Source organism: Petaurus breviceps, unplaced genomic scaffold (assembly GCF_028583685.1).
Source record: "Petaurus breviceps papuanus isolate PSGF00001 unplaced genomic scaffold, PetGlider_PUasm1.0 178, whole genome shotgun sequence".
NCBI lineage: Eukaryota > Metazoa > Chordata > Mammalia > Diprotodontia > Petauridae > Petaurus > Petaurus breviceps.
Genome location: NW_027185777.1, coordinates 13,239,774 through 13,311,862, shown reverse-complemented (window position 1 = coordinate 13,311,862; position 72,089 = coordinate 13,239,774). Strand labels below are relative to the sequence as shown.

The 72,089-nt window shown below is 39.4% G+C and overlaps 2 long non-coding RNA genes across 11 annotated transcripts; both read right to left on the bottom strand.

The window, feature by feature from the left end:
- Window positions 1–7,435: 7,435 nt before the first annotated feature.
- LOC138159934 (uncharacterized) lies at window positions 7,436–10,075 on the bottom strand. The gene is made up of 2 exons (XR_011168020.1): window positions 9,940–10,075; window positions 7,436–8,565 (listed from the first exon to the last, which is right to left on the bottom strand). It is a non-coding gene; the product is annotated as an uncharacterized lncRNA (long non-coding RNA).
- An 18,032-nt stretch (window positions 10,076–28,107) lies between these two features.
- LOC138159931 (uncharacterized) lies at window positions 28,108–67,572 on the bottom strand. 10 transcript variants are annotated; one of them, XR_011168015.1, is made up of 7 exons: window positions 65,791–67,572; window positions 56,695–56,743; window positions 54,706–54,766; window positions 51,040–51,099; window positions 49,146–49,278; window positions 34,961–35,495; window positions 28,108–28,183 (listed from the first exon to the last, which is right to left on the bottom strand). It is a non-coding gene; the product is annotated as an uncharacterized lncRNA (long non-coding RNA). The 10 variants fall into 10 exon arrangements; XR_011168016.1 differs by lacking the exon at window positions 56,695–56,743 and having other exon boundaries at window positions 65,791–67,569; XR_011168011.1 differs by lacking the exon at window positions 51,040–51,099 and having other exon boundaries at window positions 65,791–67,567.
- Between the last annotated feature and the right edge of the window lie 4,517 nt (window positions 67,573–72,089).

Below are 72,089 nucleotides of genomic sequence, written 5' to 3'. Positions count from 1 at the left end.
CTAACATAGTATATGACAAAATTGGGGCCAAAAAAAATCTTAAGTTAAAGAATTAGGCCAAATTAAATAAGATGAAATTCATCAAAGATTGTTGTTAAATTTTGAACTTGGACCCCAAAAACAAGCTTTACAACTATGAGATGGGGAAACACAGTTAGATGGTGATAGTTCTGAAAAAGATCTGGAGGTTTTAGTGGCTAGCAAGCTTAATAAGACATGAGGTAGTATTGTGATGGAGAAGACAGATTATGTAATGTGATCTTAGACTGCATTAAGAGGAATCAGGTTGGGGCAGCTAGGTGGTGCAGTGAGTAAAGCGCCGGCCCAGGAATCAGGAGGACCCGAGTTCGGTTCCAGCCTCAGACACTTAACACCCACACAAAAAAACTAGCTGTGTAACCTCAGGCAAGTTACTTAACCCCAACTGCCCTCCAAAAGGCAAAAAAAAAAAAAAAAAGAGGAATCATGCTGTCAGGTATGGCACCTTTGTGGGCCTTGTCTGAAGTTTGTTGTGTTTAACTCTAGGCATAATGGTATAAGAAAGACTTTGATAATTCATCATGACCAAGTTGGACTTATACCAGGGATGAAGGTATGGTTCAATATCAGGGCTTTGGCACATACCGAGACCATCTAAGATGATGACACCTACCTGGGAGACACTGGCTACATGCTTCTGGGAAAAGACATTTGTGTTGGCCTACCACATGTTAGGGAGTAGCCTTGCTGGATTTGCCTGCATCTTGATATCTCCCTGACTGAGACCCACTTGTGCTCTCTTTTCAGCAGCATACAGAGGTGAAGGTCTTATTCGCTGCAAGGACATAATGCATTAAGCTGAGACTGGGAGGAAGACCTGGAAGGTCCTTTTCCTCTTCTCACGGGGCCTGTGGCCCAAGAAAATGGGCTGAGGTTTAGGTCTCTTTTGTTTGTCCTTTGCAGTTCTAGGTACAGGGAGTGGGGTCCCGGACCTGGGAGCTTGAGTCAAGGAAACCTTGGAGCCCAGTATTCTAATCTTTATGTTGCCACCAGTCCAGTAGAGAAGCCCTGAGAAACCTTGGTATGGGGAGACAAGCCCAGAGAAGGATGGAATTTGGTGGGACTCATTTTATTTAGGACCTCAGCTAAACTGTGAACCTATCCTTCTCCCCTCCCCAGAGATCAGAGGTAGTGTAGGGAGGATTGTGTCTCCCTGGTGTTGGGTAGAAATGTTTGTATGTTCAGTGTTGCTATACCTTTGAAGTAAATATTCCTTTGTAAAAAGCTTGTTCGATTGTTAAGTGGTTAAGTGGAACTGGGGTATTTGGACACCTAAAATCATAGAAACATAGTTGATGGGGATTTGAGTCAATGGCAGAAAGGAGAAACTTCCCAACCTCCAAAGATACTGGAGAACCTGGGAGAAAGGCGAAATGTAATAGACCTGATCTTCAGGCAGTACAGGACAGTGTAACTATTGTTACTTTAGGAAAACCATCAGCATGAATAATCATACGCAAAACTAACACATACCGAGCCGTATGGCTATTTCAATAAATGCAGAAAAAATCTTTTTAAAAATAGAGCATATATTTATGCAAAAAAACCCTAGAAAGTATAGATACGGGGGAATCTTTCATAATATCATAAAATAAGTCCATCTAAAGCCAAATGCAAGCATCATATGCAATGGGAATATGCTAGAAGTTTCCAAATAAATTAAGGAAAGGATTACCTGTTTCCCACTATTATTTGATATAGCTCTAGAAATACTAATAATAGCAATAAGAAAAGAGAAATAAAAGGCACGAAGAAAGGCAATAGAGATAGAACTTTCCCAATATGCTGATGACAAGGTGGTTTACTTAGAAAATCCTAGGGAATCAGCAAAGAAACTAATTGAGACAACTAACAGCTGCACAGAGTTGCAGACTGTAGAATAAATCCACAAAATTAATGACACTTCTATGATAATAAAATTCAAGAAGCAATAATAGAAAGGGAAGTTATTCAAAATAACTACAAAATACATAAAACATCTGGGAGTCAATCCATAAAAATATAACAATACTTGTATAGATTCAATTAGGAAATATTCCCTAAGGAAATAATGGCCAATTAAAACAGCTAGAGAAACATTTAATGTTCATAAGTGGGTCATGCCAACATAATAAAAACAATACTCCTAAAGTTGATTTGTAATCTTAATATTATACCAAGCAAATTATCAATGGGAAACTTTACAGTGCTAGACAAAGTTATAACAAATTCATTTGGAGAATTAAAATAGTTAGAAAACAGAGATATAATGCAAAAAGGTAAGAATGAAGACAGAGTAGTGCTTCCAAGCCTCAAACTATGTTATCAGCTGCAGTCATCAAAACTATTTGTTACTGGTTAAAAATAGAAAAGCAGCCCCAATGGAATAAACTAGAAAAGGAAGAAACAGAAATAATGGAACTCAATAATCTAGGATTCAATAAACTCTAAAACACAAATTATTTGGGAAAGAACTCCTGATTTGATAAGAATTTCTTGGAAAACTATGGTCTGGCAGAAATGTGGCTTAGATCAACACCCTACACCAGATTCTCCAATAAATTCAAAATAGATTTGTAATCTTTTGAAAAGGGATAGGATCAAAGGAGAAAAAAGAATAAATGGGGGCTGGGATAGGATGGAGGGAAATACAGTCAGTCTTTCATAATATGACTACTATGGAAATGTTTTGCATAACTATGCATGTATAACCTATATTGAATTGCTTGTCTCCTCAATGGGGGTGGGTGAGGAAGGAAGAAAAGAGAGAATCTGGAGCTCAAAGTTTTAAAAACAAATGTTAAAAATTGTTTCTACATGCAACCAGGAAATAAGATATCCAGGCAATGGGGTATACAAATCCATCTTTCCCTACAAGAAAGTAAGGGGAAAGGGGGGATAGGAGGGGATAGAAGAGAGGGAAGACTGGGGGAAGGGGTAATCATTATGCTTGCCATCTTGGGGTGGAGGGTAGGGGAGAGATGGGTAGAAAATTTGCAACTCAAAATCTTGTGGAAATGAATTTGAAAATTGAATAATTTTTAAAAATTATTTTGTGGCGGCTAGGTGGCAAAGTGAATAGAGCACTGGACCTGGAGTCAGGAGGACCTGAGTTCAAATCTGGCCTCAGACACTTAACACTTACTAGTCATGTGACTTTAGGCAAGTCACTTAACCCCAATTGCCCTCCAAAAAGCAAAAACCAAATTATTTTAAAAGATTTGTATTTTAGGAAAACCACCTTAGCAACTGAAGGAATGATATGTGGGGGTTGGAGAGACTTGAGGGAGAAGATCAACTAGGAGATACTTTTTTTTTAAAGCAATCAGGGTTAAGCAACTTGCTCAAGGTTACATGGCCAGTTATTTCTGGGTGTGGTGCTAAGTATCAGAGCCCAGATTTGATCTCCAGGTCATCCCGACACTGGGGCTGGTGCTCTTACTTGCTGTGCTACCTGGCCGCCCCACAACTAGGAGATTCTTACAGTAGTCAAGGTAGAAGACAAGAAGAGTCTGAATTAGGATACTGGATGTGTAAGTGGAAGGAAGGAGTCATATATGAGACAGACTGCGAAAGTAGAAAAAATGCAATTTAACTGTTGGTTGAGTATGTAGAAAATGATGATGATCATAACAATAATAAAATCTAATATCTATACAGCTAAAAAAAGATATGTAACCTGAATATTAATTAAAGATCAGCTCATAAAAACAACTAGAAGAAGAGTAGATCATATGACTTTCATAATTATGGGTAGGAAATATATTCTTAAACAAAGATAGAGGTAATTATAAAAAATAAAACAGATAATTTTAATTATATGAAATTAAAAATCTTTTATATAAATAAAATGTATACATTTCAGATAAGAAGGGGAGCCATAGACTAGGAAAAATCTTTGTATTGAATATTTCAGATAAGAGTTTAGTACCCAAGACATATATACAACAAATAGAAATGTATTAGATCAAAAGTGACTACAAAATATACATATGGTCAAAGGATATGAACAAACAATTCTCAAAAGAATTGTAAACTATTAATAAACATATGAAAAAATGCTCCAAATTACTAATACTAAGAGAAATGAAAATCAAAACAACTCTAAGGTTTTACCTAATACCAGCAAATTGGTAAAGATGGCAAAAGATGAAAATAGTATTAAATATAGAGGAATGGTCAAGGCTGGAAATATATATTTAGGCATTATTTGGAAAGAAGTAGTTAAACCTGTAGGAGCAAATGAGTTTGCCAAAAGGGAAGATGTAAGAAAGGAAAGAAAAGAGGACCAGAGGAATAACTTTGGGGGGTAATCACTCTATAGAGTCAGGAGGAGAATACGGAACCATCAAATGAAACAAAAGGGCATATAGAGAGGAAGAGGGATGCTCAGCAGCACACACTCTCTGCAGTTGAGGGAAAAGAGAGTATCCATGAAGGGAAAGTCAATAGCATCATGGTATAGAAAGGTCAAAGAGGATGAGGAAGGGATTCAAGGTATTTGCCTGCAATATTATGCCTTTCAACCTTGAGTCTTCATCTCTGCTGAATTTGTCTTTTTTTATAGGCATGAGGACCATTAGTTAAAGCTTTGGGCTAGGTCCAAATGGAATCTCAAGTCTATGGAGAACACCTGGGAAATCTTTACAAATTCTTGCTCTCATGCTGTTCCATTGGTATGATTGCCTTGGACACTGATTCCATATGGAGTCAATCAGTCCCTTCTAAAGAGGCTTTTGTGTTTTCCCCTTGCAACTGTGGGTGAAAACTCTATTAAAGAGCCATACTATATACCCACAAGGAAGTTTCCAGCAGTATCAGCTGAGCAGTTGTCATTGTAATCTTGAAGAACGAATGGTAGTGTCTTGACAATATTGGCAATAGGCTTTATGAGAAAATACATAGAAGACATTATAATCAGTCATTAAGGGAACATACCAGAGCCAATATCTATCTTGTACTCATTGTTAGTAATGAATACCACTGTATTCATATTACAGTATCCTGAGGCATCTTGACATTGACCCTATGAATATAATACAACACTAGGGCTTTACTGTCATGTTAATGAATAACACCACCTGATACCAGATAATGTGAACTTCTATGTTAGTTTCTCTGCTTCATACTGATGGATTTTAAATGGTATTTTTCTCTTTGATAGGCTCTTCTTTTTGCAGAATCTACACTTAATAGTCAAGATACAGACAGTCTATGCAATGCTCTATAGACTGAGTATAGGCTGGCATTTTTGAAGTAATTTGCAGATGTTGTGATACACGTATTTTCTGTGTTCTAACTTCTTTATCCATAAGCTCTATGGTATACATATTTATGTGATGATTAAATGTTGTAATGTTTCTGTATAGTTTTTTAAAGGAACAATTTGTATCTGTCTGAAAGAGAAAGAATGAGAAAGAACATAAAAGGGCTAATTTGATCAATTCATCAAGAAATATTTCATTTAACAAACATTAAGTAACTATTGTGTGTAGAACACCATGTTTGGCATTGAGATAGATGAATTCACAAGTAAAATGTAATTCTGTGTCCTTAAGATTATAATCTAGGGGGTGGCTAGGTAGCACAGCGAGTAAGAGCACCGGCTCCAGTGTAGGGATGACCTGGGGATCGAATCCGGGCTCAGACACTTAGCACCCACCCAGAAACACCTGGCTGTGTAACCTTAAGCAAGTTACTTAACCCCGATTGCTTAAAAAATAAAAATAAAAAAAGATTATAATCTAGTACAGGGAGGGAATATTTGTAGAAGAAATAACTATTACACAAAATAGAATGTAATAAATGAATTAGAACATGCAATAAATATCAGAAAGATTCAGGGATTTAATAGAATGGGGCAAAGTGGGGCTTTGCCACAGAGCACTCAGATCTGGGGTAGCATGCTTCCCTCCAAGAGCACTCTATATTCTTTGGTACTCTGTCAGCAAACACTATCACAGGGTATACCTCTCAGCAGGCTGCCACCGCCTCCTGGCTCTTTTTGTCATGGCATCCATTTGTTGGAGCCCACATCTTATTCCAATTGCTGCAAGGGCAAAAGATGGAGTCTCTGGAAAATGGTTCTCCCTCTTGGTGTAGATCTCATTTGAGACTTAGCTTTATGAGGCAAATACTACAGATATCATATAATTTTACACATGAAGAAACAGGCTCAGAGAGGTTAAGGTACTGTCTCTTAATCACCCAACAAGTATTGGGTGATCAAGTGAGTATTCAAGGCAAAATTTGAACCTGGGTCTTTTTGGTTCGAAATTTAGCATTCTGTCCATTTAAGTTTCATTAAGGACACAAAAGTGTAAGAGAACGATCACACACCTGAATAGTGGTCATTATAGGAACATTAGGTGTCCAGAGAAGTGAGAGTCCAATTAGGCTCAGCCACAGCTTGTAAAATCCTTCGCACTTACTCAGTTTTTTATTAACCAAGTCAATGGGAGGTTGAATGTGCTGATCTAATGCCAATGTTTGGGGTCCCTTGGCAATTCAACAAACATTTATCCTAGAAGGCACAGTAGATAAAGTGCTGGGTCTGGAGTCAGGAAGACTCATCTGCTTGGGTTCAAACCTGACCTCAGATACTACCTCTGTGAGCCTAAGCAAGTCACTTAATCCTGTTTGCCTCAGTTTCCTTATCTGTAAAACAAGCTGGAGAAAGAAATGGCAAACCACTCCAGCATCCTTGTCAAGAAAACCCCAAATGGGTACATGAAGAGTTAGGCAAGGCGGAAATGACTAAACCACACTTTGTATAAGGTATTGTCCTAGGTGCTGAGAAGATAAGGTCAAGATAAAAGTCAGTGTCTTCAAGGAGTTTATATTTTATGGGGATATAACACATAAAAAGAAAAGTAAATAAGAGTAAATTGAGGAAGAAACAAACACTAGTAGCCAGAGCCATAATTAGGAATCCCAGAGCCTAAGGCAAATTTAGTTCATGAGATCACAGGATCATAGATTTATAGAAAGGGCCTCAGAGGTCAGAGTCCAATTTCCTGCTTTTATAGATAAGAAAACTGAGGGTGTGACAAGTTCAGTGACTTATCTAGGCCCAAACAGTTAGTGTCTAAGGCAGGATAGGTCTTCCTAACTCTATGTCTAATGCATTACCCACTGTGCCCCTTAGTGGCACAAATAACAACGTAGTTTTGTCAGGAGGCGGGGGGGGGGTGGCCTCCTGCCCAGATGAAACCTGGGAATGATGGTCAGTAAAGGAAAGAAGCCTGCCCTTTTGAGGCCAAAGTGGGTTCCACTCTCTACTCCAGAGGTCAGTACCCTGGAAAAAGTCCTGCTTGCTTTGCATAAGCAGGACTCTGCTAAGAAGGAAGGGAGAGAGATAAGGTAAGGCTTTGCATAGGATATAGCACCTTAGGGTATTCTTGAAGGAAGTGAGATATTCTTTTTAAAGATTTTATTACTATTATTATGAACCTGACAAACATGAACAGAAATGAACATTTGTCTATACAAAAAAGAGGGGAAAAAAGAAGACTGTCCATGAATACCGGAATCTCCACCATGTACAGAAACCAAGAACTCTAAGGGGTAGAGATGAGGAGGAGGAGGAACATTCCAGACATGGAGGATGGTCTGTTGGAAGACTTAGTGTTGGGAAATCGAATGCTGATTTTGGGGAGCAGCCAGTACACCAGCTTGGCTGGAATACAGAGTGTATGAAACCGAGTTACATAAGATAAAGTTAGAAAAGTAGGTTGTAGCCAGACTCTGGAGGACTCTCTGTGCCAGGCTGAGTTCGAATTCTATCTTAGAAATAATGGGGAGCCACTGAAGATTTGGGGGCAGCAGAGTGACATGGTCAGATAATATATCTAAAGAACAACAGCTGGGTTACTATCTAAAGGATGAATTGCTGAAGAGCCTAGATGCAAGGAAAACATTTCAAAAGAAATCCATGGGAATCTCTCTCCCTGTCTTTGTCTATTCTCATACCTTCTACTAATCCATCTTATTTATTTATGAATGAAACCCACCTGCCCAATTACTGGGAGTTATGCCTAAATTTAGTGCATAAAGACAATGATCTCATTTATTTTCCAGTTCCTTCTCAAGCGCAATTCATTTTTAGTAGCTGTAATTTGCATTTTAATGCTCTCATATGTGTGTGTATATATCTACGTACATATAGATGTATATATATAATTTCAGATTATAAATAGAAAAGAAAAGCCTCCTTATATAAAGTTTTGCCTTGATTACCAATGTTGGAGCTGTTGGTACAGTTTTGTGAAGCTTTTAGCACTCAAGGATTCTTGATCCTAAATCTAGAAAAGGGAACATTGTAACTGATTTAAAAAGAGACTTCTTGCGCTCCGTAGGTTCCTGTTGACCCCTCAAACAGCTCTGTCCACTGGGTTTTTCTGTTAGTCTTCTCTGGGTTATTCAAGTACTTGGCTTGCTTACTATTTGGTGAGCATACGTATTATGCTGGATGCCAATACAGAAAATATAGATATGGTCTTTGATCCTCAAAATCTCATGGTCTAGGAGACAATGCCCATGGAAAGTCTGTTGGGAAAAAGAAAACAGAAAAAATGACCTAAGAGTACAGAAACAGAGACAAACAGGCCAGCTCTGAAAGTGAGGTGTGAGGTAACACGCATTTATTAAACTCCTCTATGTACTAGGCACTGTGCTAAGCATTTTACAAATATTATTCCATTTGATCCTTCAAAGGAAAATCAAGCTATATGTAATAAGAGATTTGTAGTTTCCTATGCACCCCCCCCTTTTTTTTTATACTCTATGTGAAAATACTCATTTCATTCGGTCTTTTTGTTCAAAATTAAAAGTATTGAATTTTAAATGGCTGTTGAGGTGAGCAGAAGCTGCTTTTTATAGCGAATTCTATATAATAATAATAACAACACTATAGGTCAATAGCAGCTAGTCCAAGCATTAAGGATGGAGCCAGCAGAATCAGAACACCAAGGGGTAGGAAGGGATTTGAAGCTTCCCACAAACCATAGAACCCAGAGGAGTAATTGACTAAAGGGGATCTGAGAAATGAAGTTAAGTTCATCCAAAACAGCTTTGTATTACCTTTCTTATACCTAGAACCTCAGAGATTATTTAGGTCCTGAACCCCATGGCAAATTGAGAAACCAAGATTTGGGACCATCAGGACAGGAGAACAATGGGTATGTACTAAACATCCTTATTTAACCAGTCTCTCTTAGTAAAGGTATTTTTTTGATGTGAACTGCAGGGCAGATATAGAGACATCCATTTGACACCAATACTTTGGCAATCACTTTTCTCCCTTTAGTCAGCTCCAGGTAACCTTAGTGGTCCTGGATAAGATAGGATCAGAAGAGAGCTCCGAATTAGGAAAGGAGGTGAAACTTGAGAGAGATAGCAGCGCTATAAATAGGGTGGGGCAACCAGGCTTTTCCCCAGGGGACCAATATTTAAACACCACTTGCAATCCTTCAGCAGAAATAATATAATAGGATCAGAGATTTAGATCCAGAAAGACCCAAGCTATCAAGTACAACCTCATTTTATTGATGAGGAAAATGAGACCTAGAAAGGCAATGACTTGCCCACCTTCACACAGTCAGTAAGCATCAGAGACAAGATTTGAACTCTCATTCTCTGACTTCTAGACTTAGGGTTGGTTCTACTCTAACACAATGCCTCAACTAAGTTTAGCACCTAGATTGCAAGACAGCAGAGAGCTGCCATATGACTGACTTTCTCCCCCAGTGACTATGCCCCAGATGAGCTCCTCCATGACTCAGTCAGAACTGGCTCCCCTGTAATGCACCAGACAGAAAGCTCTTGGCTTTGCCATGATATGAGTGTGGGATCTGAAGGTTATGTTTCTTAGTCTGAGAGTTCTATTTACTCCTTCATTTGCCCCAGGTGCAAAACTCTTACCTTACAACCCTGAGGGGTGGACAATGTGCTCCCACTGATCTTGTAACATTAAAAACCAAACCAAAGGCAATTCCTACTGGATATTCTTCTTGGTTGTGTGGAATCAGGGGAAGACAGTCTTGGCTCTATGTACGTGTAGCTAAGCATTTTTGCATTTAGTATTAGCTGCAATAGAAATCATTGAATGAATGCCTCCTAAGGAGAAGGGTCTAAGTAGATGGGAAGCCATGGTATTCTTGGAAACCTTGTTCTGGTTACTATCCCACAGCAATGGGAACCACTAGCTTCAAAAAATTCCCACAATTAAGAAAAAATATATATTCATAGAGGAATTTTGCCCCCTGGGGAGGATAATTTCATATTTAGTAATACCGAAAGTAGCATAAAAATAGAAAATTGAATGATTCACAAAGTAAAAAAAAAATAGCTCTTCTCAGTCTTGTTCAGGCAAAGACCATAGAGAAATTATTTCATGGCTTATTTTTCATAAAAAGGTTTTCATGAACCACAGTGAAAAAATTCTGACTATTTGCCACAGGGGCAGAATTTGCCATATGCACACACCAGCTTAAAGAGAGGGTTTGAGGGGCTCAAGCTAACTCTTGTTGGGTATGGGAAGTGAAATTTAATCTCTGACCTCTTCTTGTCTCATTGTGCAGCCAACGATCCAAATACACTGACCTAAAATTTCCACGGTGGTGTGATTTGTTGGCCGCCCCGGACTTTCTCCATTGTTACTGCAGCTGTCATTGTGGGGGAAGGGGCTTTCTGGAGTTCAGACTTTTAGAGCCAAAAGAAGCGAAAACAGCTCAAAGAGTTGATTATGTGTGGACTGCTGACGGAGATTTAGCATTCTCTGGTCACTAGCTCTGAAATACTTGTAAGCTCCATGATTTCAAGGGCATTTGCTTTTGAGAGCACAAAGCACTCTCACCCAGAGTGTGAGCTATTGGGCAGAATACTTAACTACACAGCTGCCAATCGACATTTTTTCCTTGATTGACAAATATCCACTAAATGCCCAGCACTGTGCCGGGTGCTATAAAAGAAATATAAGAAAGGGTCTCCCTGCCCTCAAGGAATTTGAAATCTACCTCAGAGACATAATTAGAAAATTATAAAAACATTATAGTGCTTCTATTTTGCTTATTTGATTATCACAACAAGGAAGGGGGGGGGCTAGGCAGGACAAATGGTGCAGTCTTATAGTGATTTTGCACGAGATAAAACAATAATTAAGGGGAGAAAGGGGAATTTTGGCCTAGGGACTTCTAATCCTAAATCCAGTGTTCTCTCTAGCACTCCAGAATAACATCCGCACTGCCCAGAGGAGGTGGGGCATACTTAAAAGCCTCAGGGAGCCTGTCTGAGTCCACCCCCACCTCAGCTCGCTTCCTGGCTTGATTACCTGGTGAATGGTTTCTAGATTACTCATTCCTAGCGGCAGTCTCACACCTAGGCTTCCTCCTGTACTTCCCCATATTGACACCTTTTGGCCCAAGACCTCAGCTTTGAACCAGACCTGCTGGGCTCTTAGCAATGGCCACCTACCAACCTCTGTCTGCCACCCCACCCCTTGTCACACAGCCATATGTAGTTTAGTGACTCCCAGACTTTTCAAGTATGAGGATCTCCATTTAGCATCAAAATATTTTGCAGCCCTCCACAGGATAGTAATTGGTGGTCTGGTGTCCTTTGATAACACAAAGAAACTATTCTGAATGTTTTAGTAACCATGATAGCATCTACATTAGCAAAAATTAATATGGCTAATAAGGAAATATGCATCTTGCCTGTAGAATGTATATATGCCTGCATATTTATGAATTCACTTGGGTTTGGGGAGCCCTTGAAACAACGGGCGTGGAGCCATCCCAGTATCTTCGGTTCACAGATTAGGATCTGCTGATTTAGTACTAAAGTCTATGATACAGAAAATACATGCCATAGGAATTCTGAGAAGGTCAAAACAAACAATGGCTGGAGTGGAGAGGCAGGGCTTGAAGGATGGGTGGGTGTACAAGACCGGGAAATACATTTTTGGAAGAAGAGCAAAGGCTTTTTCATTTTGCAAACACTTTTGAGAGTGTGCTTGTAGTGAAACCTTTGTTTTCTTTTATCTCCAGTGCTTGGCATAGAGAAGAAACTTAATAAATGCCTGTTGATCATTTCATTTCCCTCAATGAAGAAGAAAAGGAATTACCAAGAATCTTCCTTCCTTTTTTTTTTTTTTTTTTGCTTTTTGGAGGGCAATTGGGGTTAAGTGACTTGCCCAAGTTCACATGGCTGGTGTTTGTGTTAAGTGTCTGAGGCCGGATTTGAACTCAGGTCCTCCTGGGCCAGTGCTGTATTCACTGCGTCACCTAGCCACCCCCCCTTCCTTCCATTTGTGAAAGTTTGATAACTCCTATTTGGGGGTGAGGAGAGGGCAAGATAAAAATAAGTGCCTGTTAATTGAAAACAATTTTAATTAAAAACAAAATAGTTCATTTAACTGGGATGAATCTACATGAGAAAAATGGAGCTTCTCTCTGGTCTACCTCATGTAGTAAGTCCCGTTTCCTTCCTTTATAAGCAGTCTTGGATCTGGTCATTACTTTCCTGTCCCAGTACCATCTTTATTATCTTCTGCCTGGATTATTTTAACTGAACTTTTCGTCTCTGAGCTGTCCCACCTCTGTTTCATTCTGCATATTGTTGCCTAATTGAACTTTGTCTAGGAAATAGTGATTTTTTTTGTCTGGTGGGAAATCAGATCTTTTTAGTCTTCGCCACTCATCTCAGCCTCCATGGAACATTAGGGGTATAACAGGGGTGGGGAATTGAGAAGGGTCTCCTCATGAAAGTTTTGCATTTTTAAAAGTAGAAAAAGTGATTTGCCCAGACCACTGATATGATAGGTATTAAAAGGAATTTCCTGGCCTTAACTCAGATAAGGGATGAAGGACAAAGAAATTTAAGGTCTTCTTTAGCTAGCCTGCTGCAGTTTGCATAAAAATAGAGCCAGACCCTCACTGAGAGACTCCTACTCTCAATCTGGAAGAAGTTTTAAACAGGAGAGGCTAGACTTCTAACCTCCTGCCTGGAGGTAACAAACCTCTAAGCCCAAGCCCATAGGGAGTCAAAAAGGAGAGGCTTCTGTCCTTTCTAGGCTAAGGGTCCCTGCCCTTGTTGAAAGGGAACGGTAGTTCTTCAGTCCAGAAGAACATTGTAAAGGGTTTTATTTTTCTTCTCCCGTCCACCCCTACCAAGGACATAGTAGGAGGAGTGGGTTGGAGGAGTGGTTTTCAAAACTAGGAAGGAAGGGAGAGAGAAGAAGGAAGGAAGAGGGACAGAGGAAGGAAATTAAAGAATGAGGGTCATTAAAATATTTTTAAAAAATGCTCAGAAGAGCCAGTCATGATAGTACATGGTTGTAATCACTGTTACTAAGGAGATTGAGGCTAGTGGGGAATTCTGAGTCTGGGAGTTCTGAGTTGTAGTAGGGCTAAAGTTGATCATGTGTCTGTACTAAGTCTGGCATCAAATGGTGAACCCCTGAGACTGGTGGTGGTGATGGCACAGGCTACCTTAGGAATGGCAAACCAGCTCAGGCTGGACACAAAACAGGTTAAAGTTTCTGTGCTGATCAGAAGTGGGACACAGACCATGAGTGGCAATATTCCAGTCGGGGCAAGATAGGGGACCTAGTCTCAAAAAAAAAAAGCACCAAAGTGCACAGAAGGAAGGTCAGAAGGAATCACAGACAAGCAGGACAGCTTTGAAAGTTACATGTTGAATTTATCATGTGCTTAAAAGAAAACTATTAGAGTCTATTACATACTGTACTAAATGAATAAACTTAGAGTTTCATGTACAATTTCTCTTCTATCCATATCTATGTATGTACGTGTGTGTATAACATATATGGAGATGCTGTAGCAGCAAGCACCCCAGCGTCCCCAGGGTGGCTGCCAACACAGGTTCTTAGATCTGCTTTGCTAAAGGAAAGCAACTCAAAATAGGTTAACAAGCTTACTTTAATCAGTCAAACATATTTCGTTTACCTAGTTCAGGGGAAAAAGGTCAGCACCCCAAACTTCAGAGTATACAGACAGAATTATCAAGACAGAGAAAGAGATCAAGTAGACAGGTTTCCAAACTGTCCAACCATTACATCCATACCAAATCAATATCTGGGTTTTTCAAAGCCGAGGGGGGGGGGGGGGTCTCAACAACGGCTTCCCATAGTCTCATCTGATCAAATCACGGAACACTTCTCAAAGTGAGCCCCAAAGCAAAGCCTCACATCAGGGATTATATAGCCTTCTCCTGGCTCAGAGAATGTAACCACCCTCTTGACCCACTGCCCAATCACACAGCATCAAGGTGTAGGCATTCCTGAAAACCAAGCCTCCTGCCACAGGCTCCATGTGACCACGTTCAGCCTATTAGGAAGCAGAGTATATTTTCAAATCAAGGACGGTTCTCAGAGTCCCTTAAACCTATCAAAGGGCCTAAGGGCAGGGAAGAAATTTACATTTCCATTACAGATGCTTATTTTATTTAAGTTCGCACACACGCATACATATGAACATCATCACACTCTAACTGAAAAGAACACAGTAGTACTCAGCCCAGCCAGAGACTGGAGATAGTGGAGGCTAGCTGCCACAGAGGAGTGAGCTCACAGAGTCCAGAGGATTGACTGGTCCAGTAGATGTCATGCCAGGCAATCAGATAGCATCTGTACCTACCCAGGAGCTAAGAGACCTGCCTCATCCAGTCCAGTGACCAAGTGATCTGAGAGTCCATGCCTTGTGAAGAGCAAGCCTAGCTGAGCCACATATCTAAGGGAGATGCCACACCAGTCTGGCCTAGCACCAGAGGGGCTCATCTACCTCTGAGGTCCTATAGTGAATTTTGTGAAGACTCTTAGAAGAGAGGACATGTTTGTCTCACCACCATTGTCTTTAAATTTGTACCCACTTTCCCCCAACTCCATTCCTCCATATTCTGTGTATATTTGTAAGAGTGGGTGCTCTAATTTTTGGGTAGATGTGCGATGGGTAGCAAGGCTTTATAACTTTTTTTCCTGTTATGCTATTTGAGTGTATTTTTTTTCTAAAGGAAAAAAAAAGAGGCCAAGATGATTTGATTACTTCTGAGGTTATGGACATAACTAGGAGGTATATCTCACCTTGTAAGAAAGAGATTGCTAATCTTTTTTTGTCTGTGTGCCTTGGACCTCTTTGGCAATCTGTTGATGCCTAGGGACCCCTTCTCAGAATAGTCTTTTTAAATGCAAATAACATGGACAACCTTTATCAAATTGTTTACCTTCTCAATGATGGGGAAGGGATGGAAAGGTGGGAGAGAATTTAGAACTCAAAACTGTAAAAAAAAAAGGAGGTTAAAAATTGTTTTTATGTGTAATTGGGAAAAATAAAATATTAACATTAAAATGCAAATAAAATATATAGAATTACAAAGGAAACCAATTCAATTGGAATATAGTTCATATACTTCAGGTTAAGAACCCCTGACTAAGAAGGAGGTGTCCTCACTGTGGTCAGTGACCAAAAGATGATCAAAAAGAACAGCATCAATAAAGACGACCAGTGGAGTGCCGTAGCTGGGACATCCGAGAAGCAGAAGACCCCCACTCAGAAGAGGAAGCAGCAATGTCAGAGGTGGAGTCCCTCTGAGCCTGCCGGTCCTCTGTCCTCAGGGTGTTCCCTCCCCTATTGCTGGTGGGTAACCTGTGAGAGAGTATAACCCTTGGCACATGGGGGAATTGTTTCTTGCCAGGTCTTGTAAGGAAGTTTAAATGCATTTTGCTTTTAATGTGTCTTCTGGTTGGCTGGTAAAAAACCAAAAACCCAAACCCAGCAACTGGTGGGAAGTGATGTGCTATGATTTTGAGTGGGTGGTTACCCATACCCATAACTTTCCTTGAACTTGGGGTGAAGGGGAGGAGGCCTGGGTGCTGCATTCCTAAAACATCCCTTTTGTTACATCACTCCCCAGCTCAAAAATCTTCTGTGGCTTCTTATTGTCTCTCTAGCTTTCTTCATTTTTCTCATGCTACTTCCTAAATCAACTCTTCACTCTGGGCAGGTTTTATTTCATTCCACTGCCATAGGATCATGGATTCAGAAACTGAAAGGATCTCAAAAAGTTCAACTATCATAATGCAGATGAAGAAACTGTAGAATAGATAGGTCAAGTGACCTGCCCAAGGCCACACAGGGAGTAAGTAATGGAGCTGGGTTTTGAACCCAGGTTCCTGACTCCAAATCCAGCTCACTCCCTTTGTGCCATACGGTCATGCTCAAGTCATGTCAAGCCTTGGGTCACTCTGTCTCCATACCTCCCCTGAATTCTTTTCCCCAAAATAAAACCAAGAACGCAGTAACCCAAGGTTCATACACATTATCTAGGACAATGTTTGTTTTTTGTACCTTTTCATCACTTTTTTCTCCATTGGTATTCCTGTGCATGTGTGTCAACAGTTAACAAGCATTTATTAAGTGCCTACCATGTTCTAGGAACCGTGCTAAGTGTCGTGAGGATACAGTGTGTGTGTGTGTGTGTGGTGTGTGTGTGTGTGTGTGTGTAAGGCCATGGGCCCCTACTCTCACCCTCTTAAATACAAACCCTGAACACTCTCAGTGGACTCATTCCATTTACTCCCCAATCTTTCTTTTGTGCACACCTGGATTGCTTTCACATTACAATGCTAGTTCTTTGTCTATGCTCCCTCAATTACCCTTCTCAGCTCACCTGATGAAATAGTCTGCCAGTCCTGAGGCTACAGCCTGATGCTATTAATGGGCCCCAGCAACAGCAAGCATCTGCCTCTGGAAGCCTTCCTCTCAACAGCTGCTGTTCCTTTTTGTCTTTCTGAGTCTGTCTCCACCCATTCTCAGCTTCCGACTCTCACCTGCCTCGCTATTCCCCAAAGATGTCTTCTATTCCCACTCTGATTTAGCTTATCTTGCTCTGTCTGCCTGGAATAGCCTCTCTCCTTTTCTCCCTCCATCCCAACCTTATCTTGTTTTTAAAGTTCAGCTTCATTCCCATCTTTTCCTTGAAGCTTTGTTTTGAAAGCTGTTCTGAAATAATTCAGAAAATCACTGGTTTTGCATTCTGGCTGACAGTGATTTTCAGAATTCTTATACGGTCTATGGATTCAGCAAATCTTTATCGAATGCCTACTCCATAGACAGCATGGTGCCAAGAGTCAGAGGGTGTGCACAATGGGGTTCTAGTTCTGGGAGAGACCTTATAGACTGTATGATCTAACTTTCTCACTTTATGGAAGAGGAAATTGAACGGTGGTGTCTTTTCTCCAAGAACCAATAATCTTATTGGTGATACAAGACAGACATAAGAAATGTTCATGTAAAGCACAAAATCACAATCTTTAACACTCTTCAACACAACTATCTTGCCTCCCAGTGAAAGTGTTCACTTCTCCAGGCCAGGCATGATGTCTTATGCCTCCAAATGTCTCACAAAACCCTACAAAGTGATAAGCCCAAGTGAAAAACTCATAAACATTTTAATTTTATTAGTTAAGACTACAAAATAATGAACAAAACAGATTAGCATTTTTTTTCTACACTTTGGGATATGACCCCCTAAAATAAAGACCTTAGAAGTGATCCAGGGGTGGCTAGGTGGCGCAGTGAGTAGAGAGCACTGGCCCTGGAGTCAGTAAGACCTGGGTTTGGATCTGGCCTCAGACACTTCACACACAAACACACACACACACACATATGCTAGCCGTGTGACCTTGGGCAAGTCACTTAACCCCAATTGCCCTCCCCTCCCACCTCCAAAAACAAAAAAGTGATTCAGTCCTATCTCCCACATAGAGCAGGAATCCATTTTTTGATAGAAATACCTCTTCCACATAATGACCCTTCAAGCATTTAAAGACAGCTCTCATGTCTCCCCTGAATCTTTATCTTCTCAAGCCTAAACATTCACACCCCCATTTCTTTAAACTGTTCCTCATATAAAATGCTTTTCAGACTTCTCCCTAACCTGGTTACCTTCTCTTGGATTCTCATCAATTCAATTTAATTAAACATGTCTTTTTTTTTAATTCAATTTTTAATTTATTAATTTGTTTGTTTCCTTTTAGTTTACAGGATTCAATTCCACAATTCCTTGAATTTCACATTTTGTCCCCCTCCTTCCCCTCCCTCCCATGGCGTCTTATAATCAAGTATAGGATCTGTAAATACTTTCACATTATACAATGGTCAGGTTATAAGGATGGATTGTACCAGCTGGAATGAAAAATGGTAAAGAGGACATAAAATCAAATAAGAGAACGAAAAAGATCAGGTATTTTGCTTCCACCTGGATATAAATTTAGATCTTTCTAGTTCTTTCTCTGGATGCATGTTTTTCTCTCTATCATGCGTCTTTTGGGATTGACTTATATCCCTGCATTGTTGAGAAGAGTCCAGTCTATCAAAGTTGGTCATCACACATACGTTGTGTCTGTAATTGTGTACAAATTCCTCCTGGTTCTACTCTTCTCACTCAGCATCAGTTCTTTTAAGCCTCTCCAGGTAAATATGAAGACCGCCTGCTCCCCGTTTCTTATAGCGCAATAATATTCCATAACATGCATATACCACAACTTGTTCAGCCATTCCCCAATTGATGGACACCCCCTTAATTTCCAATTCTTTGCCACAACAAAAAGAGCTGCTATAAACATTTTTGTACATATGGGTCTTTCTCCCATTTCTATGATCTCTTTGGGATATAACCCTAGGAGTGGTATTGCTGGATCAAAGGGTATGAAAGTATTTATAGCCCTTTGGGCATAGTTCCAGATTGCTTTCCAGAAAGGCTGGATCAGTTCACAACTCCACCAACAATGCATTAGTGTTCCCGTTTGCCCACATCCTCTCCAGCATTTGTCATTTTCCTGTTTTGTCATCTTAGCCAATCTAACTGGTGAGATGTGGTACCTCAGAGTTGTTTTGATTTGCATTTCTCTAATCAATAGTGAATTAGAGCATTTCTTCATGTGCTTATAGATAGCTTTAATTTCTTTCTCTGAAAACTGCCTGTTCATATCCTTTGACCATTTATCAATTGGGGGATGACTTGTATTCTTATAAATTTGACTCAGTTGTCTGTATATTTTAGAGATGAGTCCTTTGTCAGAGACATAGGTTGTAAAGATTCTTTCCCAATTTCCCACCTCCCTCCTAATCTTGGTTACATTGGCTTTATTTGTACAGAAACTTTTCAATTTCATGTAGTCAAAATTATCCATTTTACATTTTATAATGTTCTCTAATTCCTGTTTCGTCATAAAGTCATTCCCTTTCCACAAGTCTGATAGGTAAACTATTCCTTGTTTTAGCAGACTGCTTACAGTATCAACCTTTATACCTAGATCATGAACCCATTTAGACTTGATTTTGGTATATGGTGTTAGATAATGGTCTATGTCCAGTTTCTGCCATACTATATTCCAGTTTTCCCAACAGTTTTTGTCAAATAGTGAGTTCTTATCCCAAAAACCAGGGTCTGGGGGTTTATCAAACAATACATTACTGTAGTCATTGACTTCTGAATCTCGTGTGCCTAATCTATTCCATTGATCCACTCCTCTATTCCTAAGCCAGTACCAAGTAGTTTTGATGACTGCTGCTTTATAGTACAGATTGAAATCTGGTAAAGCTAGTCCACCTTCCCTAGCATTTTTTTTCATTAATTCCCTTGATATTCTGGACCATTTATTCTTCCAGATGAATTTTGTTACTATTTTTTTCTAACTCTATGAAGTAGTTTTTTGGTAAATTAATTGGTATGGCACTAAATATATAATTTAATTTAGGTAACATTGTCATTTTTATTATATTAGCTCGACCCAGCCATGAGCAATTGATATTTTTCCAATTAGTTAGATCTGACTTTATTTGTGTGAAAAGTGTTTTGTAGTTATGATCATACAGGTCCTGGGTTTGTTTTGGCAGGTAGATTCCCAAATATTTTATAATGTCTACAGTAACTTTAAATGGGATTTCTCTTTCTACTTCTTGCTGTTGAGTTTCATTGGAAATATATAGGAATGCCAAGGATTTATGTGGGTTTATTTTATATCCTGCAACTTTGCCAAATTTATTTATTGTCTCAAGCAGTTTTTTACTTGATTCTCTAGGTATATCTAAGTATATCATCATATCATCTGCGAAGAGTGATAGCTTGGTCTCTTCTTTGCCTAACTTGATTCCTTTTTCTTCTCTAATTGCTACTGCTAACATTTCTAGTACCAGATTGAATAAGAGGGGTGATAGTGGACACCCTTGTTTCACCCTTGATCTTATGGGAAATGCTTCCAGCTTCTCCCCATTGTATATAATACTTGCTGATGGCTTTAAATAGATGCTACCTATTATTTTAAGGAAGGCTCCATTTATTCCTATACTTTCTAATGTTTTTAATAGGAATGGATGTTGTATTTTGTCAAAAGCCTTTTCTGCATCTATTGAGATGATCATGTGGTTTCTGCTAGTTTTATTGTTGATATGCTCAATTATACTGATGGTTTTCCTAATATTAAACCATCCTTGCATTCCTGGAATAAATCCTACCTGATCAAAGTGTATTATTCTTGAGATAAGTTGCTGTAGTCTTTTGGCGAGTATTTTATTTAGAATTTTTGCATCTATATTCATGAGGGAGATTGGTCTATAATTTTCTTTCTCTGTTTTATCTCTTCCTGATTTAGGTATCAGTACCATATTTGTGTCATAAAAAGAATTTGGTAAGACTCCTTCTTCACTAATTTTCCCAAATAATTTGTAGAGTATTGGAATCAATTGTTCTTTAAATGTTTGATAGAATTCACTAGTGAATCCATCTGGCCCTGGAGATTTTTTCCTAGGGAGGTGACTGATGGCTTGTTCAATTTCTTTTTCTGAGATGGGATTATTTAAGTAATTTACTTCCTCTTCAGTTAATCTGGGCAACTTGTATGTTTCTAAATATTCATCCATTTCCCTAAGATTGTCAAATTTATGTGCATACAATTGGGAAAAATAATTCCTAAGTATTGTTTTGATTTCCTCTTCATTGGAGGTAGATTCACCCTTTTCATTTTTGATACTCATAATTTGGTTTTCTTCTTTCTTTTTTTTTATCATATTGACTAAGGGTCTATCAATTTTGTTGGTTTTTTCATAAAACCAGCTCTTGGTTTTATTTATTAATTCAATAGTTTTCTTAATTTTGATTTTATTAATCTCTCCTTTAGTCTTCAATATTTCTAGTTTAGTATTTAATTGGGGATTTTGAATTTGTTCTTTTTCTAGGTTTTTTAATTGCATGCCCAATTCGTTGAGCTCCCTTTTCTCTAATTTAATCACGTATGCACTCAGGGATATAAAACTTCCCCTAAGAACTGCCTTTAATGCATCCCACAGATTTTGGTATGTTGTCTCATTATTATCATTCTCTTGAATGAAATTACTGATTGTTTCTATAATTTCTTGTTTGATCCACTCATTCTTTAGGATCAAATTGTTTAATTTCCAGTTAGTTTTTAGTCTGTCTTTCCCTGGCCCTTTATTGCATATAATTTTTATTGCATCATGATCTGAGAATGATGTGTTTAATATTTCTGCCTTACTGCATAGAATTGTGGTTTTTATGCCCTAGAACATGGTCAATTTTTGAATATGTGCCATGAACTGCTGAGAAGAATGTATATTCCTTTTTATCCCCATTCAGTTTTCTCCAGAGATCTATCATACCTATCCTCTCTAAAATCCTGTTCACCTCCTTAACTTCTTTCTTGTTTATTTTGAGGTTGGATTTATCAAGTTCAGATAGGGGGAGATTAAGGTCTCCCACTAGTATAGTTTTGCTATCTATTTCTTCCTCTAATTCCTTTACCTTCACCTCTAGGAATTTGGATGCTACACCACTTGGTGCATATATGTTAAGTAGTGATATTGCTTCATTCTCGATGGTGCCTTTTAACAGGATATAGTTTCCTTCCTTATCTCTTTTAATTAGGTCAATTTTTGCATTTGCTTTATCTGAGATAAGGATTGCTACCCCTGCTTTTTTACTTTAGCTGAGGCATGATATATTTTACTCCAACCTTTTACCTTTACCTTGTGTATATCCCTCTGTTTCAAATGTGTTTCTTGTAAACAGCATATTGTAGGATTATGATTTCTAATCCATTCTGCTATCTGTCTCCGTTTTATAGGAGAGTTCATTCCATTCACATTTACAGTTATGATTGTTATCTGTTTCTTTCCCCTCATCCTATTCCTGCCCCTGTTAATGTTTGTATTTTCCCTCCCTTCTCCCTTCCCCCCTTAATAGTTTTCTTTTTGACCACCGCCTCCCTCAGTATTCCCTTTTCCTCCCCTTTTCCCTTTACTACTTCCCTCCCTACAAATCACACCCACCCCCCTTTTGTAACCCTTTCCCCCTCCTACTGCCTGTAGGATATTGTTATACTTAATGAGGTATGCTATTTTTTCTTCGCATCAAGAATGACAGGAACAGATCTCATGCGAAGCTCCTCTCCCTCCCCTCTTTCCCTCTAAAATGATGTGTGTTCTCCTTGTTTACCTTTCTAAGTCACTGTTGCTTCTCGTAATTGGAGGTTGAATTTTCCATTGAGTTCTGGCTTTTTTATCAAGAAGGTCTGGAACTCTGTTATATCATTGAATGACCATCTCTTTGCCTGGAAGAATATGCTCAGTCTCGCTGGGTATGTGATCCTTGGTTGTAATCCGAGCTGTTTTGCCTTCCTGAAAATTGTATTCCACTGCCTCCGATCTTTCAGTGTGGAGGCTGACAAATCCTGTGCAATCCTCACTGTGGACCCTCGATATTTGAATTGTTTCTTTCTGGCCGCTTGAAGTATTTTCTCTTTTATCTGGTAGTTCTGGAGTTTGGCCACAACATTTCGAGGATTTTTCAGTTTGGTGTCTCTTACAGCAGGTGTCCGGTGGATTCTGTTGATTTCTATTTTCCCCTCAGGTTCTAGTATCTCAGGGCAGTTTTCCTTAACGAGCTCTTGGAGAATGTTGTCCAGGCTCATTTTTTCATCATAATTTTCTGGTAGGCCTATGATTCTCAGATTATCTCTCCTGGATCTGTTTTCCAGGTCAGTTATTTTTTCTTTGAGGTATTTTACCTCTTTTTCTAATTTTTCATTTTTGTTGTTTTGCTTGGCTAATTCTTGGTTCCTCATAGAGTTATTTGTTTCCATTTGTTTAATTCTGGTTTTTAGCAAATCATTTTCCTTGGTTAATTTTTGAAGCTCCTTTTCCATATCATACACTTTTCTTTTTAGAGAGATGTTTTCCTCATTATAATGTTTTTCGAATTCTGCTATTTTCGTTTTGAGAGAATTATTCATTTTGTCTTCTATCTCTCTCATTTTGCTTTCAAAGTTCCTTTTGATCTCATCTAGGAGAGCCTTCTGTGCTTGGGATCCATTCCCTGTTGAAGTCTCAGCTGTGGGTGTGGAGTCCACAGTGTCTCCCTCTGAGGTTGGTTCCTCCCTCTGAGGATAGTAGGACTCTAGAGTCTTTGTCTTTGTAGTCTGCTTTCTACCCATTTTGAGGCAGTGTCCTAGCCACGCCCTTCCTCTAGGATCCCAAGCCTTTACTGTAGAGGGTTTTGCCCTGGGGCAAGAGTTACTATATTTTCAGGGTCAGAGGGGGGGGTTTGGAGCAAGTGGGGTTCACTCTGCCATCCTTGTCTTTGGAGGTCCTGAAAGGGGCTTTAAAAAAAAAAAAAGATTTCTGGGCTATGAAGTGGTAGCCCCAGGAGTGTTTGCTGTCCAGTATAGGGGCCCCTGTATTTGCTTCTTACCTTGCTCTTTCCAGTCCCAGCCCTTTGGTGATAGGCCTGGTAGTGGACCTTGTGGTTGGTGGGAAGACTGGCCCTCCAAGTTGATCAGGCCCCTTCCCGGCCTGCGCCCGCCACGCTGCCACCGCCGCACCTTCCTGTGCAGGCCACCGCGCCTTCGCCTGCTATTATTCCTTATTAGAACTTGTCCTTCGCATCTACGTATTGATAAATCTGGAAACGGCCACAGCTGCTGCTGATCTGGAGTCCCTCTGGCTGGCGGCTGGTCAGGTCCGCCCTGGGGCTAAAGCCTCAGGGTGGGGCTGGGCTGGGCTCCCAGAGCCTTGTGCTGGCCGATTCCTGCCGGCCTGCCGGGCTGTTCTCAGCTGGAGGTTAGTTTCTCTGTGTCATTTTGTGGGTTCTGCAGCTCCAAAGTTTGTTTAGAGTCCCCTTTTTACATGGATTGGGGAGGGTGGAAGCCGGAGCCGCGGGAGGGTCGTGCTTCTACTCCGCCATCTTGGCTCCGCCCCCTAAATATGTCTTAAATAACAACATGGTAGCTGCTGAAGATAAAGACAAAACCAGGCCCTGGCCTCAAGGAGTTTACATGCTACAAGTGCACACAAAATAAATACAAAGTAATTTGGGGCGGGGGGGGGGTAGAGACCATTGATAGCTTGGGGAATTGGGAAAGGTTTTATAGAGGAGATGACACTTAATTTGAACATAATATTCCAGTTGTGGTATGACCAGTGATCCAGGATGCTTCTTTCTGTAGTCTGGACATTATACTTCTTGCGATTGTCTTCTTTTTTTTTTTTTTAAGTGGTACCTTTCACTATTACCTCATGAATGACTGCCAAGTCAGATCTTCCCAATCTTGGCCTTCCATAGTCAATTTTTGGAATATATATGTAGGATGTTTATAATTATCCCTGTTAAATTCTATATTGTTGGTTTTGGCCTAGTATTTCATCATCTGTGGTATTGCATAACCCTGCCAGCTTTGTTCAAACAAAACAAGGACTCCTTCTTCTACCTCTACATCTTGATTTATATTTCTTTTTTTTTTTTTAAGCAATCAGGATTAAGTAACTTGCTCAAGGTTACACGGCCAGGTGTTTCTGGGTGGGTGCTAAGTGTCTGAGCCTGGGATTCGATCTCCAGGTCATCCTGACACTGGAGCCGGTGCTCTTACTCGCTGTGCTACCTGGCCTCTCCTTCATTTATATATATATTTTATCTTGTATTTGTCAAATCATTTTTTTTGCTTTATTAACTTCTTTATTAACTTCTGATTTACATCATTCGTTTCTGCCAGATTTTGAGTTACAAATTTTCTCTCTGTTTTTCCCCCTACCCACCACCCCAAAATAGCAGTCCCACTGGATATCCCTGCCTCCAATCTGCTCTCTCCCATATTTTCTCCCATACCCCTTTTGACTTTTCCCATGGATCTCTATGCCTCAGTGCCTATGTATCTTATTTCCCAATTACATGTAAGATGGTATTAATAATAGTATATATATATATATATATACATATATACACATGCACACACACACACACACACACACACACACACACACACATATATATATATATATATATATTTGAATATTTGATTTTAAAACTTTCAATTCCAGATTTATTCCCTTCCTTCCTTGTCACCCACCCTTACTGGGAAGATAAGTAGTTCAGTATAGGTTGTATATGTGTGGCTAATGCAAAATAATACCATAGTAGATATATTGTAAAAGACTGACTATATTTCCCTTCCTCCTATCCCACCTCCCACTTGTTCTATTCTCTACTTTGATCCCATCCCTTTTCAAAAGTGGGTGCTTCCAAATTCCCTCCCCCCAAGCCTGCCCTCCCTTCCATCATCCCCCCTCTCATCCCCTTCCCCCCCCATTCCCCTGGAGGGTGAGATCGCCTATTTAGTGTGTATTTCACTCCCTCCTCAAGCCAGATTCAATGGGAATAAGGTTGTCCCATTCCCTTTTGCCTTCCTATTCTTCCCCTCCATTGTAACCATTTTCCCTTGCCTCTTCTGTATGAGATAGTTTACCCCAATCTGTCTCTCCCCATCTCCTCTCATTATATTCCTCTCACCTCTTAATTTCACCTTTTAAGTATCATCCCTTCCTGTTAAATTGATCCTGTGCCCTCTATCTATGTATAGCTGTAAACATATATACACACATTCACATATGTATTCATATGCCCATATATCCTCATATATAGACATATATATATATATATATTTCTAATCCCTTCAACTACTGAGAAACGTTTCATAAGTTACAATTATTGTTTTTCCATGTAGGAATGTTAATAGTTCAACTTTGATAAATTCCTTATGATTTCTTTTCCCTGTTTACCTTTTCATGCTTCTCTTGCTTCTTGTATCTGAATGTCAAATTTTCTATTCAACTCTGGTTTTTTCAGCAAGAATGCTTGAAAGTCCTCTATTCCACTGAATGACCTTATTTCCCCCTGAAACATGATACTCAGTTTTGCTGGGTAGGTGACTCTTGGTTTTAATCCCAGCTCCTTTGACCTCCGGAATATCACATTCCAAGCCCTTCGATCCCTCAGTGTAGAAGCTGCCAGATCCTAGGTTATCCTGATTGTGTTTCCACAATATGCAAATTGGTTCTTCCTGGCTGCTTGTAATATTCTCTTCTTAATCTGGGAATTCTGGAACCTGGCTATAATATTCCTAGGAATTTTCTTTTTGGGATCTTTTTCAGGAGGTGATCGGTGGATTCTTTCAACCTCTATTTTGCCCTCTGGTATTAAAACATCAGGGCAGTTTTCTTTGAGAATTTCCTGGAGGATGCTTTCTAGGTTCTTACTTTGGTCATGGCTTTCAGGTAGTCCAATAATTTTTAAATTCTCTCTCCTGGATCTATTTTCCAGGTCAGTGGTTTTTCCCATGAGATATTTCACATTGCCTTCTATTCTTTCATTTGTTTGGACCTGTTTAACAGCATCTTGATTTCTCATCAAGTCATTAGCTTCCATTTGCTCCAATCTAATTCTGAAGCAATGATTCTCCTCATTGAGCTTTTGAGATTCTTTTTCCATCTGGCAAATTTGGCTTTTTAAGGCATTCTTCTCCTCATTGCCTTTTTGAGCCTCCTTTGCCATTTGAATCAGTCTGTTTTTTAAGGTATTATTTTCCTCAGTCAGGCTGTTGACTCTTATAATTTTCTTGCATTGTTCTCATTTCTCTTCCCAATTTTTCCTCCACTTCTCTTATCTGCTTCTTAAGGTCCTCTATGGCCTGTAACCAGCTTGTATTTTTCTTTGAAGCTTTTGGTGCAGGAGTTCTGACTTCACTGTTTTCCTCCTGTTCCATGCTTTGCTCCTTTTTGACCCCAAAATGGGAGTGTATTGTTGGTATCTTCTGTCTGCTTTGTTTCCTTTGCCTGGTCATGTTGCCACTCAATTACTTGACTTTTGGGCTTTTTGCCACAGTAGGACTCTGCCACCAGACAGGGGAGCTTTCGTCCCAAATGCTGGGGTTTTCTCAGCTGCTGGAGGTATTAGATGGGTGCCCTCTCTGAGGTCTCCATAGGCTCTGGCAAGCTGGACATACACCCCAGAACCTCCACCCTAGACTGCAATCCAGATCCAAGCAGGTTAAAGCAAGAGCGATTACCCTTCAGACTGGTGCTTGGTCCCTCTACACTCTGCAGACCAGGAGCTGACGCTGCCACATGGCACTGACTGGCTGTGCCAGCGTCTCAGTGGCTTCTTGCCCCGGGGGTAAAAGCCACACACTCCCACTTACTGGTCCCAAAGTCCAGACTGCATTGGCCTCTCACCTTGCCCTTCACATCTGTGTTGATAAATCTGGAAATGGCCACAGCTGCTGCTGATCTGGGGTCCCTCTGGCCGTGGGCTGGTCAGGCCCGCCCTGGGGCTAAAGCCTCTGCTTGGGGCTGGGCTCGGCTCCCAGAGTGCTGCGATGGATTTCTGCTGGCCTGCTGGGCTGTCCTCAGCAAGAGGCTAACTTCTTTGTGTCATTTTGTGGGTTCTACAGCTCCAAAGTTTGTTTGAGTCCCCTTTTTACATGGATTGGGGAAGGTGGAAGCCAGAGCTGTGGGAAGGTCATGCTTCTACTCTGCCATCTTCCATTTATATTTCTTACAGTTTTTTCTTTTTTTTCTTTTTGGAAGGTGATTGGGGTTAAGTGACTTGCCCAAGGTCACATGGCTAGTGTCTGAGGCCAGATTTGAACTGAGGTCCTCCTGACTCCAGGGCTGGTGCTTTATTTATTGCACCACCTAGCCACCCCACAGTTTTTTCCAAAAAACATTTTTATTTAAAGTTCTGAACTCCAAATTCTATCCCAATACCCAGCAGCATCCGCAAGGCTAGTAAAGTGATGTACCTAGAAACCAAGGGGGGAGAAATTATGTGGGAAGCAATCAGATACAAATTATACATGTATAAAATGTGTAATACATGCATAAAAATTATACAGATGTAAACAATTCCATATTAGTAATTTTGTACAAGAAAACTCAAATATAAGATAAAAATGAAAGAAAGAAAGTGAAAAATAGCCTGGTTCAGTATGTATTCAAACAATATCAGTTCTTTCTCTGGAGGCGGATAGCATGCTTCATCATTCGTCCTTTGGGATTGTCTTGGATCATTGTATTGCTGAGAATAGCTAAGTCATTCACAGTTTTTCATTGAACAATATTGCTGTTACTGTGTACAACAGTCTCCTGGTTATTTCTTATAGTTTTATCAATAACTGATATAGAGGGAAGATTCGCTCAGAGAAAACTGCCATAGAGAAAGGAACCCTAAGCAAGATTTGGCTTCATATGGCCAACTTAGACTGGCTATCAATTCAGACTGTTTGTTCTCCAGAAAAGACTATTTCAAAGAAGTTGAACAGGTTTCCTGACAGAAAAGTTCTCAACTAGAGATGCAAAAATGAATACTAACCTGGAATTCTAAGGAATGTCCTTTAAAAGTTCAACTGAGAAAGGATTGCCTAAGAGAGAGGGAATCAAAGTGAAGTTGCTGCAGGTCCTACAATTATATATTTTGTCTCTTTAAAGCACAGCTATGAGGAACAAAGTGTGTATCAAAATATATTTATTTAAGTTATTTAGGCAAAATAATATGCTTCCTATACATGTGTATTGTCTCCTCCATTAGAATGTGAACTCCTTGAGGGCAGGGACTGTTTTTGCCTTTTTTTTTTTTTGTATCCACAGCACTTAGTACAGTTTTTGGCTTATTATATCATATTATTATATCATAAATGCTTAACTGATAATGTAGATATTGTTTTCTTTGACCTCTGCTCTGTAGCATCTGAGTGAGATCCTATCACACATGGGGCTGGCTCCTTAGAAAAGCTACTCCCTGTTCAAGCACACACAACCAAAACCACATAGTTCAGGAGCTTCCACTGATGCCTCATTTTGAACTAATTGTCTTTTCTGGTTCATTAGTAAAAACAGAGCTATTTAATGAAATAGCATGGCAAGGAAAGTAGAAAAATAAAATTCTCCCCATAAATCCAAGATATGTGCATAATTATCCTAAGTGTGGACAAAGAACACACATGAAAGGGCAACTCAAGCCTCTGATGCAGCAGGGATACTAATATCATCTAGTCCTGTCATTGGACTGCTCTCTCTGCTCTTTGCTGGGTTTGTATCTTGGCATCACACTCTGCTCCTCCCCAGTTATTTCCTCTCCCTTGGGTTTCTAGGTTCTCCTCCAGGTACATCCCTTTACTAGCTTTGTGGTTGCTGCTGGGTATTTTCCCAGCTCTCAACTTTTGGGTTTTATCTCTTTGGGACTTTTTATTCACCATCTCAGTTTCTGTCTTCTAGAATGTAGTGCCTAGGAGGCCTCTCTCCGATAAGGACACAGCTTTTTAATCATAGCTAGAGGCTAATAAATCTCATGTTAAGATTTTCTTTTCTTTTAACTCCCATATCTGAAAAAAAAAAGAGTCTGACTTAAATTTTAAAATTCCCAAGACGCTCATTGGTTTGGCATGCAAACGAATTAGAGCTAGAAAAAAAGCTAAATAAAGAAGTTAGGGTCACTGTTGGTCACTTATCAGACCCATTTTCCTCCGTTTATGACATATATCTATCAGCAGCAGTCTTTGGTGCTATATTTTGACCAGTGGGAAACCTTTCTGTCTCCTTGTATTGAATTATTAGTTTCACCGAATTATAGAGTTTTGGAGATAGAAGGGGTCTCAGAGGCCATTAAGTCTATTTACCTTTTAGGTTTGTGCTCTAAGTCTAGAGAACTATCCAGGAAAGCACAACTTATTTGAGAGGGGGAGAAGATTTGCCTTTATTCTTTTAAGTTGTCTCTGAGTCCTTGGTGATTTTTACATTCTTTCTGTGTGGTGTGATAAAAGTTGTCCAGTATCCAATATATAATAATAGCTAGCATTTGTACAGTACTTTAAGGTTTGTCAAATGCTTTACATATGCTAAATCATATGATATATTTTATTAGCTTGAGAGTTTGCCCAGAAATTTAAGAACTTTTTTTATACACTAGTAGAGACCTTTAAAAAATAAAAAGCCAAAGTTTTGAAGCCCTAAGTGAGGCATGAGACAAAGAGTGGTTTTAGGGAAGCTCCTCAGATCAAACATGGTCTTCAAAACCCCAAACTTAAGTTTACATATATAAGCATTTAAAACATCTTTATGTAAAGAAATATCTGGTGGTGGGCCTGTCTACTGTCTGATGATCAGTCTAATGAAGTTTGAATAGACTCTTCACTAGGATGACCAAAGAGTGATGATAAGTATTTTAGCCACATCAACCTTCCACTAAGGAGTAGGATTTTGATCTAGCCAAGGGAGAGAGAACTCACACTAATGAAATCAGATACTCAAAGTATTTAAGTATGACAAAACTCTAATCTGGTGGTTACCTAGAGTTTCTTAATTCTAGTCTTAAGGATCTGGACTAATGTTCAACGTCTATCCCAAGCCTAACTATAACTATGTCCTGATTAGTACCAACAATGAATCCTTATGCATGAATTCTAACTTGTACGATTCAAAGATATTTAGTGTGACTTGAATAATGCAACCACTCCAGGGTCATGTATTATTTGAACTAACTGGGACCTAGTTGTAGCTTTACCAATAAACACATCAATGTTCACTATGAAACTAAGCTAGAGCCACAAAAATGTGAAAAGAACATGTAATACCTGATAAAAGCACTTAGGACATGTCATAAACATTCTCTTGCTCTCCAATTTTCTTTTAACTTTTCATGTTCTGTTAACTACCAACTCTGGTCAACCTCACCATAAGCCTTCTCTGTTCCTAATCCAAAGACTCTGAGAAAAAGTCATGACTGTCTCCTTGGTTTCTTTTCTCCACTTGTTTCCTCTATCTCCTCTTATCTCAGTCTTTCCTATTATACTTGTTTCTTACTTTCAATTTACAATATACTCAGACCTGCCTTATCCTAAAAAAACAAACAAACAAATAAACACAACAATGTCCTTTTGTTTTGCCTCTTCTTGAAACTACAATCTTTTTTTTTTTCTTTTTGGAGGGGGGAAGGTAGGGCAATTGGGGTTAAGTGACTTGCCCAAGGTCACATGGCTAGTTTTGTGTGTGTGTGTGTGTGCGTGTGTGTTTAGTGTCTGAGGCCAGATTTGAACTCAGGTCCTCCTGACTCCAGGGCTGGTGCTCTATTCACTGTGCCACCTAGCCTCCCCAAAACTACTGTCTTTTCTTTCCCTGATAAACTTCTAGAAGATACTTTTATTTTCCGACTCTGTGTGATATTGGACAATTAAATGACCTCTTTGGGCCTCTTTTTCTATACCTATAAAGGAGGCAGTTTAAATACTCAATGGCCTCCAAGGACTCTTCTAGCTCTCAGTCTGTGATCATGTAAGGCTTTGATTTGGAGAGACAGAGTTGAAGAGAGGGTATATTCTAGGTACAGAGTGAATAGGTTTCTAAGTCAGGAATGACCTTCACACACTTGTGTCCTTGGAAGAATATTTTGGCAGCTCAGTGGAAGATGGAGTGGGGAAGAAAGAAATTAGAAGTGGGAAGACTTCTAATAATGCCCAGGTGAAAGATGATTGGAGTACCTGTATTAGGGTGATGACTATTTGAGGGGAGAGAAGGGAACAAATGTCACATGCTGTGTAGATAGAATTTTAAAAACTAACTATTTGGATATCAGGGTGGGTGAGAGAAAGAGAGAAGAATTCAAGTCAACTGAGAGGTTATGAAATTTTGTATTTGGGAAGGTAGCGGTATCTTCAACAGCAATAGGGAAATTTGTAAGAGGTATGGGTTTATGGGGCATGACAATGATTTCCATTTAACTTGAGTTTGAGATACCAGTGGGATAGCCAACTGAAGACATCTATCAGGCAGTTAGTAATGTGGGGCTATAGCTCAGGAAGGATATTAGAGTTGATTACATAGATCTGGGGACAATTTGCATAGAGATGAATGATAATGGAACTTTTGAGAGTGGATGAAATCCACTGGAGAAAATATAGCAGAAGAAGAGAGCTTTGGGATGAACCAAAGAGGATTCATGATGCAAGAAAGAGCTGACAAGGAGCCAGAGTTTTACTAGAATCAGAGCAAGATATAATGGATTTTGACTTAAGATTTGTAGGAACTGTTTGCTTGAGAAGCTCTGGGCTTCCACTGAGTTTTATTTCTGCTCACCCAAGCCTTTAAATGTTGTTTGAGCTTCTGGGCTTGTTCTGTAGTGAAGTGTGTATTATATAGCCAAAGCAGAGGAGGTGGCAAAATAAATAAGAAAGGGCAAGGTAAAGGGGATCAGGTGAGGGCTGGCAAGCCATAGAATTTTAGGTCTGGAAGCATTGAAAGGATCATCAGAAGAGGTAGAAAGAAGAGGTGTTGAATATGGAAGGTGGGAGGAAATAAATGATTAGGTAGCAGAAGGAGGTGATCACAAGGGGAGAGGAAAGGGAAAGAGAACTCTATTCTTATTAAGATCCACCATCTGGGCAGAATGGGGCTGATGGGGGAGGTGGAAGGGGGAAATTGAGGAGAGCTGCCTGTGTAAATCCAAGCTTCTGCCATCTGATCCAGTAATTGGGCTATTATTACTTTGCTATGCCTCTCATCTCTCTGGTTATCTTTCTCTCACTTATCTGGCCAGATGCCTCCCTCCAGATGTCTCCATTCTCAATTTTCCTGCAGATCTAGGACCTATGATATCTCTCTGGAGCTCCAGGTGGGAGAGCATGTCAGGCCTGGATACGGGAAATCCCAGTGAGAGACCACATTCTTAGTGGATAGATTTTGTACCATGCCTGAAGCTAATTTACATATTTTCTCCATCATAGGAATTTTTCTAAGATTGTATTTTTGATTGAAAGCAAACTAAGCCGAGTCTTTTAGTACAACCACTCAATTCTACCATGTATTTAAATGTTGATGTGGTGGTTGCAACTGATCATTTAGGTATTATGTATGAGCAGCCACAGTTTTTATTGGGTGAAAGATGGATGACAAATTCCAAAGACGGGAACTTGGAAGGATTTCCCTTTAACAGCTTGTCAAATGACCTCTCTTCCCTCATTCAGAATGTTCTCAGAATTTTACCTTTCCCCCAGCATTTGCTGACAAAAATAACAAAATGCAGGGGTGCTGCTTTTCACCTTCTTCTTCTCTTTTATTCCCAGGGGATGGATAATGCTGGTTGTTGCTTGATGTAAAAGAAAAATCCTTCTTTGCTCCTTTTATTGTTGTACTGTGGGACCTCTAGCTGATTAAGAATTCACTCACCAATCATTAAAAACAAAAACAAACACTTTCCTCACACACCCCCATCCTCCTTACCCTCTTCCTGGAGATGATTCTTTTAATTCTTTTGCATTACTTATGAGTGGAGGAAGAACACCCAACTCTGCATTTCCCTCTCTTTATCATTATGATGGGAATGCTATCTATATCCCAGTACAGATGTTCTCCAACTTACCCCTAACAGTTCCATTCAGAAAACCCTACTTTGAGGAAATTTGCATAACTTGAATATCACATTTATGCCCTATAGAGGGAAATAATTAGTCCGTGTTTGTTACTGACTGATCACTAGTCTACTAAGGGTGCAAATGTAAGTAGTAACTACAAATTAAACGTTGATTAGAGGTGGTGTAAGTCTCCTTGGTGTAGGACTCTGGAGGGGTGGAGAGAAAAAAGATAAATGAGTAAAAGGATATGGGTGTCTCAGCTTAAATGTTTTTGACATTCTGTTTTATGTTATTTTCTTTTTTTTCCCCCTCCTAATTTATTTATTTATTTTTAGTTTACAACATTCAGTTCCACAAGCTTTTGAGTTCCAATTTCTCTCCCCCTTCCTCCCTTCTCCACTCCCCAAGATGGCATGCAATCTGATGTATGTTCTATATATACATTCACATTAAACATATTTTCACATTAGTCATGTTGCAAAGAAGAATTATTACCGATGGGATGAACCTCGAGAAAGAAGAAACAAGACAAGACAAAAAGGAGAGCGAGGAAATAGTATGCTTCAAACTGCATTCAGACGCTGTAATTCTTTCTCTGGATGTGGATGGCATTTTCCGACATGAGCCTTTTGGAGTTGTCTAAGCACATTACATTCCTGAGAAGAGCCAAGTCTATTAAAGCTAGTCATCGCACAAGGTGACTGTAACTGTGTACGATGTTCTCCTAGTTCCGCTCCCCTCACTCAGCATCAGCTCATATAAGTCTTTCCAGATTTTTCTGAAGTTCTCCTGCTCATCATTCCCAACTTGTTTAGTCATTCCCCAATTGATGGGCATTCCCTCAATTTCCTTATGCTATTTTCTGTGTACAACATACTATGTCCCTGAATCATGCTTGGAATCCACTCCCTCCTCCCCTTCTTCTCTTGGACCCTCTAGTTCCCTTCAGATGCCATTACATAATCCTTTTAAGCCTTTCCTGACCCCTCCCCTCCTCATCTTAGTGATCTCCCCATCCCCTCAAATTGCTTTGAATTTCATTTGTATATATTTAGTATCTAGTTTTATTATCCACACTCCTCTTCCAGACTGAAAAAGCCTTGAGAGTAGGGACTACTTACTTTTTCTCTTTCTCTCTTTTGTACCTAATACAATGTCCACAACATTGTAGGTACTTACATTATGCTGACAGAGCTCAGGGTTCCTATTAGGTATTCATGGAGGACTGGCATCTCTGATGTGAGGGCTACCTGAGTCCTATGGGCTGCTTATCCACCTTTGGTTTCCACCTGACCCTCAATTCTCACCTGTGGCTCCAAGAAGTTGTAGCATGTGCAGTGGCCACACCCCAGTAAACCATCCTTGGCAGATGGGCTAACCCAGGTTGAGGGTAAATGATGGTCCACAAGCCTACAGGTGTGCAGGGCGGGGCATCTACCCCAAGAATGTGAAGACTTCTCTTGGTGGAATGGGTGGATGAGAATAATTTGTTCCAGTGCTCATGAAGCAACTAAAGCAGGCACTGTGGAGTGCTTAGAGCTTGGTCAGACATCAAAGGTCATGCACGGGCCATTGTCGGTCATCCTGATTTTTGTCTTGTCACTGGACTTTGATGATTCTGTAAGAGAGAGTAAGGCTGATGACTGTGCAACTCTGCCTCACTTAAATCCAATTCATCCCAGTCAAGACATCACCCTGTGATGTCACTGGTCCCCTGTGAAAATGAAGGACAGACAACAATTAATCTCCATAGACTTTGAATGTAGGGCAGAGGACACATTATTTAAAAGACATAATTAAGTAGAATTAAGTGGACATAAAAAATTCCTCTTTGCCCCATGCATACTTAGTACATTCTTTCTCATAAGTTACCATGTCACTCATAAGGGAAGGGCACACAGAGAACATATTTGACCATGGTCAAATGGAAGACTGAGGCAATTCATGTCTCTGGCCCTTTGGAGCTGCTGACACCCACTGGTAATGTCATTGAGCTGATCTCTGCTGCTGGTTTCACCATATCTGATAGCCTTGTGATTGCCAAGCTATTTTCTGCAACTATTCATAGGACTCCAGCTCTTCAGGGTCATTTACTGGATTCTTTGCTGTCATCTACCAAGGTGCACTAGCTAGAAAGCCTCTCCTTGATTGAGGCAGTCTATACCTGGGCTTAAAAGCAGCTACCATGCCCAGCTAGGGCAACCAATAAAAGCCAGCAGAAAGCCACCAGGCTAAGATTGTCTGGTCTCCTTAATGCCTTTGGTCTCATGCTAATTGTTTTAGAAGTTCAAGGTCCAATAAAGAATTTCTTTTAAATTTTGGTTGTCTTTTTTTTTTTTTTTGTAAAGTTGGGTCCTGAAATTCTATTTCCAGTACTTTGAGTCTGGGGCACCAAGGTGATTCTCTTTCTCAGGAATACCATTGTCATGGAAATGAACCTGGGAGCTAGAACAAAATCTAGTTGAAACAGACTGGTTCTGGGTCTATATTACTGCTTTTATTCTGTATATTTGTTGCATCCCACTAACACAAACCTCACTGTTATCCTACATATATCTTCTGAGACATATTATATAATGCTGAATTTGTATGTATTGGGCAGCCCATAACGTGGGGTTCAGTTGTATTCACTACTGAGGCACTTAAAAAATTACATCACTTCTTTAGGGAAAAATAAGAAAGTTTTTTTTCCCCCCAGGAAAAACAACAGTGACAAAGGCACAATAGGGGATAGATTAGACCTGTGACTTCTTTTGTACAGGGGAACTCCTGAGTAAAGGAATTCCCTCTCTCAGGGCAACTCAGTCCCTTCTCTACAACTTATACTCTTGGAGAATTGCCTAGATCAGTGAAAGGTAAGAGCTGCAAGGATAAGCAGAGATCTTCTAATTGAACTCTCCCATTTTGCAGATAAGGAAACTGAGGTCTAGAAAGCAGAAGGGACTTCCCCAGATTGGATAGATTGTAAATAGCACAGCCAGGGTCAGGTTGGAAGAGAGACGCTTTTTCTCATCTGGATTCTGAAAGGTGTCTGCCACCATATGCACACAGCTGCCCTGGAGGTGAACAAGAACCATGCACAGCTGCATATCATCTGGAAGAATGGCATGGCAGTGACTAGCCCAGTGCACTCCAGCTTGAAGGGCTGCAGATGTACTTTGTTTATTGAGTTTGACAAATGGTGAGAACTTTTTGCTGACCCTATCTTTGACCTTCCACTGGTGATTTGGCCAGCTCCTTCAGGTTTCTGGTTGCAACAACTATGCTGTGTGCAAGAGAGAGACAAATTTCTGTGTCACTGGCCCTTCTCATACTCTGTGTTTGAGAACTTTGTTTTTGATCTCTTCTATTACATATAGAGCCTGTCTTGTTGCCTTCCTACTTTTCATGTACTCAGACTGTCTTACTGCTGATATCATTTTCTAACTCAGTCTCAGGTCCCATAGTGCTGGGCCCTATACAGTATCTAATGTATATGTATGTGTATGATGTACATATATACACATATGTGTGTGTATATCTAGGAGGTGTGGCCAAGGAACAGTTTCTTTAGAAAAGAGAAGGGGATCTTATTGGACTTCATATTCAGTGTGGGTCAATAGTGTGACATGACTACCAAAAAAGTGACTTTAACACTAATGCATTGTTGGTGCAGTTGTGAACTGGTCCAGCCATTCTGGGGAGCAATTTGGAGCTATGACCAAAGGGCATATCCTTTGACCCAGCAATACAACTTCTAGGGCTATTTCTTAAAGGGATCATGAAAATGGGAAAAGGACCCACATGTACAAAAGTATTTATAGTAGCTCTTTTTGTGAAGAATTGGAAATTGAGGGGATGCCCATCAATTGTGGAATGGCTGAAAAAGTTGTGGCATATGAACATAATGGAATACCATTGTTCTATAAGAAATGATGAGCAGGCAGATTTCAAGAAAATCTGGAAAGACTTAAATGAACTGATGCTGAGTCAAATGAGCAGAACCAGGAGAATATTGTATATAGTAACAGCGACATTGTAGAATAGACTTAACTCTTCTCAGCAATACAAGGATTTAAGAAAATTCCAAAAAACTCATGATGGAAAATGCTATCTACACCCAGAAAAGGAACTATGGAGTCTGAATGCAGATTGAAGCATACTATTTTTTCTCTCTCTCTTTTTGGTTTTTTCTTTCTCATGGTTTTCCCTTTTGGTTCTAATTCTTTTTTGGAACATGACTAATGTGGAAATATGTTTGATATGATTTTACATGTATGGCCTATATCAGATTGCATGCCATCTTGGAGAATGGGGAACAGATGGAAAGGGAGAAAATTTAGAACTCAAAATCTTAGAGAAGTGAATGTTGAAAACAAAAAATAAATAAATAGATGAGAATATGTGTGTGTGTGTGTGTGTGACCTTAAGTTGCAGAGAGAACCAATGTTCAGAACATGGGATAGACCTGCTGCCCCTCCAGTATCTTTGTCAAGAAAACCCCAAATGGAGTCATGAAGGGTCAGACACTACTGAAACAAGCGACCACACTGATAAATTCACAAACTGAAATGAGTGTAGAGTTAGGTGATAAGGGTAGAAAAAAAAAACTGGAAACCATGCCATAAGAAAATTGGTTGAAGAAATTGAAAATGTTTAACCCAGAAAAGAAGCATTGGAGGCTACAGGACGGCTGTTCTCTAGTATTTAAAGGGCTATTGCTAGGAAGAAGGATTAACCTTATTCTGCTTGGCTCCAGAAAGCAGAGTGAATAGCAAAAGATGGAAATTTCAGAGAGACAGATTTTGGCTCAACTAAAAGAAGTACTTTCACATAATTAGACCTGTTCAGAAGTAGAAAAGACTGTGGAGATAGTGGTTTCTCCATCATTTGAGGTCTTCAAGTTTATATGACCATTTATCAGGGCAGTTATAGAAGGGATTTCTGTGAAGGTACAAGTTGAACTGACCTCTCAAGTCCCTTTAAATACTGAGATTCTTCTTTTTTTTATCATTTTTTTTGCATTGCTATAATTTCCCAGCAACTCCTCCCCTCCCCCTGTCCCCATGGCATTCTTCCTTGTAGTGAGGAAATACTATTAAGCAAAACAAACCAACAATGACCAGATCTGACTTTGTATGCCTCACCCTGCACCTGTATTCCACCACGTCTCTGCTGTGAGGCAGGAAACATGTTTTGGCATCAGTGTCCTGGAGTCATCATTGGTAAGTGCTTTGATCAGAGTTCTGATGCCTTTCAATGTTTTCCTTTACATTACTGTTACTGTTGTCACTGGATAAATTATTCTCATTTTTCCTCTGGAGAGAACAAGACTGGACCTTATGATTCACTTGAGTGTGCTTATTTTTAGCATCTTTGTGTATACGTTGCTACAGTCGTGGTGTGTTGTGCTCTCTTGGTTCTGCCTGTTTCATTCTTCGTCAGTTCATGCAAGTCTAAGCTAAATGCAATTTTGAAAAATAAGTAAGTGCCGGTAGTGAGCTTGCTTTCCAGCTGATGTGAATAAATGGCTCCCAAAGAGAGGCTGAATATAAAGACATTTGTCGTCTTCATTCAACAGTTTGGTTTTTGTATGGGCAAGAAGGAGCAGGAGATGGTGTCACTGATCTGAGATAAATGATGTCCCTCCCAGGCAATTTTTGTTATAGGTATGCCCAGTCTGGGCTTGTAGTGTGAGGATTATAGCTGAAGACACAGGAGACTGAAAATAGATGCAAGGCAAAGGGAGACAGAGGAAGATTATAGGTTCTAGTCAAGCAATATATGGTACTGCTGAGCAGGGGGTCCAGCCTCGCAGAAGTGATAGGGAAGGGTAGAGCGGCGTGATTTGAAATTTATACAGACATTGGTGAAACTGTTGCCTCCACCCACATTATCCCCATAATCTCCCAAGCCAGACAGGCTATTAGATGCTGTATAATCACTTTTCTGACCTCAGGACAATGATTAGACAGATCACCAAGTGGGTTCCTGAATTGTCTGGGGAAGACAAAGGACAAAAAGAACATTCCTGGTTTACTGAGAGTAATGTCATGCCCAGGAAATTAGAAATGGTTTGCTTAAGTGTTTTAGGACATTCCTGTGTGTCCAGGTAGGTCTAGATTAGTTCAGAAGAATGGAGAAGAAAGGAAGGCAACAAGCATTTTTAAAGTACCAGGCACTATGCTAAGCATTTAACAAATATTATGTCATTTGATCCTTGAGACAACCCTGGGAGGTAGGGACTATTGTTATCCCCATTTTATAACTGGGAAGACTAAGGCAGACAGAGATAAAGTGACTTGCCCAAGTCTACACAGCTATTAAGTGTCGGAGGCTAAATTTGAACTCAGATCTTCCTGACTCCAGGTCCACTCTATCCACTGTGCCAGCTAGCTGCCTAGAAAGATTCACCTACTTCATAATCCACCCAGCTCAGTCACCACCATGAAAATGACAATGACGACGACGATGATGATGAAGATAATTTATATTCTTATAAAGCTTGTTGATTGCAAATTAATCAGATAACAAGAATTTATTCAGCGCCTACTTTGTTCCAGGCATTGGAGATACAAAAGCAATGCATGAAACAATTCCAGATCATGAAGAGCTTAGCACTTTGCATACATTATTTTATGTGATCCATAAATATAGAAGAACAATCTTCTGCTATTACACAAGAAGTTGAGGATTAGAGAGGTAGTGTGATTCATCAGGGATTATACACCTGGTGTAGTAAAGGTAGGATTTGAACCTAGGTCTTCCAGACTCCAAGTCTAACACCCTCTTCACCATGCCCTGTGGCTTCCATAAGCATAAGGTGCTTTACAAATATGTTAAAATCAGAAAAAGGCTACTAAAGTGGCCTGGGGACTGAGGCACTTGGGACCAGAAGGAACATCTAACCCAAACTCCTAATCTTCCAGATGAGGAAACTGAGGAGCACGCAAACAAAATTTTCTCTACTACTCATGAAGTCCCGAGTTCTTTGGAGATGGGCTACATTTAAGAAATAAGCAATACAGAGCACTGGGTTATGCTTTGCTAAGCATATTTCAATTTGATTTTATATGAAAAGTCACTAAAGATATACATTACACTTTTCCATTAAGGATATGAAAAATTTCACATTTGAGTGGTAACTACTTTGCATGCCAGCATGGGAAGTGCTACAGGAGTGAAGTCAACTGATATTGCATTTTCTGATTCCTGTCTGGTTTTTGTTAATCTATGTTCACTTAAAAAGAAATCATTTCCCCTCTGATTTTGTGTTCATCTTGCCTTTGTAATTGAGCTTGGTTACTCTGCTGATGGTAGTGTTTAAAATACTGGTCATAAAGTTACTTAAGAATATATGGTTGGGGGTGGGTAGATGGCACAGTGAGTAGAGAGCTGTTTCTGGAGTCAGGAGGACCTGAGTTCGGATCCAGCCTCAAACACTTAACACACACACACACACACACACACACTAGCTGTGTGACCTGGGGCAAGTTACTTAACCCCCGATTGCCCTCCAAAAAGCAAAAAAAGAAGAAGTTATATGGTGTTAAAAATTAATATTAGGTTGAATTTTCAAAAGAACATTCTAGCCTACAAAAAAGATGATATGGTAGACAGCAATTTCCCTACCATGTTTTTGTTTATTTGCTTGTTTTAGGGTTCGTCCTCTCTATCTTAAATAGCACCATTAAGACAAAGAGCAAATTCATGTTTTATAAAGCTTTTTGAGTTCCACCTTCAAAGGTCTTTTAGGATGTGCCTTCCTCAGCAGAGTGACTGGTCCAGCTCTGTAACTGAGTCAAGTGTAACCAGAACACACAGAGAGAATTGGATAAGGCTCACCCCATCTCCCCAAGACACCTAGTGTTCAAGGGTAGGAGGAAAGCTATTTCTGTAGAAGAAGGACCTTGTATGCTGGGGACAGATGACAAAGATAGAGAGTAAAAGGCAGCAGTAGGACAGAGAGGGGCTGGCAAAGAGGAGGCAGAAATGCTGAATCTCCAGGGGACCTGGAGACAACCTGTGCTCCAACTTACTGCATCCACAGGAAGGAAGGAGCCTAGGAGAAGTGAGAGCCAATGATGCTGAGCTGAATGTGCTTCAGGGAGATATCTGTGCTGAAGATAGATGCATCCCCATGGCCCCTGGAACAGTGCAGCTGGTACCAGATGGGGATGCTGGATGAACAGGGATGAACTGCAGAATTGACTGGAAGAAGGGTTGGGTACAAGAAGCCATGAGGTAGAAAGTCATAATCAGGGTGGGGGTGATGGTGGGGGCAGCTGGGTGGCATAGTGGATAGAGTGCTACCGTGTTTCCCTGATAATAAGACCGATCCTGAAAATAAGCCCTCCCCTTACTGTGTAAGATTCCTCTAAAATAAGCCCTCCCCCGAAAATAAGCCCTATTGAGATTGCTACTGTAGTGAAGGTGATCCCCTGTGCTACACGCTACATTACGTACCCTCTGCATGCACCGTCTCCCCCCCCCGGGTGAAACGCACGCTGTGCTCTGAGCTGCACTACGAGCAGGTTACTTGGACAAGACATATTTATTTAAAGAGAGCATATTGTTGGACATGACAGATTGGGTCCACTTCTTCTGAAGGAAATGGAGGCGCAAGACATCCAGGATGGAATTCAGGGTATGGACACTTATGACGATGTTGTTGAAGAAGATGACATGAACATTATTGAATAAAGGTACATTTTTTTGTTCACATTTACCTGTTTATTAAAACTGCTGTCAATGTTCATTAAAATAAACCCTCCCCTGAAAATAAGCCCTCTGGTGTTTTCCTGTCCAAAAAAATAATAAGACAGTGTCTTATTATCGGGGAAACACGGTAGCTCTGGAGTCAGAAGGACCTCAGTTTAAATCTAGCCCACACTTCCTAGCTGTGTGATCCTGGGTAAGTCACTTAACCTTTTCTGCTTCACTTTCTTCATCTGTAAAATGAGCTAGAGAAAGGAAATGTTAAACCACTCCAGTATCATTGCCATGAAAATTCCAAATGGGTCATGAATAGTCAGACATAACTGAAAAGAGAACCATAATATGAAGAAGGGAATCCAGGAAATATTTGACAAAATAGATAAACATACAATAAAACACTGACAGTATTATATTTAAAATGAAGTCATTATGTGGGCTACAGGGAAGCCTTATGTATGGATTAGTGGCCCCTATTTTTATTTGATTTGGACACTACTTATTGTAGGCTATTCAGCTTTAGAGGTGAAGGTAAAGGCCGACTCTCTAGCCAGAAAGCTTTCTAGGTCTCTATGAGAAGTAAGATGGAGAAATTTTCCTGGTTATCCATAGGTTTGGGTATGAGTTTTTTTTATTGTCTTGTAATCAGTCTTTTTGGAGAAGGGAAGGCAGGGCAGTCAGGGTTAAGTGACTTGCCCAAGGTCACACAGCTAGTTAAGTGTTAAGTGTCTGATGTTGGATTTGAACTCAGGTCCTCCTGATTCCAGGGCCGGTGCTCTGTTCACTGTACCACTTAGCTGCTCCTCTAATCGGTCTTGCTGTTGTTTAGTCATGTCTGACTCTTCATGACCCTATGGACCAAATTGTATATGGGGTTTTCTTGGCAAAGATACTGGAGTGGTTTGCCATCTTCTTCTGCAATGGATTAAGGCAAGCAGAAGTTAAGTGACTTGTCCAGGGTCACACAGATAGTAAATGTTTGAGGCCTTGAACTCAAGTCTTCTTGACTTCAGGTCCAGCACTCTATCAACTGAACCTCCTTGTGATTAGTCAGCAATAACCAATTACTTACTCTATCTGATAGGATGTACCTACAAGCAACTTACAAAAATTTTACTTTATATATATACGATTAGGAAATGGAACGAACCTCTACTAAGTTAGAAAGCAGCTATAATACTCTTACTTATCCAAAATCTTCAGAGGATGAGTTATTCCATTAAAAACCCTTCTAGATAACTGAAGCTTGTCCCCTTAAATGACAATATTTTTATTTTAACCAATAATTTTTTAAAGAATTTTAATAACAATTAATTTTTAAACAGTACTTTAATTTTAATTTTAATACTTTAATAAAGGCCATTCTCAAAAGCATTGTTGAAGTTTCCTACCTTATTAAACAGATGGCAGTGAGCAAACCTGAACCTCTTCTTCATGACTAGAGATCATTATGAACATTGTGTATTAGTATTCTGATGTATAAGTCTGATCCCAGTGGCTACTTGAGACATGTGGAACAATTCATTCCCATAATTCAATCCAACTAAATAAATATTTTTTGAAGATATACTATGTGAAGAGCATTGTTTCAGGCACTGAGGGAGATAAAAATATAAATAATATAATCCTGCTCTGAAGGAGGATATAATCATATGTTTAGAGCTGAGCAGAGACCTTCAAAACCATCTAGTTCAACTCCCTTATTTTACTGTTAAGGAAACTGAAGCCCAGAGAGGTAAAATCCATTAGACCAGGTTGTATTTAATCTACTAGGGGAGAGAAAATACATATACAAATTACTGTGATATAAAGTAGGATGAGAAAATTGCACAAAAGAGGTAGAAAAAAAGTACAAAAAAAGTTCAGAGAGAAAGAGAATGCTTGTTGGCTTCAGACTGCTCTGTTGGTCTGAATTCCTTTGTCAACATGGGTTCTCATTTCTAGCTTCTGTCATTGTATCTACTTCCAACAAAACCTCACTCCCAATTCCTTTCTAATATTCTGCTATGGGTTACTAAGTTAGCTAACCCAACTCATGCTTGTGAAGTCTCTCTGATGGGTATCTGTCCAACTTACCTTAGTAGACAAGTCCTAAGGAACTATCTAAGGTCCACTGAAAGTTAAGGGACCAGCTCAGGGTCAATTCAATTTAACCAATGTTGGAGGAAGAGGAGGAGGAGGACAAGAATGAGGATAAGGATGAGGAAAAAGAGAAAAAAGGAAGAAGAGAAGGAAAAAAAGAAGAGGAAGAAAAGAAAGAGAAGGATGAGAAAAAAGAGGAGGAGAAAGAAGAAGAGGAAGAGGAGAACAAGGATGAGAATGAGTAAAAAGAAGGAATAAGATGAAAAGGAGGAGGAGAAAGAAGAGGAAGAATAGAAGGAAAAGGAGGAGGAAGGAGAAAAGGAGGAGAAGGAAAAGGGTATGTAGTATACAGAGAGCTGCTCCAGGAGTCAGTAAGACTGGATTTCTAGTCCTGTCTCAGAAACGTACCAGCCCTGGGATCCTGGACAAATCTCTTAGTTTCCCAGTTTCCCAGACAAACTCTAAGAGCTTAACTGTCTATGTGCATTTGTAAAGAGTATCTACATTTGGGAATTTCTTATATCAGTGAATCACAAGTTCTATACCTATCTGCAACCCTACATGCTTAAAAAAATCTTACTGATATTTGTTGTTTTTATGTCACACGATTTCAGATATATCCCCCTCACCCCCTCCTCAGCAAGCCATTCCTTACAACAAAGAAAGAACAGAAAAAAAAATAGCTCAGTAAAACTAATCAACCCATCAACCAAGCCTGAAAGTATATTCAGTATTCATAGTACCTAACCTCTGCCCAAAGTCTGTTTTATCTTAAATTACAGCAAGTAGTTTCTGAGTGAAGGCCTGAGGAGCTTACTTAGGCATAGTGTATGGGTTTAAATAATAATTCATTTAAAAAGTGATTAATTCACAACACCCTGGGAGGAAGGAGGGAAACAGACATTCATTAAGTGCCAAACACCGGGTACCTTGTTAGTTGAGGAAACTGAGGCAGACAGGTTAAATAATTAGCCAGGATCACGCAGCTAGTGAGTATATGATATTGGATTTGAATTTACATCTTTCTGACTCTAGGCTCAAGGCTCAATCAACAATGCCACCCAGCTGCCTATAAGATTAGGGTAAGCAAGCTACCCCATTTTTTAGCTAGGGAAACCGAGGCTTTGCCTTAATTAAGAGATTTACCTTCAGTTTAGCAGTTAGCCCACCCAGTTTGGTTTGGGCCTCAAACTGAGGTGTAGCTCTCCAGTTGAGTAATCTTTCCACTGCCCCCAGGAGTCTCGCAGTTCCAAAGTGCTTTCATAAATATTATCTCATTTGAAACTCACAGCCACCTGGTGGGGTAGTGCCTCGATGCTGCGTCATCTGCTTTTGTTGCTCAGAGGCCCCCTTTTTTTTCTTTTTGCTTACTTCAGGGTTCTTGCCTGTATTCTGAACGGTTAAATTTGCCCAGTAAGTGACCTCTGGATACATGAGGTGTCACTGTAATAAAGATCTATTGTGATATTAAATTTTCTTTTGTTCCTACCTATTGAAGTTGGATAGATTAGGGAGAGAAGAATGTGCTTTCATCTTCCATATCAAAATACACAAACTATATTGACTCATCCTCTCACTGAGGTTTTACATCCTTATGCCAGGGCAGAAGCTAGGGGAAAAATAAAGAATTCTCTAACAAGACTCACTTGGCCTCTTTATTTCAGTGATCCCCAGTTGCTGTCATATCTTTGCCATTTATTGGTGCCACCCCAAACCACTGCCCCACTCAAATCTGATAGCTACAGAGCTTGTTTATACATTTTTTCTTAAAAGAAAAAAATTTAAAATTCTAACAGCAACAACAATCTTTTCATTCTGATAGACGCTGTAGTATTGGAGATTTTTGAACGAGGCTGGAGTGGGTAAGAATGGGTTTTCTTAGCTCTCTATTCACTCTTTTGTGCCCCCCAGGCTATGTGTCCCAGAGCCATAAGGTCTTGACATGACTCCTTTCAGCCAGTTCCACAGATTCCTGCCCAGAGGGAAACATACAAATTTCCACAAAAGGTGAATTGAGCTGATGCACTTCAGGGTTCCCAATCCTACACAAATGTCATAGCTTTAGAACCAGTCTCCATTCTTTAAAACATGCTTTCTAAAACTCTGGGAAAAGTTAAGGGTTCTGGGAAAAGATGAAGGGAGAGGGAGAGGGAGGAGACTGATGAGATCGCCCATGTCATATCCTTCCCTGGCACCGGTTGAAAGAGACTTGGCTTAACTATTTCCAGGTGGTGATGGTGGCAAATAGGTGGGAGGGTTCCAGATATGCTGCAGGCAAGACTGCTTCCCAGCTGCCCCATACTGGTACACTTGGTGCTTCTCAGCCCTTGTATAGTAATGGCAGTACACCATTGAAAACAGCAGTGATGATGATGATAATGACTGTTCCATATTGACTTTAAAGTTTGCAGAATGCTTTTATAGATATTATTTCTACTGATCTTCCCATTAATCCAACGGGGTAGGTACAAGTATTGTTTCTACTTTGCAGATAAGGAAACTGAGGTATCTAGACCCTTGGTCTAGATGATAAGTGACTTGTCTAGGGTCACACAACTAGCAAGTATTTGAAGTGCATTTTGAAACTAGGTCTTCTTAACTTCAAGTTTAGTGTTCTTCCTACAAAACCAAGTTGCTCATGGTCCCACAGTGTCAGAGGAAGGATATAAATTTGGGTCTTCCTGACTCTAAATCCAATGCACTTTCTTTTTGAGAAAGGGACATGGTTTTATTTTGTTTTACATTTCTTATTTCTTTTTCATATAATTTTATTTTTTAATTTAAAAATTCAATCTTGTTATTTTTGGTTCTGAATTCTCCCTTCTCCCATCCATTGAAAAGGCAACAACAAGAAAAATACAAATACGTATAGTTATGCAAAACAAATTCCCAAATCTCCATTTCTCTCATTTCCTAATGACTCAGTCCCCTCTGTTCAATTATGCAATCATTTTTTAGTCATCTGGAGTGTGCCAGGTACTGGGGGATACAAAGGCAAAAATGAAATAGTCCTCGCTCACTAGGTGTTTATAATCTACTGGCCATTCCCATTCAACTTGTATCTATATAAGTAAATGCAATAGAAATACATCTTAACTCTAGAATGGGGAGCACTAATAGATAAGATTTATGAAAATTCTTTTGAAGGAGGTAACGATAGAAGGTAGCAAAGGGTTTCAAAGGTAGAGGTTTGGTGGGAGAGCATGCAAGGTATTATGCAAAGGCATGGAGATGGGAGATGGAAAGTTTGTTGGGAACAGTTTAGTGAGAATGTAGGGTAATCTCAAGTATGTAGACTGTGTATAATAAGAATGGAAAGATAGGTTGGACCCAGATTGTGATGGACTTTAAATGCCAAAGGAGAATGTGTTTTGGTTTATAGGAAACAGGAAGTTACCTTCTTGAACAGGGGAATGACATGGCCAGACCCATACTGCTGCCTGAATATAATTAAGTAAAACAAAGGGACATTTTCCTACAGTCTACCTCCCCTCAGTAGAGAGGCTGAAGGCATGTTTTATTGTCATTCTTGGCATTGGTCAGAGTTCTGAAGTCCTTTGCCGTTGTTTACCTTCACATCTCTGTGCTCATTTGCAACTGTTCTCCTGGCTCTGCTTATTATACTTTCTATCAATTCATTTATGTCTTCCCAAATTTCTTTGAAATCTTCATATCCCTCCTTGCTTATATGGCAACAATATCATATCACATTCATGTACCATATTGTGTTTGACTCGTCCTCATTTTATGGGCACCTCAGTTTCCAATTCATGATACTACAAACAGAGCTGCTATACAGATTTTTGTATATATGGGTCCTTTTCCCCTTTGTTTGCTCTCTTTTGGGGTATAGTCCAAGTAGAGATACAGTTAGGACAAAAGATACACACAGTTTATTAGCTTTTGTAGCATAGCTCTAAATTGCTTTCCAAAATGGTTGGACCAGATCACAACTCCACTAACAATGCATTAATATCTCTATTTATCTTTGAGCCCTAAGGTATCTCTACTAGAAAAGGACCTCCATTTTCTGGGTCAACCTTGAATTGCTGACATCATGTTACAAAAGATTTACCATCAAATTCCATTTCCATAAAATCTGCTTTATAAAAATTCAATTTACATGTCATTTTCCAGAAACACTTGCAGAAAAGCAGAACACAAGAAAAAAAATTCCAATAAGTTTCACATTGTTACTTTAAGGATCTGTGTTATCTTTCATTTGTACAGATCACAGCTCTTTTTTTTTTTTTTTTGCTTTTTGGAGGGCAATTGAGGGTGACTTGCCCAAGGTCACATGGCTAGTTTTTGTGTTAAGTGTCTGAGGCCAGATTTGAACTCAGGTCCTCCTGACTCCAGGGCCAGTGCTCTATTCACTGCGCCACCTAGCCCTTCTGATCACAACTCTTCTAACATTTAGAAGTTGGTCTTTGAGAGTTGTCATGGCTCAAAAATTCATTACCCCCGCAGTCTTGTAGTGATCATCTTCTTTGAACTTATCCATGCTTGTCCTTAGATAACAGATAAAAAAATTCATTACCAGGACTCCAGACCTCAAAGGCTTTCTGGCTTTGTTGGTAGTACATACCTTAGTTAGCTCTTCACTGGCAAAGACATACAACGATGAGGTATGTCCAGAGCAGGGGTTGAATGGAGGAATGAAAACTTTTCACGGTAGCCTTTCCAAATTATTTTGCTTTGATAGAGTTGTCATCTAAGAACTGTAACAGATAAAATTCATTACTTGGGAAGAACAAGGAATACCTGCAAATTTACTGATTTGAGCAGTGATGTGGTGGAGTATAAAGGGAAGAACACTAGATCTGAGAGTCAGAGGACCAGGACCTGAGTCTCAGCTTCGCTGCTAATTGTGTGACCTTAGATTTTTTAAAACTCTCAGCCTGTTTTCTAATTTGTGAAATGAGGATAATGATACTTGTAATGCCTACATTGCTGTATTATTGTGCGAAAAGTACTTTTCACACTGCACAATGCTATGTATCAGAACTGATTCTTCTTCTTTTTTTTCTTTTTGGAGGGCAATTGGGGTTAAGTGACTTGCCCAAAATCACACAGCTAGTAAGTGTGTCAAGTGTGTGAGGGCCGGATTTGAACTTAGGTCCTCCTGACTCCAGGGCTGGTGCTCTATTCACTGCACTACCTAGCTGCCCCAAGAAGTGATTCATCATCATCATCATCATCATCATTGTCATCATCATCATCACCACCACCACCACCACCACCACCACCTCCATCACTATCATCATTTGTTGTTATATTACTTCCTAGTCTGGTCCACCATTTCAATAGTATTATTTTTGACTTTCTAAAATTACTCACTCCCTTGATCATGTCATAAACTTCACAGACCCTCCTTACCCCCACCTCCAAATTGAGAAAGATCTCCCAAATCCCATTTCCAGGCCTTCCCTACCTTCTCTTTTTTCAAGTTGAACTTTGGAACTTTAGAGCATTGCTGTAGAGAATTATAAGAATGAGATGCGTTGGTTCATAAGTTTACTCTGTTTTTTCTTGACTGAGTTGACTTCAGCAATGACTTGTTGCTATTGTTATTGTTGTTCATTTGTGTCTGACCCTTCATGACCTCTTTATGGAGTTTTCTTGGCAAAGATACTGGAGTGGTTTGCCATTTCCTTCTCCAGTGGTTTAAAGCAAACAGAGGTTAAATGACTTGTCCAGGGTCACATAGCTATTAAGTGTCTGAGGTCTAATCTTAACTCAAGTCTTCCTGTGTCCGGGTCCAGTTCTCTATCCACTGCGACATCTTGTTGTCTTCACTTTTATTAATCTCTTGTTGATTCCCTATGATTGAACTTTCCAAGATTGTTTCAAATGTTTTCTACATCCCTCAGGACTCCAATCCTTGACCCTATCCTTCTCACTCTTAACAGATGCCCTCTATTTCTCCTGACCAGGGCAGACTGATTTCTGATCTCTACTCTTCCTCACCTTTCAGAATTTCTTCGTGTTTTCCACTATCCTTTCTTTCCTCCCTCCAAGATAACTTTTCTATTCTTCCTGTGTTCTTGATTCCCATACTCTCCTCTCTCTTCCATCCAACAACCATTTATTAAGTACCTATTATATACTACTTATACTACATACAACACACTGTGCTGGACTGGGGGGAGTACAAAATTTTGTAAGGCAGCTTTTGCCCTCATGGAATGTATAATCTAGTGTGGAACATAAGACATGCATGCAAATAAGTGTAACCTAAATCAGAGTATGACAGGTGCTGGTAGAAAGCTAGTACACTGTAATGGTTAGGAACCAACCATGTAGTAAATGAAAAACTAGGTTCAAATCCCTCCTGTACAATCTGGGCAAGTCATTTAACCTCTGAGTTGCACTGGTAGAAAGGAATTTATCAACTTAGAGTTCCTTATTCCAAAGAAATCACAGATCTGGTAAATTCATACCCCCCAGAACTACTGAACCTCTAAATGTAAGAAACTCACCTAATGACCAACAAATTGACTTGAATGAGGATATGAATCATGTTAGTATCAACATTCTCACTATAAATGAAACCAGAAAATATAAGGAAGTTTCAGTTAAATGGAAAAGATGGCTCAAAAATTCTCCTTGGAGGGGCAAATAAAGAAGTTAGCTTTGTCAGATGTCCAAAGGCAATAAGAATTATTTCTTAGGACATTTAGACATTACTCATTGCAATACTGAAGAGAAACATTAACAAAAAGACCACCATGAAGATAACTGTAATTCACATGTCAACATCTGTTCCAGAGGATGAGAAGGTAGAGGAATTCAATGGAGAACTCAATAAGACCCTTCAAATTAAAGCAATATGTACTTTAAGAGGGAACTTCCTCACTCGGAGCTCCCTATACTAATGAAATCACAGATCTGAAAAAAAAATACTCTAATACTCAATGACTCCACTGGAAAACAGGGCATAGGAAAAGAATTTTTGGTGGTCCAAAGCAAATAGTGTTTCCAGACTAGGCAGTAAGTCAATAGTAATGATAATGACAATGATAATATTAGTTCCCAAACATAGCATTTGGTAGCATAAAAAGCACTTTTCTCAAATAATCCAGAAATGTAGACATTGCAAATATCATTATCTCCACTTCACAGAGTAGAAAACTGAAGCTGAATTTAAATAATTTGGCCAAGATCTTGTAGCTAATAGCAAAGCTAAGACTCAAATTCAGGTCTTTTTCTATATGCCTCAATACTTGAACACCCCCTCCCCCCACCCAAATTATGGCTCAGGATCAAGAATTAAAAGAAACCAAAGCCTTGTAGACTATATGGAAACCTTATGCTTAATACCTGATGAATATTTTCTTCAAGGTGAGAGTTGGCAAGCACTGGAAACAGTAAGCATGAATAACATTAAAACTGAAATTGTCTTAAAATATACGAAGCTTTTGGTTGCTATCATGGGAGTCATTTTTAATTTAAGGATCTGCAAATGGTCAGATTATTGACTCATTAGAGCAAAGGTAATGTCACCAAGCTTAGAAGAAAAAAATAAGAATGAGAAGATACTGTAATCATAGGTCAGCTTTAATCTCACCTTTTAGATGAGCTATTCATGATAAGAATGGGAGTTGATAAAAAAAGCAGATATGCATATATATACATATATATTTATATGGAGAAAAAAACAGAACAGAGACAGAGAAAGGGAGAAGGGGTTTGGAGGGGCAAGGAGGAGTTCCTGTTCTGAAAGTGTCACAGGTGCTTGCGTTTTTTTTTTTTTTATATTTTTAAGCAATCGGGGTTAAGTAACTTGATCAAGGTTACACTTCAGGTTATTCCTGGGTGTGGTGCTGAGTGTCTGAGCCCGGGATTTGATCTCCAGGTCGTCCCAACACTGGAGCCGGTACTCTTACTCGCTGAGCCACCTGGCCGCCCCTAAGCAATTGGGGTTAAGTAACTTGCTCAAGGTTACACGGCCAGGTATTTCTGGGTGGGTGCTAAGTGTCTGAGCCCGGGATTCGATCTCCAGGTCTTCTCAACACTGGAGCCGGTGCTCTTACTTGCTGTGCTACCTGGCCGCCCCAGGTGCTTGCGTTTTGAACAATTGATCCTCAGGATATATATGAAAAAAATGAATATAGATAACTATGGAAAATCACTATTTATATTACATTACATATAGTACATATTTAAATTGTATACAAATGTATATAATATAAACATAACATATAAATAAATATATAATATAAATATTTACATATTTATATTACTACTGAAAGAGATAATCAAGATATTAATACCTACCAATTCATATACTTACTGTTACATATTTAAAATTTTTTTATGAGAATAAAGCATACATTCATGTATGAAGGACTTCATTTATCAAGATACTCAAAGGCAATGGGTAAGCATTTGCAAATGATATTCTAAAGCAGACCACATTTTACAGTCATATAATTGACTAAAAGGTACAGAGAATATTAGATATCACTGTGCTTATTGCTGAATATAGGAAAAGTATTTGATTTGGTAGAGCAAAATCCAGTCTTAAATAGTCTCTTTCAATAATTCATTTCTTATACACATATTAAGATCATACAATATCCCTTGAGAGATGTGACAATGCAGATAATTTTTCTTGGGTATTCTCTCATTATTAATCCCAAGTGAGGCGAAAGGCAGTAAGATTTTTATGCTCACTAATGGCGTTTGCAACTGTCTTGAAGAATGCCCAATGGAGAGTCCAAAAAGAAGAGAGATTTCTTATAGATAATGAAATCCTTCAGATGTATGATTTGCAGATGACATGTTGATTACTTCAAGCATAATAAGTATTACATAGCCTAAGTGATATTCATAATCATTCAAAAGCATTTGATCTAATCATATATATGGGACAAACCAAGAGGATAAAGAATACCTATCATCCAGGTTGTGATAGCAGCCCAGAGAACGTCACTATATATATATACACAGTTTATATAGTATCACTATACATATACACAGTCATTATATATATATATATGTGTGTATATATATATATATATATATATATATATATACAGTCACTATATATAGACAGTAAATTGAGCCCAGAACTGAAGAGGAAGAGAAAAGTGGATTAGATTGCATTTGGGAACTTGCCCAGTGCTTTTAATGACACCGAGCAATTCCCTGAAACAAAATCCCATCTTTCTGATACAAATATTTTTTTCTGTGATTCTATGTGTCTACAAATCATGGAATGTTACAGTCTCCAAAGAATCAAAATTACAAGTCCCCCAAAGGACAACCAAGAGATACGTGCTGGGTACTCATTGCTTCGACACATCACTAATGGAAGAACTGTCTGCTAAAAATGGTGGAAAACAAAAGACTCATGATGGAAAAGGCTATCCACATCCAGAGAAAGAGTTATGGATTCTGAATGCAGATTGAAGCAAACTACTTGTTTTCTTTTTTTTTCTTTTTTGTTTGTTTTGTTTCTTCTCTCTCATGGTTCATTCCATTGGTTATAATTCTTTACAACTTGACTGTTGTGAAAATGTTTAATGTGAAGGTATATATATATGTAGAACCTATATCACTATTTATATTACATTACATATAGTACATATTTAAATTGTATACAAATGTATATAATATAAACATAACATATAAATATATAATATACATATTTACATTACTACTGAGGCAATCAAGATATTAATACCTACCAACTCATATACTTACTGTTGCATATTTAAAATTTTTTTATGAGAATAAAGCATACATTCATGCATGAAGGACTTCATTTATCAAGATACTCAAAGGCAATGGGTAAGCATTTGCAAATGATATTCTAAAGCAGACCACATTTTACAGTCATATAATTGACTGAAAGGTACAGAGAATATTAGATATCACTGTGCTTATTGCTGAATATAGAAAAAGTATTTGATTTGGTAGATTTTGGTCTTCGGAGGGGAGGGGGAAGGGAGGAAGAGAAAATTTGGAAATCAAAAACTTGTGGAACTGAATGCTGTAAACTAAAAATAAATAAATTTAAAAGGAAAAAATGGTGGAAAAGCTATCAAACAGATATATGACCAAGAAATGAGATGGCCAGTCATAAAATAAGAGGAAGAAATAATAATCAAACAGTCTACATATGCTGCAATGGTACTCACATAATGTCAAGATACCTAGAGAGAGGCTCATTGCATGTTGGGTGGACCCTCTATAAAGAATCTATGAGAGGAAATAGACAAAAGTTGATCAGGATGAAAAGAAATGTGGTTTTCACAGTTAGAAGAAGTATCTAACCTAGATACAAATCCACTGAAGTAGTCAAGTATTTATCAATCAATCACCAAATATTTATTAAGTACCTACTATATGCTAGGAATATACAGATGTTGTGGTTACAAGTATAAAACATGAAACAATACTTACTCAAAATGAATTTGCCATCCAATGGGAGAAGAAAATAAGTACATAAGTACATGAAATATACTCAGTATAAATGTAAAATTAGTACATACAAATACACACAGAATAGTTAAATAGAAGATAATATGGGAGTGAGGCATAGTATGGGCAGCTAGGTACTACAGTGGATAGAGCAAGGTCTGGAGCCAGGAAGACTCATCTTCCTGAGTTCAAATCTGACCTCAGACACATATTAGCTGTGTGATCCTGGGCAAGTCACTTAACTCTGTTTGCCACAGTTTCTTCATCTGTAAAAGGAATTGGAGAAGGAAATACCATGTTTCCCCGATAATAAGACACTGTCTTATTAATTTTTTTGGACAGAAAAACACCAGAGGGCTTATTTTCAGGGGAGGGCTTATTTTAATGAACATTGACAGCAATTTTAATAAACAGGTAAATGTGAACAAAAAAATGTACCTTTATTCAATAAGCAAATCACTGGGGAAGAACAGGATGACGTGCTCACTGCTGCAGCTCTGATTGGATGCAGCTTGGAGCGCAGCGTGCATTTCACGGGGGGAAGGGGGTGGGCGGACGGGGACGGTGCTTACAGAGGGTACCGTAATGTAGCGTGTAGCGCAGGGGATCACCTTCACTACAGTAGCAATCTCAATAGGGCTTATTTTCGGGGGAGGGCTTATTTTAGAGGAATCTTACACAGCAAGGGGAGGGCTTATTTTCGGGATAGGTCTTATTATCGGGGAAACACGGTAGCAAACCACTCCAGTATCTTTGCCAAGAAAATGGGGTCATGAAGAGTCAGACATGACTCAACAACAACAATAACAACACTGAGAGAAGACATTGGAAGTGGGGGGGGGCACTATCATAAGTGCATAGAAAGAAATATTTCTTCAAATTTTCCCTTTCTTCCCCTCTATTAAGTCCTGTTCTTCTGTTTGTCCATATGCTCAGGTGTCTCCATTTCAAAACTATCCTCAACTTTGCTATTCCTTTGAATCATTCTCCAGGATTTCCTTTTTTATAAATTTTTATATTCACTTCATCATCTTCTGCTCAAACACTTGGTTTTATCAAAGATAAATGATTACAGGGGCGGCTAGGTGGTGCAGTGAACAGAGTATCAGCCCTTGAGTTAGGAGGACCTGAGTTCCAGTCTGACCTCAGACACTTAACATTTACTTACTAGCTGTATGACCTTGGGCAAGTCACTCAACCCCAATTGCCCTACCTTCCCAGTTCCAAAAAAGCAAAAAAAAAAAAAAAAAAGAAAAAGATAAATTATTATCAAATTCAATGACCTTTTTAAAGTCTTCATTTCCTTAGTTTTTCTGAAGCATCTAAGAATTTTACATTGTTGACCTTTCCCTCCTTTTTAATACTTTTGTCTTTTCTCTCTTCAGTGTTTTTCTTTCCACCCCTCCAGAGATTGGGGACTAAACAAGGAAGGAATCTGCATCCCTTCCTTGGTGGGGTTTGTTTCAGGATATGTGTGAGAAGGGTTAAGAACCTATCATCAACATAAGAACAGAAATAAAAAATGTCAATAGATATAGCCAGAGATGTGTAATATCTTGATGGGAAAGAGTGATTTGTACATTAGATGTAGCCAAGAGTCCTGATCCCTCCACCTGGATGTCTTATTATTACCTCATGTTCCACATATCTAAAACTGGAGTCATTTGTTAAAAGAAAAAGTATTCACATATTTCTTTTCATATCACCTTTATTTCCAAATATATCCCTTCCTCTTCCTTACCCTGGGAGTCATCTCTTGGGGGAAAAAAAGAAAAAGAAATTATTAAAGGAAGAGAGAAAAAGAGAATGAAAAAAGCAAATCAGCAAAGGCAACCAACATACCCACCATATTTGACAGTATATGCAATCTTCCATACCCATACAGCCTCCTCCCCAATCTTTTTTTAATATAATATATTTATTTTTAGTTTTCAACCTTCCCTTCCATAAGATTCTGAGTTTTAAATTTTCTCCCCCTTCCTGTCCTCCCCCTTCCCAGATGAAATCTGATATAGGATCTACTCATATATTCTATTAAACATATTTTCACATTAGTTATGATATAAAGAAAAATTAGGACTAATGGGTCTCCTCCCCAATCTTTACAAAACAGAGAAGGGGTAAATTTTCTCCTCTAACTCTTCTTTGGCGGCCAAGTTTGGTCATTTTACAGTGTTCAGATGGAATTTTTTGCTCCCCCCCCCCCCTGCCATGGTCTGCTTATTTAATGCTACATCATTTCATATCCATCTTCTCATACTTGTCTGAAAACTGTTATGATCTTATTTTCCCTAGCTAGCTCCTTTTCCTGACTTCCCTATTTTAGTTAGTGCCACCACCATCCTCCCAATCATCTTCAGTAGGCTCAGATCTTGATGTTTTAGTGGGGTAGATAGAACATTATCCCACATTCATTACTTTATGCTGTAATACTTGACTTTTTTCAGGCTTGTACATTATAAGGAATTCAATGGTGAGTAAACCAAGATTCCCTTATGATGCACTGAAACAAAATTTGTCAGCAAAAACTTTTTTGAAAAGGACACTTAAACATATGAAATCAAAAGACTTGTTTTGAATTCTGGCTTAGCTACTTTACAACCTTCCTCCATTCATTTACCTTCTCTGCGAACCTTTATAAGGCCCTTTCTAGCTCTAAATCCTATCATCTTTGACTCTTTCTCCTTTAACTCCTCCATTCAATCAGTAGCTAAATTCTCTTGGTGCTTCTTTCAAAATATCTCTTACATCTAACCTATCCTTTCCATTTCTATTCTCTTGAGGCCTCACACTTATACAAAAATTCAAGGCCTCCACTTTCCAACCCATCCTGTACACAAAAGTTCACTTTTTTTTTTTTTTTGGCAAAAGGTATATCCTTTGTCAAATAACACGTCCCTAATTTGGTTAGAAAATTAGGATCACCTTACCTACATCTTGGTTATTGGTGTTTCCTTATGAAAATGGTGACTTAGTTTTGCTTCCTGGTGTGACACACTAGGCTTGTGAGATTTAAACAGGCTTATAAAATGCAAATGTGTTTGATTTAATTAACAGATAGGATGGATCTATAATTAATGTATAAAACTTCATTTCTTCCTCTTATGTACTACCTTTCTCCTCAGCTTTGCCTCCTGGAATGCCTTGTGCCCTATAAGGTACCTGAAGTGCCACCTTTTTTAGTATGCTTCTCATGGTTCCCATAGATGTTAGTGCTTCACCCCTGGTGCAAATCGTGTATTTATTTTGTATATATCCTGCACTTATTTACTTACCTGGGAATATGTTGTGTCCTCCCCTTATCCCCCAGCAGAATGTAAGCCCTTTGAGGGTAGGATACGCATATCTATATTGTAGCACCTAGCAGAATCCCCAACACACTTAATAAATGTTTGTTGACTTATCATATTCTAATTTGTATCATACTTATTTATTGATATACATACTTTCTCTTATTAGATTGTAAATTCCAAGAAGACAAAAATCTTATATATCTTTATAACGCTGCTATCTAGCACATTGTTCTATACATTGTTTGTTGAACTGAATGACTGCATTAGCTTGTTTGGTTAACTTGTAAACAAAGATATTTCACAAATTTCCTAATTATTCTTTTTGGAAACATTTCAGTAATAATAATAACAACTAGCATTTATAGAAGCTTTAAATTTTACCAATGGCGTTCTTTGCAGGGGTTTGTAACCTGGAGTCTGTAAGCCTTTTTTCCCCTCAATATTTTGATAACTGTAATTCAGTATAATTGGTTTTCGTTGTAATCCTACATATTTTGTTTTATGCATTTAAAGACATTATTCTGATGGGTCCATAGCCTCCAAGAGACTGCCCAAAAGGGGACCGTGATAATATTTTTAAGAATCCTAGCCTTGGAGGAAACTGAAATGTCACCCTCTAAAACTGAAGCTAATAACATTCAACATAAAATGGATGACATTAGCCAGTTTCATAATTAACTCTTAATTAATTAGGAACAGGTAGGTGGCAAAGTGGATAGAGTGCTTAGGTCTGAAGTTAGGAACACCTGAGTTGAAATCTGGCCTCAGATACTTACTAGCTGTGTGACCCTGGGCAAGTCAACCTCTGTTTCCCTTAGTTTCCTCAAGTGTAAAATAGGGACAATTGGAGAAGGAAAGTGACAAACTACTCCGGTATCTTTCCCAAGAAAACCCCACAGGGGTCACAAAAAGTCAGATACTACTGAACAATAAAATAAAAAAGATGTTCTATAAAAATGCTGATGAGATCAGGGTGTCTCCTGACAGCAATTCTGTAGATCCTCCTTCTCCCAAACTTAATCTAGAAGATGAGGGTGTTCCCCCAGAATCTCTTCTGGAAGGCATGACTGGAATGCAGCTGATGTAAAGAAATCTGCAACCTACTTAATTGTATTGTAACATGGCCAAGGTAATGTTTGTCCTAACCCAAGGGTGGTAATCTGAATGGAATCTTGGGAAGAAAGAGCCAAAGAATAAGAATTTTTCAATATGTCTTTAGTCCTTTTCAGGGAAGATGATGCTTTGGTTCTAAATGACCTCTGTATAATCACTTTTTTTTTAGACAAATTCTTAAAGCAGACAAGCACAATTTCTAGAATTTCCTTTGCTTGATTGAAATTTCCCTTAAGAACATACAACTCCCTCTGTTCTAGTTTGATAATCACCAAGCAACTTTTTAAAGTTTATTTTATTTTTTTGTAATTATATAGACCTGGAAGATAAATCTTATGCATGTGGCCCATTTGTGTCAGATGCATTTCAAATTAGAAATAGCAATTAGTCTTGTGAGTTTGATTAGCATAAATCAATCTACAAGGGCCTTATTATCACTAATAAAATCAAGAAAGAGACCCTGGACTTAGAGTATAATTACTCCATGGTCTGAGAAGCCAGCTAGCTAGACATCTGACCTCTCTCTAATACTGTCATGGGTTGTAGGATTAAGAATTAAAAGAGACCTCAGAAATCATCTAGGACAGAAGTTCTTTTTTTTTTTCCAGTTTTAAATTTTTTAATTAATTATTTTTAATATAATTAAGCACTTACTTTGTGCCAGATACTATGCTAAAGTGCTGCTTCCCTCACACAACTAAAAAGAAGAGAAAAACAAAATTCTACATAACAAACATACATAGTCAAAGAAAACAAATTCCCATATTGTCTGTGTCTAAAGATGTATGCCTCTCTGTTCAGAGGTAGGAAGCCTTCTTCAGTCTTCTGTAATCAGGGTTGATGACTATATTGATCAGAGTTCTTGATTCTTTAAAAGTTGTGCATTTTTATGTCATTATAGGCAACAGAATAGATTGTTTTCCTGGTTCTATTCACTTTACTCTGCATTAATTCATCCAAGTCTTCCCAGGTTTCTCAGAAATTGTCTCATCCTCCCTCCCTCCCTCCCTCTCTCCCTCCCTCCCTCCCTTGCTGATAGATCGGAAGACCGCCCCCCCCCCCCCCCCCCTCCCCCCCCCCCTCTCTCTCTTTCTTTCTTTCTGGAAGGCAATGTAATTGGGATTAAGTGACCTGCCCAAGTTCACATGGCTAGTAAGTGTTAAGTGTCTGAGGCTACATTTGAACTCAGGTCCTCCTGACTCCAGGGTCTCTGCTCTATTCACCATGCCACCTAGCTGCCCCACCCGCTCCTTTCTTATAGCACAGTAGTATTTCATTACATTCATATAGCACAACTTGTTCAGCCATTCCACAATTGATGGCATCCCCTCAATTTCTAATTCTTTGCCACCAAAACAGAGCTGCCATAAATATTTTTGTATTTATGGGTCCTTTCCCCTTTTTTTTTATGATCTCTTTGGGATACAGCCCTAGAAGTGGTATTGCTGTATCAAAGGGTATGCACAGTTTGATAGCCCTTTGGGCATAGTTCCAAATTGCTCAATGGAGCAATTTTTAACCTTTGACTTCCCAGACTAGTTTTTCATCTTGCCCCTGGACCTTCTCATGCTGAAGCAGCTTTCACTCTCTGGATTACTTTTTCATCTTTTTTCTTTTGCCTTCCCTTTTTAGTTCTCTTATGTGTTGCCTTTCTTCCATTAGAATGTAAGCTCCATGAGACCAGGGACTGTCTCTCTTTTTCCTTATATTTGTGTTCTCAGCACTTTAGCATAGTATCTGGCACAAAGTAAGTGCTTAATAAATGCTTTATCCATCCATCTAACCATCCATTATCTTTTGGGGAGTGTAGCTCCAACTTGCTTTCCAGAATGGCTGCACCAATTCGCAAATTTACTAACAGAGAATAAATATGTTTGCTTTCCTGAAGTCTTTCCAACATTTATAATTTTTCTTATTTGCTGGCTTTGGCCAATCTGACAGACACAAGGTGGAAGCTGAGGGTTGCTTTAATTTGCATTTCTTTACTTGTGATTTGGAGCATTAACATTCCTCCCCCCCCCCCCTTTGAGAACTATATTCTTTGACTATCAACTGGGGAATAGTTCATATTCTCATAAGATTGATCTGTTCCTTATATCTTGGAAATGAGCCCTTTATTAGAGAAACTTGCAACAAAGATTTCCCCTCTCCCCCCGCCCCTCCAGTTATCTGTTTCCCTTCTAATCTTAACTGCATTGGACTTGTTTGTGAAAAACCTTTTAAAAATATTATGTCAGCAAAACTATCCAATTTATCTTCTGTGATCCTCTGTATTCCCATTTGGTTATGAACTCTTTAGAACAGGGGTTTTAACCATTTTTTTGTGTGTAATGTCCTAGTGAAGCCTATGGATCTCTTTGAAATATGCTTTTAAGGATTACAAAGGAAGACAATTATATTGAAATGCAATTATTAAAATATATTTTAAAAAAAGTTCATGGACCCCAGGTTAAGAGCCTCTAGTCTGAGCCATTTTTGAATTGACAAGAAACACTAGCTACCATATCTGCCACATATATTATTAGAGATCATATGTCCCCTGTCTATAGCTCCTGTCAATGAAAGAACAGGAGCCAACTCTTTGTAGTAAATCAGCAAAAGATTTGATTCCACTGGGCGAACCTCAGTAGACACCCTAGAAGTAGCTGGGTTGACCTTAAGGGCTCCCAATTCAATTGTTCATATTATCCAACACTATAAAATGAAATTCAAAGACCCCAATTAACAACATCCCACTTTCTCCCTCCCCATCAGGAAGAATTTGCTCAAACTCCCTAATCACTCAGAAGCGCAAAGCAAAAGAATAAATAGAAAAGGCTTGGCGGAAGAAAAGGTGATTGGAGACCGTAAACTAAATGCAAGCCTCTCACTTTCATCTCTGGAGCTCGGAAGCACTTTGTGTGTGTGTGGGGGGGGGGGGGGGGGGGGGGGGAGGAGCGCTCGGGGAAGGAGGAATGAAAAGACAATTAATGAAAACAATTCCAGCCCTCTGCTCTCTCCAAAGGGTCTAAGGAGACAAAATCTTACCCTCAGGGAACTTGAGGGCAACTCCTGAGATATTACATTTACATAGATAAGAAGGTGTGAACAGTTTGGAAGCCAGAGAATGAGCGGGAGAAGGATATGGCAGATTATTCTGGTCTCTTTGCCAAGAAAACTACTACCTCCTAGGGGGATTCTCAAAAGGTAAAGAGGGAGTACCCGCTTATTGCTGTTCAGTCATGTCCAACTCTCGGTGACCTTAACTGTGCCCTCACTTCTACAAGTCAATCTTTTATTGAATTGACTGTTGCAAATTTTTTTTCTTCTCTTCTCAAGTCACTTATGACACTTCAAGCCAGCCTATGGTCCTCAGCATCATGCTCCACTAAAAACATTAAGGCCATCTGTCCTGAGTTCTTTCCCCCTAAATTCCACATTTCAAATAATTTCACTACCACCCCCTCTATCCTTGTCCTCCTTTGCTCCAGTTTGAGAGGATGAAGTAGCTCCTTCTCTTTTCCAAAGAACAGCAATCTCTCTACTTACAGGCATTTGATAGTGTACTGGCCTCGGAGTAAAGGAAGACTTGAGTTTCAAATCCAACCTCAGACATTTACTAGCTGTGTGACCCTGATCAAGTCATGTAACCTCTGTCTGCCTCACTTTATGCCAATGGAAAATGGGATCATAAATGGAGATCACCTTCCACCCAGGGTTGTTATGAGTATCAAGTGAGAAAATATTTGGAAAGCACTTAGCACACAGTAGTCACTTAATAAATTCTCGTTTCCTTCCTCATGCTATTACTCCTATCTTCTCTATAGCAACTCCTTCAATTATCTCCTTCTCTCCCAAATTTCCAAACTTCCTATGTTGACTGGCTCCTTCTCTGATACCTTCAAACATAGACGGATGTCCCCTATCCTTAAAACAAGACACACTATAACCTCACTTGACCCTACAGTCCCCTCAATCTATCTTCTTGTATCTTTCATCACGTTCACAGCAAAACTCTTACAAAAAAGATTTCTACATGAGTTGCTTTCTACTTTCACTCTATTTCTTAACCCTTTGCAGTCTGACTTTGGTCCTCCGTACTCCACTGAGACTAGTCTCTCTACAAGAAAACCAGTAGTTTCTGCTCTTTATTGCTAGATCCAATGGCCATTTTCTCAATTCTCATCCTTCTTGACCTGAAGCATTTGATATTGTTGACCATGCCCTCAATCTGGATTCTTTTTCCTCCTTATGCAAAGCACCCTAAGCTGGAGAGAGAATGTTGAATGAGAACATTTCCTCTTTTAGTTCGGTTTCTTTTTGCTGGGTGACCATAAGCAAGTCAATGAACATTTCTGAGTTTCAGTTTCTTCATCTATATATCAATATAACTATAACTATAAATCCATCAATAAAAATCAGTCGGTCAATATAAATATAAATAAATCTAATATAACAAAGGGCTGTAAGACCCAAATGTGAAAATGTAATTTTCAAGGGTAGCTAGGTGGCATAATAGATAAAACACTGGTCTGGGAACTGGTTTCAAATCCAGCCTCCAACACTTACTAGCTGTGTGACCCTGGGCGAGTCACTTCACTCTGCCTCAGTTCCATCATCTGTAAAATGAGCGGGAGAAGGATATGGCAGATTATTCTGGTCTCTTTGCCAAGAAAACTTCAAATCGGGTGAGGAAGAACAGTAACTACAGAACAACAAAGACTTATAGCACTATATAAGGTGAAGTATTATGATGATAGTGAGATGCAAATGAAGCAGCTAGCATAGCCCAGAGCAGAAATATTTAAGTTGAAGACCCACATCTATGGTAGCGGCAGTGTGACCCTGGCTTAATCATTTCACTTTTCAGTGCTCCAGGCTCCTTAAAAGGCTTCAGCTTGCAAAGAAGGTGTGCTCAGACCTACATAGCTAGCAGTTTCTTCATCTTGGAGTTTCCCACATCAAAGAAATCACTATCCCTATTCATAATCGATGCAAAAGTTTTTGAAAAAATCAAAGCGGCATTATACAAGGTATTTACAAAATACTTCAACTTGTAAGGTAACAGGTTCCAGGGAAGGCTCTTACCAACTCTGTTGTGATATTTACATTTCAAACTCAAGCTAGTTTTATTTAAAAACCATGCATTTTTGCCCACTTTACAAAAGCTAATCACGATATGTGCTAATTTGTATTTCTCTTCAGAAAGTATAATTAACGTTTCCTTGTTAATTGGAAAAGAGAAATTGTTAATCACTTCCCTAAGGTTTTGCACCCCAGTACAATAAATTAAATTGTTTTCTAATAATTGTGATTTGTTAAATTACAATTTATGCCCATAGAACTCTGGAGCTCATGATAGTCTTTATATATATATATATATAATATATAATATATTATACAATAAATATATTATTATATATGTTATATTATATAATAATTATATTATAATATATGATATTGATATATTATATATTATTATATATAATAAATATATAAAAATATATTTAAACGTAACTGAAGTCTCTTTTGCCTGTAAATAAAGACCCAAGAAAGCACCTTAATTCCCTTTCTTTTTTGGGGGTGGGGGTACGGATAAGGTGGTAATTATTATAATAAACTGTTACAAAGTTAGGTCTTTTAACAAGAACCTAGCAGCACAGGATTCCAAGGAGCCTGGCTTTTATTTCAATTTGTGAAATTTGTGGCCTTTCTCCACAATGTTGTTTTTCTCCCATTCGTGATTCAACTTCCTTTTCTGCTTTTCTATTCCTTCAGCCGATTGTTTCAGTCTGTCTCATTTCTGCACCAGTGTGTGCACATCAAGATGCTGCATTTGCTTTGTGGACCCACGGTCCTGTTAAGCACTTTTTCCTCCTCCTTCTCCCTCCTCTTTTCCTTCTCCCTCTCCTCCTCCTCCTCCTCCTCCCTCTTTTCTTTCTCCTCTTCCCCTCCCCCGCCAGCGCCCCCCAAGCCAGGAGCGTGAACACATTGCCACGCAGGAGATGTGTACTCCCTCCAGGGGGTGTGGCTTCGGAGTCAGGATGTGTCGGGCTCTGGGGAGCAGCTGCGTCACGTCACGCCCAGTGCCCGCCTGTCTGCCTGCCAGCCTGCTCTCATTCTTACATAGGTACTCACCCTGAGTAGAAGTCAGGGCTCCTCCCCTCCCCCACCTCCCACCTCCCACCTCCCTCCCTCTCATTATGCACATGTATAAACAGTCTCGGGGTTACCCCAGCCTGCCCTCTTCCAAAGTCCGAGGCTCGCTTGGACCTTGCTGGTGGTCCAGATGAGCTCCCGGGGTTCTGTTCTGCTAAGTTGAATGCCTCCTACCCCTGTCTCCCTCTCTCTTTCCCTCTTTCGCCCCCTCCTCCTGGCCCCTCTATTTCCCCCTGGCCTCTGCCAAGAGGCTCTTACCTCCGACACTTCCTCTTTCTCGTTGTGATTACGTCCGCCTTCTGCTCTTGCTGCTGTTGGAGAATGTGAATGTGAAAAGAAGCATTTTTTTTTTAAATTCCGAAGGACCATGGTAGCCTATGGGGGATGGGGGTGAGGATATAACACAAGGAAAAGTTGGGGGAAGGGCGAGCCGGAGGATCTTCCTTGCAGAAGCAGAGCTGCTTCAGCACTTTAGCAGCAGAGCAGTGGAGAGGGAGCTGGGTGTGGAGCCCTGTTTCCAAGTCTCAGCTCTCCCCGGGTTGTCCCCTTTGGAATCTTGGGCAGAATCCAGTCCAGCTGGCCCTGTGGCATGTAAGGAGGATAGCGCGGATTTATATAGCATTTCAAGTTTTACAAAGTACCCCCTTTTATATTTCATATCAGTTACGCCTTACAACAACCGTAGGAGGTAGGTGCTATTGTCATTTTTGCACAGGAAACCTAGACCCAGAGTCTAGAGCGCTGTCCACTGCATCACCGAGTTTTTTGGGCTTGGCTAGAACCTGGAATTCTAATTCTACCCTATACTCTAGCTGTATGATCTGGAGTAAGTCACTCAGCCCTGCTTTCTCATCTGTCAAATGGGCATAATAATAGCAAAAACCTTATAGGGCTGTTATGGGGATTTCGTCAGAAAATGTTTGTAAAGTATTTTGGAAATCTTAAAGCTCTGTATAAATGCTAAATACTACCTATTATTAAGTGTCCATTGAATTGATTCACCTCCCTGCATCTCAGTTTCCTCATCTGTAAAATGAAGAGTCTGAATTGGTTGGTTACTAAAGTTTCTAGTAGCTCAGAAATCTACTTTGTATTTCTTTTGCACACTCCCATATGTGGATATGTTATCTTCATCTTCCCTTCCCTCCCCTCCCCGAATTAGAATGTGAAGCCCTTGAGGGCAGGGACTGTTTTACTTGAGTGCTTGGCACATAGCAGGCATTTAATAAATGCTTGTTGACTGATTAAAATTCTCAGATTCCTTTCATTGAGGCCCTTTCACTTGTAGGGACTGGAGGCATCATCTATTTGATTGAGGCTTCTCAGTACCAGGGTTTGAAGTCCATTTTGGAAAATGTATCAGGAAGCTCCCCTGGAAGGGATTTTAAGTTGAAATGTGTGCTTCCTTCCTTATTTGTTGTCCTTTTTTGACCTCTGCGTTTACATTTTTTAGATTGGGAAGATTTTCAGAAGTCAAAGATTTGATTACCTTTTTACTTTTTATAGATACTTCCCTTTCTGTGTATACAGAGGACCATGGATTCTTATTATAAGAGAAGATTGGAGTAATTATATTGTTCTCCTCTGTCAGGCAACAGTGAATCGGCAAGAGTTTATTAAAGGCTTACTAAAACCTTAATAAAGACATACCTGTTATTAAAGTGCCTTACTTTACATAGTCAGACACTATAGTAAATAAAGCCTAGGGATACAAAGTAAAACAATACTACTAGTCCCTGCCCTCAAAAACTTCACATTCTTTAAAAAAATTATATATTAAAACAATTTTTAAACATATAAAAAATTTGAGTTCCATATTCTCTTCCTTCCTTTCTTCCCCCAACCTCTTGAGAAGGCAAGCAATTTGATGTAGATTATACATGTTCAGTCTTGCAAAACATATTTCCATGTTAGCCACGCTGGGAAAGAAAACACAGACCAAAAGAAAAAAAACAAAACAAAAAGCAAGAGGCATTCAGACTCTATCAGTTCTTTCTCTGGATGTGGATAGTATTTTTCATCATAAGTCATTTGAAATTGTCACTGATCATTGTATTGATGAGAATAGCTAAGTCATTCACAGTTGATCATCGTACAATGTTGCTGTTACTGCATACAATGTTATTGTACAGTGCTATCCTGGTTCTGCTAACTTCACTTTGCATTAGACCATATAAGTCTTTTCAGGTTTTTCTGAAACCATACTGCTCTCATTTCTTATAGCACAATAATATTCTATTACATTCATATACCACAGTTTATTCAGCCATTCCCCAATTGATGGGCATTCCTTTAATTTCCAATTTTTTGTCACCACTAAAAGCTGCTATAAATGCTTTTGTACATATAGGTTTTTTTAAAAAAATATCTTTAGGATACAGATCTAGTGGTGTTGATGAGTCAAAGGGTATGTCCTTTGGGCATAGTAAGGACCTTCCATTCTAATGATGGAGATGATTTGTATGTAAATAGCTTGCTATATACAAGACATATACCAAGTAGATGGAAAATAATCTCAAAGGGGAAGGTGTTAATACTTGTGGGGGGGACAAGGAAAGGCCAACTGCTGAAGGTAGTATCTAGGCTGAATCTAGAGAGAGGTCAAGTATATTAGGAGGTAGATGTGAGGAAGGACAGCATTTCACTCAAGGGAATTCCAAAGTGGGGAGACAGGAGATGGAGTATAGTGTTTGATGAACTGCAAGACAGAGATGAGACCTACCATTTATGTCTGGGAATTATCTCCAAAGATATGGTAATTGAATCCCTGGGAACTGATGAGATCATCAAAGGAGATAGTATGAAGTGAAAAGAGAAGGCCCAGGAGACAGTGATACAAAGTGAACATGACATGGGTGAAAATCTAGCAAAAGAGACTAAGAAGTGGTTGACCATATAGGAGGAGAACCAAGAGAGTAATTTGAAAACCTAGAGAGAAGGACATTAGATTTGGTAATTCAGGGATTGTTGATGACTTTGGAGAGAGTAGTTTCAGTTGAATAATGAACTCAGAAGCCAGAATGCATTAGGTTTAGAAGTGTGAGAAGAGGAGACATGTAGTATCCACTGGTGGGTTAGGCGGATACCTACCTGAGCATGCAATGACTTTTCTGGGTGGAATGGGAAGACAGAACAATTCATTCCAATGGCCATGAAGCAAGCACCATGGAGAGCCTGGAGCTTGCTACCGTGTTTCCCCGATAATAAAACACTGTCTTATTAATTTTTTTGGGCAGAAAAACACCAGAGGGCTTATTTTCAGGGGAGGGCTTATTTTAATGAACACGAACAGCAATTTTAATAAACAGGTAAATGTGAACAAAAAAATGTACCTTTATTCAATAATGAATTCAATAAAGAACAGGATGACACGCTCACTGCTGCAGCTCTGATTGGATGCAGCTCGGAGCGCGGCGTGCGTTTCACAGGGGGGGGGGACGGTGCATACAGAGGGTACCGTAATGTAGCGTGTAGCGCAGGGGATCACCTTCACTACAGTAGCAATCTCAATAGGGCTTATTTTCGGGAGAGGGCTTATTTTAGAGGAATCTTACACAGTAAGGGGAGGGCTTATTTTCGGGATAGGTCTTATTATCGGGGAACACGGTACTACACCAAAGATTCCAACATTATGCACTGCATCTCTGGAGTTCTCCAGCTGTCTTCACTTTTGTCTTGCCACTGGGTAATGAAAGAGAGAGTAAATCTGATGGATTTGTACAACTCTGCCTCATTCAGATCCAGTTGATACACAAGTCAAGACATCATTCATTTGTGATGTCTTTGGTCTTCTTCAGAAAGAAGGACGAACTACAACTGAGAATAGGAGGAGCCATATAGGATAATAGCTGTTGGAGCTGTTAAGACCGAAGTAAGGGTTTTTTTTTTTAAAGAATGGGGCACATGTGAGCATGTTTATAGACAATGGGGAAGGAAGCAGTAAATAGGGTGCAATTGAAGACAAAGGAAAGTGGGAAGGATAGAGGAGGCAGTCTGGGAGAAGATGGGATCAAGGGGGTATGTTGAGGGCTTAGCTGACCTAAGCAGGGAAAAGGACCATGTTTTCATCCAAGAAAGAGTGAAAGAGAAGGCTATAGAGGAAGATGTCTTGAGCTACATGTGATAGAGAGAGGAGAAGAGAAGACTCTTTGGGAATGGGCTCCATTTTTATGTGAAGTACATGGCAAGATGCTTATTTGAAAGTAGGAGGAGAGGGAGTGCTACAGAAGTCTTGAAAAGAAATGAGATTTGGAATGGCTTTGGGGTAGAGCGAGATTAGAATGTTTGCCTGGCTTTTTGTGAATGAGGGCCCAGTTGAGAGGAGATAACATACATTTTTAGAGTGTCTTATTAGTACTGTTCGGTGACCTCCAGCTCTGTTTATCAGTATATAAATAGGAGGCCAGGTGCCCTAGTGGAGTGAGTAATCTGGGGCTGTGGTTTGGCAAGGTGTGAATATGAAATTCAGTTCAATAAGCATTTATTAAGCACCTACTAGGTGCTAGCACCAGGCTAATCACTGGGAATATAAACAAAAGGAAATAGTTCCTTTCCTTAGGGAGTTTATATTCCTTTGCATTGGGAGGGAAAGGGAGCAGGAAGAAGAGGAGGAGGAGGAAGAAGAAGAGGATGATTCCTCTGATTTCAGGGGGTTACCTCCACAAGCTTTGATGCTAGAACATTTAAAAGAATAATAATACGTTTTATTTGCATAGAAATGTAGTTTTCAAAGCAGTGCTTAGGAGAAAGGGACATTTAGATGGCTCTGGGCTTGGAGTAAAGAAGACCTGAAATCAAATCCAGCCTCAGACACATATTAGCTGTGTGACCTTGGGCAAGTCACTTAACCTGTTTGCCTCAGTTTCCTCATCTATAAAATGAATACATTTTATAGAATAGTGCCTGGCACGAGGTAAGCACCATATAAATGTTAGTTATCATTTTTTTTATTAACTGGTAATTAATAACAGTTAGCATTTGGATAGTGTTTTTGCAAAGCACTTTACAGAGATCCTCACCTTGGGAGGTCGGTGCCATTATACATATGAAAAAACGGAGGCAGAAAGGTTGTGACTTGCCAATGGTCACATAACAAGTGTCAGCCTGAATTTGAACTCAGGTTTTCCTGCACTACCTAATGCCTCCACTTAAGGGGCCTGGGTTCCTGTCTTGGTCTTGACTGGTTTGTGTGACCTTGGCCTAGTCTTTTCATCTCTTTGGCTTGTGACTTCTCCTGTAAAATGGGATAGTTGAACTAGATGATCTCTTAAGCCCTTTCCAGCTCTGGAATTATCTCAGTCCATTTTAACAACAGCCTTGTGACAGAATAAGGAGAATAGCTAGGTAACCCAGTGGACCTGGAGAGTGGAAGACCTGACTTCATATGCTGCCTTGGACCCTTCCTAGCTGTGGGAGCCTGGACAAGTCACTTAACTGCCGTTTCCTCATCTATAAATTAGGGGTGATAATAGCACCTACCTCCCAGGGTTGTTGTGAAGACAAATGATATAACATGTAAAGCACTCTGTAAACCTTAAAGCACGATCTAAATATTAGCTATTATTATTATTATTCCCCCTTTACGGATAGGGAAACTGAGGTCTGGAGAAGTTATGTCACTTACTCAAGCTCACAAAGAGCTAGGTAAGGGATAGAGACTGGACTCCAATCTAGGTCTTTTGACACCTATTCTAGCCATCTTTCCACTGTATAACCTGAGGAATCTATACAGCCCTTAGCCCAGAGCCTGACACATACATTTATATACATTATACTTAATACATTTTTATTCCTTATTCCTTTATCAGCACTGACCTTTAGCTTGAGAAAATTTAGGTCTTAAAAAAATAAAAGGGAATGCAAAGCATCCCCCCACTCCAATGGCCGGCCTCTGTCTGCCAAAGCAGGAAAATATTTGCACTCTTTTATGTAGAGTCTTGAAATTGCGTGGTGCAGCATTAACCTGTGGCTTTGGGAGGAGCTAGGTACGCTGTCCATCGTGACTGGTTTTGTTTCAATCATTAAATGATCAATAAACATTTATTAAGCCAACCATGTGCCAAACACAGTGCTAAGTTCCTGTCTGTAGTTAAAGTGGGGAAAGAGCAGTGAAGCTGGGTAAAGGGGACAAGCCAAATTCACAGGGTTACGGTGCAGTCCCCAGGGTGTCCCCGTTTGCAGAGAGGCTGAGAGCACGGGAGGAGGCCTCTGCTCAATCACTTATTTGCTTGTTAAGGGGCCAGAACCTTCCTTTCTGATTCTAATTAACCATTTGCAGGGCTGTTTGGAAATGCTAATAGATCTTGGCTTATCTCATCTGATAAGTCCTCTTTGGAATTCATTTTCCAGTCCCAAGGAGAGGGATTTCCAGGTGTCTACCCAGAGTAACAAGCTCAGGGCTGCTTAGCAGGGCTAGGATTTGTGCAGCCCAATTCTCTTTCTGGTGCTCACTTGTTTTTGATTTTTAAACTTATTTTAATTTTAACTAATTACTTGTATAGAGTCTGTACTCTGCAGAATTTTTCCAGTCCAACAAAGATGTTTCTCAAGTGGGAAAA